Source organism: Lactuca sativa, chromosome 3 (genome assembly GCF_002870075.4).
Source record: "Lactuca sativa cultivar Salinas chromosome 3, Lsat_Salinas_v11, whole genome shotgun sequence".
Taxonomy (NCBI): Eukaryota; Viridiplantae; Streptophyta; class Magnoliopsida; order Asterales; family Asteraceae; genus Lactuca; species Lactuca sativa.
The window spans coordinates 92,034,730-92,106,818 of NC_056625.2; the positions used below are offsets into that span (position 1 = coordinate 92,034,730).

General features: G+C 38.4%; 3 protein-coding genes across 3 annotated transcripts; all 3 read left to right on the top strand.

Annotated features, from left to right (window-relative positions):
• The first annotated feature begins 28,153 nt into the window (after positions 1–28,153).
• Positions 28,154–31,200, top strand: LOC111908509 (putative F-box/FBD/LRR-repeat protein At4g13965). The gene is made up of 4 exons (XM_023904330.3): positions 28,154–28,368; positions 28,776–29,698; positions 30,216–30,404; positions 30,554–31,200. Exons 1-4 carry the CDS (start codon positions 28,335–28,337, stop codon positions 31,022–31,024), a joined length of 1,617 nt encoding a protein of 538 aa, XP_023760098.1. The 5' UTR covers positions 28,154–28,334; the 3' UTR covers positions 31,025–31,200.
• Positions 31,201–50,845: 19,645 nt separating this feature from the next.
• On the top strand, positions 50,846–54,531 carry LOC111908510 (putative F-box/FBD/LRR-repeat protein At4g13965). The gene is made up of 5 exons (XM_023904331.3): positions 50,846–51,693; positions 52,099–53,021; positions 53,165–53,185; positions 53,532–53,717; positions 53,866–54,531. The coding sequence occupies exons 1-5, from the start codon at positions 51,660–51,662 to the stop codon at positions 54,334–54,336; spliced, it is 1,635 nt and encodes a 544-aa protein (XP_023760099.3). The 5' UTR covers positions 50,846–51,659; the 3' UTR covers positions 54,337–54,531.
• Positions 54,532–70,301: 15,770 nt separating this feature from the next.
• On the top strand, positions 70,302–71,545 carry LOC111908495 (uncharacterized). Its single transcript, XM_023904318.1, has 3 exons — positions 70,302–70,851; positions 70,900–71,138; positions 71,204–71,545. Exons 1-3 carry the CDS (start codon positions 70,302–70,304, stop codon positions 71,543–71,545), a joined length of 1,131 nt encoding a protein of 376 aa, XP_023760086.1.
• The last annotated feature ends 544 nt before the right edge of the window (positions 71,546–72,089 follow it).

The window sequence follows — 72,089 nt, forward strand, 5'->3', positions numbered from 1 at the left end:
GGTCTATTTCATCCCCTTCAACCTCTTTCAAGTGGTATCGGGTTTATTTCACCCTTACAGCTAGCTAAGTATAAAATCATATCAACAAGAGTCACAAAGACAACAAGCACATACATGCATAACAGTAAGTGTCATAAAGACAATTATCATCCTACACATATAATCTAGTGGGCTGACATTGGTGCCCTCAACCCACGACTACAATAAAGGAACTCACATCGATCCGCTGATAAACAAATAACACTCGATCTACTAAACCGGAAAATCTCCGCACTAAATCACAAATAATAAAATCCTAATTACCAATTAGGCCATAAAGCATAACCGAAATTCTAAATCCTTAACTCTGACTCCTAGGGTAAAAGACCACTTTACCCATACCTTACTGGGCCAATCTAATCATGGCCCAAGACTCAAAATAGCCTAAGGCCTAGATATGACCCAAATCCATATAGATCTAAGTCCTAACAATGTTCTAAACCCAAAAAGACTTTTGTCCTAACAATGGCCCAAACTATTTCAAGGCCTAAAAGCCTAGCTGGTGAGTATGTCGTGTGTACCATTAGATTACGCCTAATGTAGAAGTCCAAACAACGAGGAGAAAATGGGACTCAAACCTAATACCTTACCATCCAAACCTCGGATCTACTTCTAAATAAAGTCTTAATCCATAAATTTGGAAGCTTTAAGACTTTGCATGGTGCCAAGACATCCAAATCCTAGATCTAGCATTCTTTCTTCTTAAAAAACCATAAACTTTTACATGGTTGGTCGTTAACTGTAACACCGTGAATTTCAAAATAATTTTTCACAAATATAAAAACATTTCTCATTTAATTTTCCTAAAACATCAAGTTTAAAATCCCAATTCACATCATACAAAATCTCAAGATCATACAAAATCTCGAGTGGCTAATATGTGTTATGTGTAGTATTTTGGGGAACTCACTAAGCTTTGTGCTTACAGTGTTAGTGTTGTTGTTTCAGGTACTAGCGACGACCGTGGGAAGGCGCCGGCTTGATCTGTACACACGCATGGGATTTTTGATATATATATATATATATATATATATATATATATATATATATATATATATATCAAAAATCCCATGCGTGTGTACAGATCAAGCCGGCGCCTTCCCACGGTCATCGCTAGTACCTGAAACAACAACACTAACACTGTAAGCACAAAGCTTAGTGAGTTCCCCAAAATACTACACATAACACATATTAGCCACTCGAGGCTATAAATCTATGCGTCTGTGCACCCAAACTCTGTGAACCCTCAGGTTCTAACTCTGTGAACCTTCCGATTCCAACTCTATAAACATGCACAGCATAAATCACATAGAAATAATGCAGTACAACACATCACATACATATAGGATACAAATACTCTGTCACATAACTCTGGTTACCTACTGAAGGTAAAGTATAGTGAGAAGACTCACCTCGTGTATCTCGATAACTCGCGAATCCTGGAAATCACTCGTGCTCGATCCTCCGAGCTATAATCCTCCTATAACATCATATGTCTCTAATTAACACTTTTACCACTAAGGTTGACTACCCCTATCAAGTCAACACTTGTCAACTCTGGTCAACGGTCAACGGTCAACGGGCAACGGTCAACTTTGACCGAACTCGGCGAGTGCACTTGGGCGACTCGACGAGTCTAAGCGTTTTCACCAACTCTCTAGGATTCCCTTTTTGACACGTCGAGTATTCCCCTAACTCGACGAGTTCCACCTGGTATGAATCGCGGGGCCACCCCGACTCAACTCGCTGAGTCTCAAGAACAACTCGGCGAGTTCCAGTTCGACTCAGTCCACCTGTCAGCCCTCTCTAACTCTCCCTGACTCACTGAGTCAACCCATAACTCGGCAGGACCACTCACTGAGTGGTTAAGGACAATCTTCTTGCTACTCGCCGAGTCTGTTCTTCAGACTCGGCGAGTCCATGCCATGCATCAACTCAAACTTGCTTCTGAGGTCAGATCCGCTCCAACAACTCATAGATCTGGCCCTCCTAAGCTTATTCATCACGTAAAGTCCATGTCTTGGTGCTCATAACACACCCCATGACTCATAAATGGTGTTTTGACCTCAAGCACAAAGACCCCAATCCAAAACCCCCATGGATTCATAAAAGGCTTGGGCAAAGGGACACTCTGGACCTCGAAGGGTCCAGATCTAGAACCTAACTCGCTTAAGGGACCAAGGAAGCACTAGATCTAGCCACAAAAGGGCTCAATAAGCCCTAAATCAACATAAACATCAACATAACAGAGAATGGCTCGAAGGTAGTACCTCAAATGTGATGTTCTGGACCTTAAATCTTCAGGAAGTGGCTCTTCTTGTTTCCCCTTGGCTATTGCTTCCTTTCCCTTGCTAGATAACACCTCCAAGGTCAATAATGGCTCCTTGATTTACTCAAAACGCTCAAGCTCGCTAGGGTTTCACTCAGGGGACTAGTGAGCACAAATGACGGCCTTAAGGCCCTTTAAATAGGTCCCAAACCCGAGAAATTAGGGTTTCATTAAACAGCGCGGACTTGCCGAGTCCATCCCTTCGACTCGCCGAGTCCAGGCGCAAACCCGCGTCCAGAACCGCGATCCTACTTAGCGAGTTTGAGCTCCGACTCACCGAGTCCCCTCACAAAACACCAAAAATATATGCATAAAAGATACCTGGAAATCAGGGCTGTTACAACTCTCCCCCACTAGAACTAGACTTCTCCCTCGAAGTCTCGCTTTGAAAATAGCTCCGGATGCTACTCACGCATCTCACACTCCGGCTCCCAGGTCATCTTTGATCCCTTCCGGTGTTGCCACTGAACCAACACCAGGGGTACCTCCTTGTTCCTCAGAACCTTGATTTTCCGATCTCTGATGGCCACTGGTCTCTCGGCATAATTCAGGCTCGCATCCACCTGGATATCCTCTAATGGAACCACTGCCGACTCATCGGCTATACACTTCCTCAGCTGCGACACGTGAAAAGTGTCGTGAATCTGCCCCAACTCTGCTGGCAAATCCAAACGATAGGCTACCCGGCCTACCCTTGCGATCACACGGAAATGACCAATATATCGGGGCCCCAACTTGCCCCTCTACCTAAATCGAATCACTCCTTTCCAAGGAGAGACCTTCAGGAGAACAAAGTCGCCGACCTGAAACTCAAGCTCGGACCGGCGTCTGTCTGCATAACTCTTCTATCAACTCTGAGCGGTCAACAACCTCTGTCTGACCTGCTGAATTTGCTCTGTCGTCTGAAGTACGATCTCTGTACTACCCATCACTCTCTGCCCAACCTCTCCCCAACAAATGGGGGTCCGACACCTCCTCCCATACAACAGCTCAAAGGGTGGCATACAAATGCTCGAATGATGGCTATTGTTGTAGGAAAACTCTGCCAAGGGTAAATACGCATCCCAGTTACCCCCGAAATCCAACACACATGCTCGGAGCATGTCCTCAAGCGTCTGAATCGTCCGCTCACTCTGACCGTCTGTCTGGGGATGATATGCGGTACTAAAATGTAGTCTAGTACCCAACTCCTCATGAAACTTCTTCCAGAATCTGGAAGTGAAACGCACATCACGGTCTGAGACAATCGAGATCGGCACTCCGTGCCGAGATACCACTTCCCTCACATACACCTCCGCCAATTTCTCTGCTGAAGAACTCTCACTGATGGTAAGGAAGTGAGCGCTCTTCGTCAACCTCTCCACAATCACCCAAATTGCATTAACTCCTCTGGCAGTCTTCGGCAATTTGGTGATGAAATCCATAGTGATCTGTTCCCACTTCCACTCGGGAACCTCCAATGGTTGTAACTTGCAATGCGGCCTCTAGTGCTCGGCCTTAACACTACGGCAGGTCAAGCACCTCTCAACAAACCACGCAACATCCCTCTTCATACAGGGCCACCAATACTCCTTTCTCAAATCCATATACATCTTAGTGGCCCCCAGATGGATCGAAAATTTCGACCGATGAGCCTCCTCCAACAAAATGGTATGCGTTCCTCCCACAAACAGCACCCAGATACGCCCCTGAAATGTCATAAGCCCCCGACCATCGGTAACGAACTCTGAAACCAAACCAACAACCCGTTCCCTTTTCTGCATCTCAGGTTGCACAGCCTCGGCATGTGCCCTACGAATGGCGTCCAATACCGGAGCTATCACGGTCAATCTCAAACATACATCCCGCAGTGGAGTGCTCTCCGCCCTGCGGCTCAACGCATCGGCTACCACATTAGCCTTGCCTGGGTGGTACAGGATCTCACAATCATAATCCTTGACCACATCCAACCACCTTCTCTGTCGCATATTTAGGTTGGGCTGATCCATCAAGTACCTCAAACTCTTATGGTCCGTGTATATCGTACACCGAACCCCATACAAGTAGTGACGCCAAATCTTGAGGGCGAACACCACTGCCCCCAACTCTAGATCATGGGTGGGATATCTCGTCTCATGAGGCTTCAACTGCCTCGATGCATATGCTATCACATGCCCTCTCTGCATCAGCACCGCTCCCAGCCCCATAATCGATGCATCACAATATACCACAAAGTCCTCCATCCCTTCCAGACGAGCTAATACCGGGGCTTCGCACAACCTTTGGCGAAGTGTCTCAAAGGAGGCCTGCTGCTCGGGGCCCCATGAAAAAGCAACACCCTTTCGGGTCAATCTGGTGAGTGGCACTGCGATCTTGGAGAAATCCTTGATAAATCTCCGATAATACCTTGTCAATCTTAGGAAACTCCTGATCTTAGAGGGTGACTTCGGCACCTCCCAACTCATCACCGCCTCAACCTTGGCCGGATCGACCAATATCCCTTCCTGGTTAACAAGATGACCTAAGAACTGGACCTCCCGCAACCAGAAATCACACTTGGAGAATTTAGCATAAAGCTTCTCCGATCTTAGAACCCCAAGGACCTCTCTCAAATGCTCCTCATGTTGCTCTCTAGATCTCGAATATACCAGAATGTCATCGATAAATACAATCACCGACCGATCCAACATCGGCCTACATACTCGGTTCATGAGATCCATGAACACCGCCGGGGCATTGGTGAGCCCAAAAGGCATCACCACAAACTCATAATGTCCATAACGCGTCCTGAACGCTGTCTTCTGGACGTCCTCATCCCGCACTCTCACCTGATGATATCCAGACCTCATATCGATCTTGGAGAACCATGATGCTCCCTGCTACTGATCGAACAAATCGTCGATCCTCGGTAACGGGTAACAGTTCTTGACCGTCAGCTTGTTCAACTCCCGGTAATCAATGTACATCCGGTGTGAACCATCCTTCTTCTTGACGAACAGGATAGGCGTTCCCCACGACGAGCTGCTCGGACGAATAAATCCCTTCCCCAGCAGCTCCTGAAGCTGCGAGGATAACTCTTGCATCTCTGGAGGTGCAAGGCGATAAGGCACCTTAGCGATAGGCGCGGCCCCCAGAACCAAATCGATACTGAACTCCACTTGCCTCACAGGAGGCACACCCAGCAACTCCTCGGGAAAAACATCTGGGAACTCACGCATCACCAGAACCTCCTCAACAGAACTCGGCCTCTCGAAATCCACCCGCGTATCCATCACATACGCCACAAAACCCTTACAGCCCTGCTGTAGACACTGCCTCGCCCTAGCGGCCGAACAAAACGCTGATCCCGAACGTGTACCCTCGCCGTACACCGAAAGAACTCCCCCACTAGGGTCTCGTACGATCACCAGCTGATGCTCGCAGTCGATAACTGCGCTGAATCTGCTCAACCAGTCCACGCCCACAATGACACAAACATCTCCCATCGCAATAGGAACCAGATCAATCGGAAACTCAACACCGAAAATCTCTAACACGCATCCCCGGAGAACCTCCGTGGCATAAATCACTCTCTCGTCAGCTATGGAAACTCTCAGAGGCCGACTCAACGCCTCACGACTAACACTGATATGCTGACTAAAGGCCAAAGACACAAAAGGCCGACTCGCACCCGAGTCAAATAACACTAAAGCAGGTACAGAGTTCACAAGGAAAGTACCTACGCATAACATAATATAAGCATAATATCTCAGCATCAAAATAAATACACGAAAGAAAACATACCAGCTACAACATCGGGTGCAGCGCGGACCTCCTCCGCGGTCAGCTGAAAGGCTCTCCCTCGAGCTCTCGGCGCCTCGGCCTTCATTGGCCGACTCTCTGTAGCTCTGATGGCGGCAGGGGCAGATCCCTGAGATGCTCCTCGCAACTGCGGACACACCGCCTTCCGGTGTCCGGTCTGGTTGTAGTGAAAACACACTGCAAACCCCTTGGGGCAGACCTTGGCCATATGCCCCTCCTTGCCACATTTGTAGCAAGATCCCGCTCGGCAGACTCCATCATGACCCTTGCCACACTTCCCACATTTGTAGCAAGATCACGCTTGGCTGCCGACTGAGATTATGCCGGTCGCCGATCCCTCCCCTGAGACTCCGCCTCCTCCCTGGCCTGAGTCTCAAGATCAATCTCCCTCTTCCGGGCATTTGCCTGAAGCTCGACAAATGTCCGGTACGAGGAGTTCCCCACGAACTCCCGAATGTCCCGCCTCAAGATACTCAGATAGCGGCTCATTCGTGCCTGCTCCGTAGACACGTGCTCAGGGCAGAACATCGCCCTTTCATGGAACTTCTTGGTAATCACCGTAACCGACTCAGTACCCTGCTTGAGGGTCAGAAACTCCTGGGCAAGACGCTCCGTCTCCACCTGGGGAACGTACTCATCTCGGAACATGGCAATGAACCTCTCCCAGGTCACTGCCGCAATCTCAGCAGGCGTGAAATGTGCCGTCACAAACATCCACCAGTCCTTCGCTCCCAAGCGAAGCTGGTTCAGCGCGAATCGGACCTTCAAATGCTCAGGAGATGAGCAAGTGAAGAAACACCCCTCTATATCAGAAATCCACCTCATAGCTGCTACCGGATCCTGGGTCCCATCAAACTCTGCTGGTTTTGTGTTGCTGAACTCCCGGAACAGCAACGCATCACCACCTTGCGGCCTCACGGCAGCAATAGCTGCGGTGGCCGCTGCAACAGCAGCCTCAGAAAGAGCGGCATAACGCTCGTCAAAGGTCTCAATCAGCATGGTCTTAATAGACCCAAACATCTCCGGTATCTCTGCCCTGATGGCCGCAGCCACCTCCTCATGGATGATCCGGCGGATCTCCTCATCACTGGTACCATTGCTCTCAAGCATCAAACGTGTCCTCACCATGATCTACCTCTGAAATACAACATACGATAAATTAGAACCCATTCGAGCATACTCACACTCGACAACTCTTTACTCCTTGATCCTTGGTATTCCAAAGATTCTTACATGGGCCGTACACCGCTCCGGTGCTTTCAGTAGTACGGGCCCAATACTACTGTCCGCACCGTATCAGAATACACCCCAAGTCCTCCTCTTCGGATCCCAAATTCCAAGTACTCTATCATGCATAGACCACTCTCTAATAGATCTCTCATAAGCCCCTCGCTACTACCTACTCACTCTCAAGCATCTCATAGCAGTTCACCTCTTCCTAGGCTAAGGCATCACAAATCAGGCCACTCTAGTCCTAATAGGAATACCTAGCCTACTCTAGCATGCGAATACATCATATCAATATCAATATCACATAACATAAAGGTATTTTGGGAAATCACCATTCGGGCGCGGACTGATCGTACACAAAACTCTGCTCTGCATTTTTCAAAAATCTTTTACTCTTTTTGAAAATAATTCTCAAATCCTCAGTTTGAGTTCAAATACGCCCGAAGGTGTACTCGAATCCCTCAAACCAAGGCTCTGATACCAACTTGTAACACCGTGAATTTCAAAATAATTTTTCACAAATATAAAAACATTTCTCATTTAATTTTCCTAAAACATCAAGTTTAAAATCCCAATTCACATCATACAAAATCCCAAGATCATATATATATAAAAAATCCCATGCGTGTGTATAGATCAAGTCGGCTCCTTCCCACGGTCATCGCTAGTACCTGAAACAACAACACTAACACTGTAAGCACAAAGCTTAGTGAGTTCCCCAAAATACTACACATAACACATATTAGCCACTCGAGGCTATAAATCTATGCGTCTGTGCACCCAAACTCTGTGAACCCTCAGGTTCTAACTCTGTGAACCTTCCGATTCCAACTCTATAAACATGCACAGCATAAATCACATAGAAATAATGCAGTACAACACATCACATACATATAGGATACAAATACTCTGTCACATAACTCTGGTTACCTACTGAAGGTAAAGTATAGTGAGAAGACTCACCTCGTGTATCTCGATAACTCGCGAATCCTGGAAATCACTCGTGCTCGATCCTCCGAGCTATAATCCTCCTATAACATCATATGTCTCTAATTAACACTTTTACCACTAAGGTTGACTACCCCTATCAAGTCAACACTGGTCAACTCTGGTCAACGGTCAACGGTCAACTTTGACCGGACTCGGCGAGTGCACTAGGGCGACTCGGCGAGTCTAAGCGTTTTCACCAACTCTCTAGGATTCCTTTTTTGACACGTCGAGTATTCCCCTGACTCGACGAGTTCCACCTAGTATGAATCGCGGGGCCACCCTGACTCAACTCGCTGAGTCTTAAGAACAACTCGGCGAGTTCCAGTTCGACTCAGTCCACCTGTCAACCCTCTCTAACTCTCCCTGACTCACTGAGTCAACCCATAACTCGGCAGGACCACTCACTGAGTGGTTAAGGACAATCTTCATGCTACTCGCCGAGTCTGTTCTTCAGACTCGGCGAGTCCATGCCATGCATCAACTCAAACTTGCTTCTAAGGTCAGATCCGCTCCAACAACTCATAGATCTGGCCCTCGTAAGCTTATTCATCACGTAAAGTCCATGTCTTGGTGCTCATAACACACCCCATGACTCATAAATGGTGTTTTGACCTCAAGCACAAAGACCCCAATCCAAAACCCCCATGGATTCATAAAAAGCTTGGGCAAAGGGACACTCTGGACCTCCAAGGGTCCATATCTAGAACCTAACTCGCTTAAGGGACCAAGGAAGCACTAGATCTAGCCACAAAAGGGCTCAATAAGCCCTAAATCAACATAAACATCAACATAACAGAGAATGGCTCGAAGGTAGTACCTCAAATGTGATGTTCTGGACCTTAAATCTTCAGGAAGTGGCTCCTCTTGTTTCCCCTTGGCTATTGCTTCCTTTCCCTTGCTAGATAACACCTCCAAGGTCAATAATGGCTCCTTGATTTACTCCAAACGCACAAGCTCGCTAGGGTTTCACTCAGGGGACTAGTGAGCACAAATGACGGCCTTAAGGCCCTTTAAATAGGTCCCAAACCCGAGAAATTAGGGTTTCATTAAACAGCGCGTAATCACCGAGTCCATCCCTTGGACTTGCCGAGTCCAGGCGCGAACCCGCGTCCCGAACCGCGATCCTACTCAGCGAGTTTGAGCTCCGACTCGCCGAGTCCCCTCACAAAACACCAAAAATATATGCATAAAAGATACCTGGAAATCCGAGCTGTTATATTAACCATCAACATGAAAACTTTATCATCATGGAACCTCAGAAATATCAAAAGAGCAACACAAGACCTCTGGAGTAGCATTTACTCACAAGAATAATCTTATAGGACCAAAGAGCATAAGATTTTACCTACATACAAGATCTATACTAAAGATCCATAGAGTTCAGAGATTTATACCTTCTGAGGCTTACAAAGATGTTGAAGATTCTGGATCTTCAGTATCCAACTCAACTAATGCTTCACCACCAAGCTTCTTCTTCTTCAAGGCACCCAAAACACCACAAGATCACAATAAAGGCTCAAGAACACGCAAATGGAGGCTACGGTTTCCTGGGGATATTTTTAGGGTAAGGAGGTTGATGAGGGGGCAGCCTCAAGGTCCATAATGTTTCTTAAATAGGGGCCAAACCCTTAAAACTAGGGTTTGTTGTCAAAGCGAGTACACCCAACGTATGCTAAGGTACACCCAACATACTAAAGAATCCACATGCCCGACTTAAAGAGAGTACGCCATGCATACTCCAAGTTACGCCTAGCATAACAAAGAACAAAATGCAACTTTTAAAACATTACTACCAAACTGAAAGATATCTAATAATCAAGTGTTACATGATGGCATATCATGTCACTTGGTGGCATGTCAAGTCACTTCGTGGCATATCAAGTTTCATTAGTGGCGCACCTTGAATTCTAAGCAGCGCCTCTTCCTCAAGAATGACATATCAAGACAACAAGTGATGCTTCCACATTATGGATGGAACATATAGAATGGCACTTCAAGCATAGATGGGACATATATGCATCGGGATTCTCTATTCCACTTCTAGGTGCTTCATTCCCACTTTTAGAAGATCCGTTCCTTTGTCAATTTATATATTCCTTTTTCAGGAGATCCATCCCTTCTTCAGATGATCCGTTCCATTGTCACATACTTCATGAACCCCAAGTGCTTCATTGTGTTCTAAGTTCTCCATTGAACTCAAATGCTTCATACGAATGCTCTAAATGTCACATTTAACAATCTCCCCCTTGATTTGATCATCCTCTAAAGTCCACCTTAAACATGAACTTCCTCTCCTTTAGTGTCATTAATCCCCAAAGGGGTTACCTCCTACGAACATCAACCAAGTCCAAGAAAGACTTGAACTTCTTTCTGGGTAATGAACTTGTTACTATGTCTTCTAGATTCTCCTTGGCACCAAACTCTTGAATGCATACCCTATCATAGAACATAATATGTTTCTCCACCTTTAAAAGAAGAATCTAAACCGCTAATGATCTACTTATCATGAGATCACGTTCATAGTCCGAGTCTATCACTCCAACCAACTTTGTATGTCGTGCATTGACACCATACACCAGACAAACATCAAACGTTCCTTTCAAGTGGCACAAGATACACTTGACCACTTCCCAATAAGCTTTCCCCCGGTTTCCTCGAACCACCAAAGAAGTACAAAAATGTTTGGACTGATTACAATAGAATGACCAAAAGACTTTCTCTATATAATGACAAATGAATAACCATCCTACTCTTCTATCACCCGAATCTCCATCCTAGTGACAACAAAATGCCGATCTAAACATCCTACCGTGTAAATACGCCTGCATTTACCTCACCCTTCTTGTTCTTCAACCCACAAGTCAAAATCATCCTCTGGATGTTGAGTTAGGTCCTCCCCATACTTTTCAACCATGGCACTAGTGTGTCTCTCTTATATTTTATCAAAACAAAACGACTGTTATCGTTGTACAATTTGAAGTAGACGCACTAATAACAAAAAATAAAAAGATAAATTACACATATTTCTCTAGCAGTTGGTGTACAAAACACCAACTCTAGAATTTTTTTTGGTCTCTGTAGTAAGGTGGGTAATAAGAAAACCTTCTAGAAATGTGGGGATATGCTTCAATTCATTTTGCTACATAAACATATAGTATAATTAGTGGAATATGTGATTAAGTAAAACTAATTACAAAATTTTATGAATATTGATTAGCATAATTATGAATTCAAGTCGATACTAATCGCAACCCCTTGACCCCCCTATATGTCTTGAAATCGTACCGTGTTATCATCGCTCATACGGTTGGCCCTCCCGGACGTCGACTTCTTTCTCCAAGCATCGGTGTCCTAATACTATAAAAAGTATATGTAAGATAATATATAAAATTCAAAAAAAATAACAAAAAACAATAATATATTAATTAGCTTCTTTACACATATCCTGCCATACGTCCTCATTGAACGTACTAGGCTCAAAATCACGTATGATTGCAAAGTCATCATCTATGACGAGGATGTGGCGACTGGTCACTCGAGCTTTATTTGCATATTCATGTCGATATTCCTTCATAATATTTGAGTAACGATCTTGCACCACACTTATAAATCAAGTTTTGATCATGCCTTCATTTTGAGAAGCCTACGGATTGTATTTCTATTAAAAAAATAGAAACTAAAGCTACAAATGCAAACATAAAACAAGTCAACTTAAGTTATATAAATTATTAATTGATATGTTACCCCAAAAGCACGAAAAATCTATTGAAATATTGTAGGGAAGGGTTAGTAAATGTGGGCTATACTCTATCCAAAAAATGATCAAAATTAAGCTTGATCTAATGATGTATTGATGCTAACCTACAACACTAAAATATAAACAAATAAGTATATTTATAATATGAATAAACAACACAAATTTAACTGTTAAAATGATATACTTTTCTCTAAGCTTCTCAAGATATGGCATGTTGTCGCCATATCTATGAGGTGCATCTGTGGCATTCGAGTCGCGTTGCATACCATCATCATTATCATCTTCAGAATCATTTCCACGGTCGATGCCAGAATTACAGGCCTCATGTACACGACAACGTTTAATTATCCTATGCATATTGCCTATTTGATTAGCTATACCAAAATCGCTAGTACTTCTAGTGTATCGACCTAGATTTTCTAACATCCAATCTATGAGAATTATTAGAGTTTTGTCTATATTATGCGAAATTCTACTCTAATTAAAACACTTAAAATCCCAGGTTAATCATGGTTTTACAATAAAATCTTACATACAAATTGGAACAACGAGAAAAATACATAAATAACATCCTACTCTCTAAGTCTTGTCTTTATGCTGTTGTCTTATCTTTTAGTACCACAGTTGCTGCTACCTAAACCTATGACAAATAAATCTCTACTACATCGGACATTATGTCTGTGAGTTATTCCTATATATTTTCTTATCTTTCTCTTCGGTTTCTTTCTCATACTCTATCATCTAAATCTTTCTTTCATAGCATACACTACTATTCTTTCTCTTCTTTCATTTATCTCTTGTATCTTTCTTCTGTAATCTTTCTTTCTACTCTTTCTCATCCCATCTATCTCTTTCTTTGTAATCTACTATGTTCCTCAAACTCTTCTCTAATCCTTTTCTAAGTCTCTTCTCATACTCTACTCATACTCATACTTTGTCTCTAACTATGTCTCTTTTCATACTCTACTCATAATCTATCTCTATCTCTAACTTTGTTTCTTTAAATGTGCTAAAGAGCTTTAAGGAGTTTTAAGTTAAGTTTATGACATGATCTACATTTTTAATTGATTAAACATTATTTCTTATCATAAATTTAACTTAAATTTTTCATGATATTCATGTTTGGTAATGATCTAATGCTCATTTTGAAGTTACAACTCACTTTAAAACGCCCAAGTAGTCCATATGGATCTTAAACATATTTTTTATATTATCATGCATGTCGGTCTAGACATATTTTTGGACATAGGAAAAAAGAAAAAAAAAGGTCTTTAATTATTAATTAAAAGAAAAACGTATTGTCAAAATTTGGAAAGGGATTTAGGGGTTGTTAGCTAAATATCAAAACCAATACAGTATTTAAAAAAAAAAAAAAAGAAAAAAAAAACCCAAAGTTGGACCCTAATGAAAATAAACATTTGGTTTTTGGGTTTTAAAAATATTGATTTTTAGATTTTAACTTGGTTTTCCTTTATATAATATACCCAGGAAAACAATAATAAAGGAGAATATTGATGTCGTTTTACGTATAGTTTAAAATATTAAGTATATAAAAAATTAAAAAAACTTGTTTATTTTTAGAGTATTTGAACTTTAAATGTAACTAACATTTAATAAAAAAAAGTATATTATAGTTCTAGAAAATTAAAAAGTATATCTAAACATATATTCTATATTTTGTTTAAATCTAGTAAATTACTTAATAAAATATAATAATGACCACCAAATATATAATTAATTAATAAGATATAATAATGATTACCAAATACAAAATTTTAATAAAAACTTAGAAGTTTAAGTAAAGGTGTAGTAAAATGAGATGTTTTAATAGAAAAAGTAATTGCATGTAAAATGTTAAAACTAAAATTAAGATGAGATAATTACAAAGTTAGCCATTTTTTCTAATCATTTTTTTTATTTAGTAGCAAAAAACTTATTTTTTTTTCAAATAATAGCGATTGAAACCATAGATGGGGCTACCTCATTTGCGGTTCCATCACCTTGTTTTTTGTTTCTTAATTTGTGTTAAAACATGCCTTCAGTTTCATCTCCTAATCTGCGGTTCCGTCACCTCGTTTTCGATTTTGTGATTTAAACTAAAAAAACGAACAAAAAAACTCATGAATGATGAACAAACAAACATGAACGAAACCAAAGACGAGCGAAGAGGTGACCACAAATGAGGTTGAGTCATTTGTGATTTAAACTTAAAAAAAATGACTTCTTTTAATTATTATTTTTAGAGAAAATGACAAAAATAGTCATTTACACTAATTACATTACCAAAATAGCCAAAAAAATCGAAATTACAAAAATAGCCCACAATTTCGCAGATGGAAATGCCCCATCTGTGAAATCACCCTTCCATCTGCGAATGTACAAGCAGCTAAAGCACAGCTATGCTTTAGCTGCTTATACATTCGCAGATGGAATGGTCCATCTGCGAAATTAGAATCCCATCTGCGAAATCCCCTTTGTTTCACTATATAAACATTTTTTTTCTCCATTTTTCACCCTTCTCTACACAAAACTCTCTCTATCTTTGGGCTTCTCTCGAGTTTTTTGGCTAGTTTTTGAAGAAAATTGAAGATTATGTCAACAATCCCGCAAATATGGTTAGATTTTAACTCTTTTAATGTTTAAACTTTTTTTTTATTTTATCATTTATTGTATTATTTAGTGTTAAAAAATAGTAATTATAAAGTTTTTGAAAGGGTAATTTTGTTGTGTTTGATAGTTTTAATATTTGTTTAGTATACTTGAAGTTTAAATGCTATTTTGTTAGTGGTTGTTTGAATGTACAAGTAGAGACTGCGTCGATAATGTTTACAATTTGTTATTTTTGTTGTTTGTTTAATTGTTGTATAACCTGAAAACTTGTATATTCTTATCGTATAATTGTTTATATAAAGTGAAAAATAGTTAAATTACGGTATGTGCAAAATAGTCGTTTGTATATATATTTGTCGTATAAGTATATAACATTTGTATAAGTTGAAAATTTGTCGTATATATATTGTTAGAAATTGTTTGTGTTTGTCGTATAAGTTGAAAATTTGTATACAATTGTCGTATAACTTGCAAAATTGTTAATTTGGTTGTTGTTTTATTTGAAAAATTGTTTGTTTATATGGTTATAAAATGTTAGTTTATATAATTAGAAAGATAAAAAGTGTTTATATATTTGTCGTTTAAGTTGAAAATTTGTTTAATAAAATGTTTATATAATTATTTATGATATTGTTTTTTATTGTAAATATATTTGTTGTATAACTTGGAAAATTGTTTATATATGTGTATGTTATTGTTTTTTATCGTAAATATATAAATTATTAATTAAGAATTTGTATTTGCATTACTAATTGTTTATGTACTTATTGCAGTTCATAATCATATATTTTAAAAACAAAATATTCTTTAGTTCTCTAATTTGTTTTTGTGTTTTTTTTGCAGCATGATTTTAGTTTATCAATATGAAAGCAATTGTGAACTTAAAAGGCTCGGGCAGTAACATATGGGAAGTATTTGAAGTTTTAGATGATGTCAGGCGTGCCATTTTCAGAGATACTGTATTTGGTTATTTTATTGATGTCCCTCGTTTACAAGGGGATGCATTGTTGTTCCATAAAATGTTCCTTCATCAGATCCGGCCGGACCCTATTTTATCTCCAGATGGAATAAAACAATTATATTTTCGAGTAGGCAATACGAAAATGGTTTATGGGCCAGAAGACTTTTGATTGATAATCGGCTTCAATTTTGGGGAGTATCCAAAAAACATTGGGAAAAAAGGGTCGGAAAAATTATTAACTAGTAAAAAAAGATGTTTATTGCGTGAGCGGTTATTTCCGGACCATACCAATAGTTCGGTGAAAATCGGCGACCTGAAACGTTTAATTTTAAATCGAACATTCCTAGAACTTGACGACGTTGATGTAGTTAGAGTATGTTTGATATACATTTTGTGTGGAGGTTTTTTGGGAAAAGAAATTAATGATTAGGTGCCACAAGATTGGTTTTCTTTTCTGGGAATTTGGATCTCTGGAACAGGTATATTTTGTTTACGTTAAAAGTTTTATTTTATTAAAGTTATAATTTATATAAAAACCAATTTTGTTTTTTTGTTTTGTTAGTTTCGCTTGGGGTAGCTATCTTTGGGATTTTACTTATGTTGACATTAAGGATACATGGAACAAAATAGATAATTATTTATCACTTTCTGAGCGTCGTCAAACTTTAAAATACTCCGTCTCAGGATTTACGGCTCCAATAAGTGTATAAAAATTTTCTTATATTTAAATTGTTTTATTGTTATGTTTTTTATTTTAATTTTAACTTTTATTACTGTAATTGTAAAAAATTGTAGATATGGATATATGAGATGATTCCGGCTGTTCGTGCATGTGGATTAGTATTGAGAAAAAATAAAGACATGCCTCGGATGAAACGATGGAGTGGAACAAAAAAATTGAAAATGGTTGACGTGAACAAGATTTTTTCAAAGCTACAGGTTTATAAATTATTTGTTTATTATTAATAAACTTGATTATTATACTTTTATGTGCATTTTTAATATGTTTGATTTTTTAGGAGGGGCAACCACCAAGACAAAACATGTTACCGAGTGATGGTGAGATGACATCTTGTTATTATATGTTATTTCAAGAGTATGTATATGGTGAAGGGAAAGCAGTTCCATCCCCAGTACGGGAGAATCTTAGGAGACAAGACGAATATTCATCTAGTATGTCGTCCGGTGGTCACTCTCATGGTAGAGGTAGGGGTAGTAGGAAACACAACCTAGACGAGGTATTGAAACGGCTACATGCATTGGAGCAGCATGTGTTTATGAGCCGACAACCTACAGAGGTCTTTGTTGAAGAAGTGAATACTGAACAATTTTGGAACGACATTACTTTTGATGGTCCGATAGTGTCACAAAGAAAATATGATGAACAGGTTAGTTACACGCTACATTATTTTCTAAAATTTATTAACATATATGAATACTTGTGTTCATATTTTATATTTGAAAATATAGGTTGTGCAAGATGAAGTGATGAATAAAAACAATACAACTGATAATGTTTTTGGTGATATTCAAGACGACAAGGTTGTTATAGATATTACCTTTACGATCTTAATAATTACTTTTTAATGTGTCTTTCGTTATTAAGTAAAGAGTTTTATTTTTAATGTAGGTGTTGGAGGAGAAGAATGACTATGCGGGGAACAAATTTGATGATGATGTGTTAGATGTAAATGATTATAGTGAAGTTAAAAAGGTTCTTATACTTACATTAATTTATATTTTGTTTTTAGTAGATTGAATCATTTATTTAATTAGATATTATTGCTTATTAAATTATGTGTCTTTCGTTATTAAGTATAAAGTTTTATTTTTAATGTAGGAGTCGGAGGAGAGGAATGACAATGCGGGGAACAAATTTGATGATGATGTGTTTGACCTAAATGATTATAATGAAGCTAAAGAGGTTCTTATACTTACATTAATTTATATTTTGTTATTAGTATATTAAAACATTTTTTTAATTAGATTATATTGCTTATTAAATTAGGTGTCGGACGAAGATGAAATAATAATTACGGGAATTGTAGATTATTTTGATGAGTATGATGGCAAAGAAGTTACACCCGATAAACCGACGACTCGAAAACCATCACAATATTTGTGCCCTCCTTACACCGAGGTATTCGTTTTATTTATAAACTCATAATTTTTTTGTTTATGTGAATTACCTGAAAAATAGAGATTTAAACATTTGAATATTGTTTTTAGTTGCACACGACACCGAAGCAAAAAAGAAGAGCAAAAAAGAAGGTTGATATCAAATCAACAAGCCCCGTTCCTCCTCCAGTTTTTGGTGTTGCTCACGACTTCTCCATGTTGTGCCTGCAACCTTACGTAGCAGGCGGTGAGGTTGTCATCCAAAATTATTTATTTCATTCATATGATGTCCAACATTTTTTGTTTAATTTCGTGTTAGATAGAGATTTTTGGAGCTCATTGTTTGGGCATACACACGACGGATGGTTGGAGTTATCGGTAAATTAATTGTTAATTTATTATTTTAAAAGTTCATTGTTTTTTAGTGAATAACAAAAGTATCATGTGTGCAACATATAACCATTTGGTACCGACTATTGATGGAGAGACGGTTTGAGGGCGACCGACATACAATAATGCCTCCAATTTTTTTTGTTTCTCATGCTTTGGAAGAAGGGCAGGACTGGAGGGCGTTTATGGCTGGTATTGCTACGTACCCCAACTTCATGGTTGCTTGGTGGGATGTTGATACGGTAAACTTAATTGTTTATATTGAAAATAATATCGTTATTTTTGTTATGTTTTTGTATTGTGATGTAAAGAAACATAATTTTATTTTCTGATCCTTATACAGGTCCTATTGCCGATTCATTCATCCCTTAATCATTGGCTATTTGGGGAACTACGATTAGCATCAATGGAAGTGCATATTTATGACAGTCTTGGTAGAGGGGCTTATGAAAAATTCAAATCTGAAGGAATCTTTTCCAAATTTGAACGTCGGGTGGCAAATTATTTGGACAAGATTAAGTATTGGGCCCGGAGGAACATCCCAAGGATTCCATTGAATATGCAATTCATTTATGAAGAAAATGTTCCCCAACAAAGTAGTCATTTGGGAGATTGCGGTGTTTTTGTTTGTATGTTTATGGAGCAATTTGTTTCAGGTCAACCAATACGTGTTCTTATTGACCCAAAGAACGCAAGTTTAGAGTTCCGTCAACGGATGACAAAAATTTATTGGGGGTCTAGTCTTGGTCCAATGTAGTTGGATTATATAATTGTATATCTAAATTAATGTTGGATTTGATTATTAGTTTATTTTTATAGTTTCGTCAACGGATGGCAAAAAAATTAACGTTAGGACAATTACAACAAATTAATGACCTACTAATAACTTATCAATACATACAACATAAGAACGACTACAACATTTGTTTTAACGTTACAAGTACACTGTTCTAAACATAAGTACAAATACAACAATTTATTGACCTAACAACTTCAAAACCATAAAAACAATATTAAAAAGCTTAAAACTTGTAAACAAGAATTGCCAAGAACAACACCCAACTACAAACCAACACTATCTTTAACTTCTTATTTTCTGATTGAAAGAGCTTATTAGAGTTAGCTACTTTAGCTATTACCATAGATGATTGGTCCTTCTCTTCATCAACCCAACTGATACACCCGCATTTTGGTCCCTGTTAAATTTAACATTGACAGTAGGAAAATAAATTTTTGTCATGTAAACACGAGGGTTTAAATTTGAATGACGTTAACAACATGATACCAAATATGGGCAAGCGTAAAACAATCTTCCTGGGTTTTTAGTTGTACCCGAAATCCTAACGATACGTTCTCCTCCGCAATTGCAGTATGCCATTAGCCTTCTTTTTCTTTTAAATCGGAGTTACTTTCTCAGTTAAAATTTTCATAGTGAGTGACACCCATTTATAGAAGAAATCATATTACTGACAATTCTTTTTGACTATGAAATGAATTGGTTTGACTATGAATTCAAAAAGTTGAACTACGAAATCTAGACAAGTACATTATGTAGTATTGTCAAGTCGGTCAATGAAATTTGACTATGAAATGAACTGGTTTGACTATGAATTCAAAAAGTTGAACTACGAAATCCAAACAAGTACATTCTGTAGTATTGTCATGTCGGTCAGTGAAATTTGACGATGAAATGAACTGGTTTGACTATGAATTCAAAAAGTTGAACTACGAAATCCAGACAAGTATATTCTGTAGTATTGTCATGTCGGTCAGTGAAATTTGACTATGAAATGAATTAGTTTGACTATGAATTTAAAAGGTTAAACTATGAATTTTGAACAGTAGAGATACAATATTTTCTATTTATAATTGCATTTGTGTGATATTGCATTTGTGTGATGATTGTAGAGCACTTTCATCGGTTTTGAAAATGAGTACTTACAGCGAAAGAAGCTTTTCTCAACTACCAATTTTCTTGCATAACCTTCAAAGAACAAATCCTAATACCTTCACAGCCATTAAGAAAACCGATACCAGCCGCTTTCAATTCTGTTTTGTGGCTTTAGGTTGCGTGGTATAACATACTTCTTTTATTGAGTTATATAATATTTCATGGTAATGTATCTCAATTAGTTTTTACTTATCACTAATATGTGTTCGTTTTTATGTAGATTCGTACCTTCCTTAGGTGCATGATACCGCTGATATATGTGGGTTATTTACCCCTTCTTGGGAGCTATCTGACAACAATGTACTTCGCAGTGGCTTTAGATGGAAATCATGAGCCACTACTCTTAGCAATTGGTTTGGGAACCTTAGAGTGTGAAGAATCATGGAGATGGTTCATGATGAGGTTAAAAGATTGTTTAGGTGAGGACATAGAGGTTGGTTTCATAAGCAATCTGTGTGATAAAATAGGCTTTGGTGTTCAGAGTGCCTACCCGGATTCCTATCATGGATATTGTCCTAAAGATATAGCTCGAAAAATACGTGAGTCGGTCGGACATAACAATACGGAAGTCAAATCGTTGTTTTGGAAGTCATGCAATGCATATAACGTTGATGATTTTTACTTGTGTTTGGAAAGGTTGCAAAGTACATGTAGGAAACCACCTTTCTGCACCTTGCTTAGGAGTCCAATTTACTGGCTTGACGATATACCGATTTCAAAATGGACATGAGCATTTTTCCCAAAAATACGTTACAATGTTAAATCGATTGACGTCCCTGAAATTTTGCAAATTATATCCGCACGTGAGTTTCCTATAACAACGATAATTGAGTTAATCACTACGTCGATACAATCAAAGTATGGTGAACGGGCCGAAGTGGCGGGTAAGGGAGATTGTTATATTTAGTTTTTTTATTGTGCTATTATATTTATTAAAATATCAAATTTTACAGGGAGGTTGTCTGGTGGATTGACCCCTTACGTTGAGAGTAAGGTTAAAAAATATCTCAACAAGTCTTATAATTGGAATGCAAGACGTTTGTATGGGGATACATTTGAAGTCGATGACAATTTTGCCACCACCAACGTACAACTTGAACGAAGGGTATGTAGTTGTGGTAAATGGCAAAAAAGCGGTATACCATGTGGCCATGCTATAGCATGTCTAAGAACCCGTACATCTGAATCCATTCACAGAATGGTTGATTACAAGTTTACTAATTATGTGTATCGACTTGCATATGGATCTGAGTTGGTGCATACTATATCATCACATGTGCATTGGGAAATACCAAATGAATCGGTGGTCCTGTTACCTCCCTCAATGCAGTAGTTATTTATGTAGCACCTTTGTATTTTATGTAGTATTATGTATTAGTTTTTTATGTACCCCGTTTTTATTTTAGTGTCGTTTTACGTATTAGTTATCCATGTACCCTGTTTATATTTTATGTCGTATTATGTATTAGTTATTTATGTACCCCATTTATATTTTATGGCGTATTATGTTTACTTATTTATTTTATGTCGTATTATGTATTGGCTATTGAGGAAACAACATACATTAAAAGAAATGGACGTTTATTAAATAGTAACGACTACACACATAGAACAACAAGCAACTTAAATAACAAAAACAATTAACTTAACCAACATGCATATTAAAAATAAGGGACATTCTTTAAAAGATTCCATGCATCTAAGTGGGTAAACTCGCTACCATCATATTCAAAGCGGTATAGTTCCAAAGCCACCTGTCGTAGAATTTCTTCATCCGTATTTGCATGTTCGTTATCCAACTCGTTATAAATACGTTGAAATTGTTTCACCTTTATTTTCAAATCCAGAAACTTCGCTTTGACATCTCTTCTTCTTCGATATTGAGTACGCCCCATTAAATGGTGAAACAAATGACAGACACGAGACCAAAATGATCCAGCACGAACTTGTGGGGGACCCGGTGGAAAATCCTCCTTAACAGTTATAATCCAAGCTTGAACCAAAGCGACCTCCTCTGCGTTCCTCCATATATGTGGTGAGTCCATAATTGCAAGGAGAGAAGTAATACGATACAATTACAACGGATATTAAAATCTATTTATAACGACTCCTTACTTTCCTGGTGCAATGGCTTGTCAGTTCAAGCAGCAATGTATTGTGTTGTCATTCCATGGGGGATGACTTGTCAACTCGAACAGTGATATGTTATGTTATAAGTATAGTACATTGCATTCGTCAGTTAATTTTGACTATGAATTACAGACATATTAGAAGATTGGACTGCGATTTTGTGTAGAAACTACTCTAAATTGACGTTAAGTTAAACAAATAGTTTACTAAATAAACCAATACAGCTGTTTAAATATCATTTTTTAGATTCTACTCTCATTGTTTCAATCAAAATGAGTTCTATATCATGGAGTAATGAAGAGTTCTTGGTTCTTACACATGCTTATATTAATGTGTACGAGACAAGCAAGTTGAACGATCCAATGTTTTGGAGCCGTTTAACCAATATTTTCAATTCTGAAAACCGAATGGCTACAAGTAACGATCGTGACGAACTAGACATCTTAGCAAGATGGTATGAAATGAAAACCGAAGTTCTATTGTTCAACGATCTTTATACCAAAATTGACGACACCCGTTTAAATGCTACTGAGGAGGTCATCTTGGAAGCTGCTAAGGAGGAATACAAGTCATTAAGTAACGGGTTGGAATTCCAGTTTGAAGCCCCTTGGAATATTTTGAAATATATCCCGTTTGTTTAAAATCTATTTTAGTTTATTATGTGAGTACTAGGTTATTTTCATGTACTAGGTTATTTTCATGTATTTCGTATGTATTTCGTTTCTTTAAAATCTATTTTAGTTTATTATGTGAGCAACTTGTATGATTAATTTGAATTAATAAATGCCCATTGCATTAGTTTTCACAATACATTTGAATACATTACTAACAAGGATTCCATGAACCATTACAAACATTACAACAATTACATGAAAAACAACGACATAATACGAACAAAGCATTAACGTAAAACACAACTCCATGGGTTATTCTTAACAGAAATTAGAGCGGTCTACATGAAATACTATTTATTTTTAACAACCTTCCAAACTTCCTCATATTCGAAGTCTCTACCGTCATGCTCAAAGATGTAAAAATCTGTAACAACTTCCAAGAACTCTTCTTCATCCCGATAACGAACATTGTTACTTTTCGCATAATTACATGCTCGATTGAACCATGTCACTTCTTCCTTTACATCCATCCACTTAGTAACAACATCTGATTTTTCTCTTTTTTGTCCTTCTCCCATCTCATGGTTAAACAAAGATGTTATGCGAGTCCATTCATCACCAATTAGGCAATGCGGGGGAGCAAGTAACGATACACCATCCTTAACACTTAGCCAGCATCGTGTTAGAACTAACACCTTGTTTGTCGTCCATGGCCTTTCAGAATTGGAACCAGGTACTTCATTCGAAGAACTTGCTGCATTCGACGACAATTCTAATAATGGGAGTTCGTTTCGTTTGGGTGATTTGGGTGTTTGGTTTTTAGATCGTAAACATCTATTTATATAAATAAATAGACTATGAATTAATACTTTGACTACGAAATGGTTACATTTGGACTACGATTTTCAGCTTTATGCAGTGATTTATCATGTCAAACTGTCATTTATGTCTTGTCACTTAAGGGTCCCACTACGATTTGCAGGTTACTACAGTGACTTGTCATTACTGTCTAGTCATTTCAAAGTTGGACTTGTCATTACTGTCTAGTATGTATAAATACCACATATAGCTCCAGTTTATTAGAATATCGACTTTATTATGAGTTCCTCACACAAATTCGAAGTTTGCTCATGCAACGAAGTAGATTGTTACTACTGTGATTCGGTAGACCCTTTTTTTACACCCTCTTCAGCCGGGCCATATATGTCACATGAAAATTTTGAAGAATTAAAGAAGGCTAAAGAACAACAAGAAGAGGACAAAGAGTCATCCTGACTTCTCACTCAACTTGCTAATGATATTGAATCGAAATGCAAACAAGCTCAAGAATGGATTGACCTCAATAAAAACAAAATCAAAGAGCATAAATATTGGATAAAAAAGAGTAAGAAAGCAATCAAAACGACTGAAAAACGGCTTGCTGAGAAGGATGAGCAGTTGATACACATTATGGTAAAAAAGGATCATTTGGAAGATAAAATGAGAATTAGGGATGACTATATAATAATGGAGAAAGAGAAGTACCCATTGCAGTTCCCTGAGTTTAAAAATTAGTTACAAAGTTGTTGTAATATTATCATGAAACAGATTAGGTTGCAAAAGGATCGTTTGTTGTTTTTTTTAAATAACATGTTGTAACTATTAAAAAAAATATGCAAACTATATTTTATAATATAAAGGCTTCATTAATTGTTATAATCAACAAACTTAACTAAAATATGAAAGCATAGCAATGTCTTGTAAGAGTTAATAAAAATATTACAATACATAATAAGTAAACAAGTCATCATTACTCTTGATTTCAAGGTTGTTTTATATCAAAATCAGTGTTATAGGTTTGTGAGCAACCCGCTGAACCACCAATATTAAATGCCATTTCTGCAGTAGAAATTATGTGACATGCTCCGCTACCGGACACCCTTCCAGTACAATTATTTCTCGTGTGTCCTAGTTGACCACATGTAGAACACTCTTTTATAATTGGACCCTCGCCTTAGGATGGAATGCGGTCTATGTTTCTTGGCCTTCATGGCTGATGTTTATCCATTATAGGTGGCTTAACAATCATCAAATCATCGGGGATCTCCCATTCGGATGGCTTTGGCAGAGGGTTTATTGATTCCTCATATGTTTTCCTCAGTGTTTTGGTAAAGTACGCATTTAATGCAAACCTCGAGCAGTCTTGGTAATTGTTCGCTGTTAAACATCTTATGACATGACCACGAGGTATCCCATCAAGTTGCCAATGCCTACATGTACATGTCATATGTTGAAAATCAACAATCACATTTTGTGCCCCCTTTTTGACCTCGCATTTCGTATTTGAGATCATGCGAACATCCCATTTGGTAAAAGTTTTCTTGTTTTCTTTTACAACTTCATCCGCCTAAGGGGTAAGTATTGTTGTTGGTTCCGCTAAAAAAAACAGCCAAAATAAAGAAGTTAAGATCAATAACATAGAAATTAATAAAACATTAATATTACAAATTTACTTAATACCTGCAAAGTTACGTCTTTGAAACCACCATTGTTGCATTGTAGCACGAAAAAAATCGATCAACATAAGTATTGGCACCTTACGTGCGTGTCTTGATAATGAATTTATAGACTCCACACTGTTGGACGACATAAGATTGTATCGGTTCCCTTTAAAATGTGCCCTTGACCAAGTTTCTGGATTTATACTTTTTAAGTACTCATACTGGTTCTTTTGTCTTTTTCATAAAATCCATGGCAGCATCAAAAGCATCAACTGTGTACGCCCTACACGCCTCCCAAAAAATTCCTTTAACCGTCTTACTCTTGCCGAATCTAGATACTATGTTGAAATACAAATGGACACCACATATTCTATGATGAGCGTGAGGGAAAATGTTGGCAACGGATGTTGCTATAGATGGAGACCTATCAGATATAACTGTAAGCTCCTGCATATTTCCTATGCAATCACGTAGTTTTTGAAAAAACCATGTCCAAGAATCGGTACACTCATTTTTTCATATACCATATGCAACCGGTAATATTTGGTTTTGTCCGTCCTTAGTAACTGCAAGTAACATGGTACCTTTGAACTCACCCTTTAGGTGAGCTCCATCTACTACTAGGGTCGGTTTACAAAAATTGACAAAAGCGCGTACCTACAATACATTGTATATCTATTCAAATACACCTAAATAAATATTAAAAAATTAATATAATATGATAATACTAACCGAGCAACCGAGTGCGACGTACAAAAACTCAAAGCGATCATCAGCATCTGTTTTAATATGTGTGACAGTACCCGGATTATGTTTGGCCAAGTTGTGACAATACACCGGAAGTTTGGTAAAAGAATCCTCTTTCGTACCCCTTAACGACAACAATGCATATTGCTTCGCACGCCATGCCTGATGGTATGAGATATTGATATTCAATCGAGCATTCATATCATTAACAATTTCTTTTCCTCGATAAACTCTACTATAGTCTTCAGCCAAAACATCAGCAACATATTCATCCAACACATATTTGTTTGCTTGTTGATGATTAGGTTGCAACAATGTTGAAGAACATGTGTGTACATCAACAAATTTATTCACTTGGAAAATTCTTTTAATTGCTTTTGCTCTTAGTAACCAAAAACAATTTTTCGAAACAAACACAGCTTCATACCTTGATTTGGTGGATCTACTTGTCCTCGTCTGGAAACCTTCTCGAAGACATTTTTTTACCAATACACCGCTTTAAAAGTTCTTTGTTCTTAAATATACTCTCACATTGAATCTTTTGAAGATTCATGTCTACCATCTGTGTTGGGATATCTTCATTAATATCAACTGGGCATGCTGGTACAGGGGGCATACCGTGAAAAAGGTTATCGGGAAACTTAGCTTTAACTTCATCACCCAACTCATCTCTATCGGAATTGCATTGTAGCTCGGTTATATCTAAACATACATCACCAACATCAACATAATGCCCGTAAACATGATTTTTTTTTCATTTTTTTGACTTGAATTTTTTTTCTTTTTAGTTTTATCTACCACACGCCTATTCATAACTTTAACTTCTTGTTCGGCAACATCATCACAATGACCACCGACATGATTAAGATATGTACCAACATCATCATCACCAATAGACTTATAATTCTCAGGATCCACATAGTGAATAGGTGAATAACTAACATTAACATTTTCAACAACACTGTGAAACTGAGGTACACTAGGAGTATTGAAAGTACCTATCGGATCGTTGCTCCCTTTATAACTGCATAAATTACCAACAAGCTGGTTTCCAATTTCACCACCCCCGTTAACCTCCTCAACTTCATAAACCACCACAAACACTTTCACAGCCCTTCCTCCACTACATTTGATTGCGTTTATCAACATTCTAACATCCATGTCTTCAACTATAGCTATATAATAATTTAATTCAGGATGGTGGAAACGAAGACTAATTCTATATTTGTCTAACAAACCAATTTTGCTTCTTACCAAAGATACAAAATCAGTATAACTAATATACTCAGAAAATATCAAAGCAAGTTCAGAAATACCTCCCTGTGGACATATGTATTCCAGATTAGTTCCATTAACTTGTCATCTCCCACCGGTTACAAGACAAACCAAATATTAAATCATTTTTTAACAAATTTTAGAGAAAGTTCCTAAACAAATAACAACCAAAATGATAATTTTCTACAAAACTTTTTATATAGCAACATGATTTCATAGTCAAACCAATTCATTTCATAGTCAAACTAAAAAAAACAAAAAAAAAACAAAAAAAAAAACAAAAAAACAAAAAAAAAACCCACAAATTCGCAGATAGAATAAGAGTAAATCGCAAATGGACCTATTCCATCTGCGATTTTACCCCTATATATAGAGAAAAAAAATTAAAAAAAAAAAATTAAAAGCACCTGCGAATGGGACATTTCCATCTACGAAATTGTAGGTTATTTTTGTAACTTCGATTTTTTTTGCTATTTTTGTAATGTAATTAGTATAAATGACTATTTTTGTCATTTTCTCTTTTTTTATTATAGTGGAAGATGAAACAAACCGAACGCGTATTTTGCCACCTATGACGAAACTGAAAATGAAAAAGAGAAAATGAGAAGACAAAATCGAAAATAAAATAGCCTGGTCAATAGTTTTAACTATTAAATAAAAATTCTTTAAAAAAAATTGACTAAGTTTTGTAATTATCTCAACTAAAACCACTTCAAAAGCGAAGGGCTTATAATATAAACACTCATGATTGGTTTACGCTGCTGACTCCAAAACTTCGCCTCCATCGCAGCCGTACTGGTTTACTTTTCGGTGTAAAGGCCATCGAGATCGACAGACGACACAACACAGACTGGCTTCCCCTTCCTCGTTGCTCTCGTTTTTCTACTTCTTTTACCCACATCACATCTAGTCTTCTGATCTTGTCTTCGCTAAATGATTCTATCTCCTAATCCCCCATTCTCTTGCGGTGAGTATACTAAATTCTAACTTTTTTTTTAATCTAATTAGTGTATTGTGAACCCAATATACTAATTGTGACTGTGAATTTGTTTGAACAAGTTTATAGCTGCATTATTAACCTAATTTGTGATTTTGTTGATTGCTGGAACAGAGGAAACTTGGGATTTCTTGGTAAGATACGTAATTGTATAGAACGAAATCAGCCGACTAAATTGTTGGTTAATATAGTGATTTTTTCAATGTTAATTTTCCTCCTGGTTTTGACTAATTAACAGCAACACACATATCTTGTAGATGTAATGCATTGTGAGAATTTTTGTGTTACAGTGGAGAAGTACCAACGTTATGTTAGTATTTTAGAATTTGGTTGGTTTGTTTTTTATGTCCTTAATGTTGCATTGTATTCCACTGCAGGGATTATGGAGCTAATAAGAACGCTTAATGATCTTTTCATATCTACAAGAAAAGATACAGTGGATGTAGAACGTGATAGATTAAGCAGCTTGCCAGATAGACTAATCCATAAAATCCTTTCTTTCATTAACATCAAAGAAGCTATTAGTACTAGTCTACTGTCATCTAGATGGAGGTTTATCTGGACTTCAATGCCCTATTTGAATTTCGAGAATCTCAATAATGAGCGCCACTTTTCCAATTTTATTTCTAATGTTCTCTTACACCGTGATAATCAAGTAAACTATTTAGTCAATCTCGTGCTTGGGAGAACAGTTAGGGACGATGAATCTGTCACAAGAATTCTCAGCTGCAAATTCTCTCTCAGTCTCCAACAACTGAGTGTTACACGTTTTCCTGGAGGGAATATAGTTGAATGCCCATATTCCTTGATTGCGACACCAAAGTGGGACCTCCCAGCTTTAACGACTTTGCATCTTCACCAAGTCGAACTGTCTGATTATGATGATATCGGTCTTTTCTCTAAGTGCACCAACTTGAAGAACCTCTCCTTGAACTGGTGCAGAATGAAGGAAACAAAAGTTTTAAATATCTGTCATCCTCAACTTTCTGATCTTACACTTGTATCTACACCCCCTGATATGGCATCAGAGGAGGTTGTGAATGTGGTTGCACCTCAACTCAAGAATCTCACAATTATAAGGTGCGAAGGGGAGCATCTGATTTCTGCACCTGGGCTTACCTCCTTGGTCATAGAAGGTTTTCAACCTTGGCAGGTTTCTACACCATCAGGCTTCCATGCTTTGGAGAAGGTTGACCTCTTTATGTACGATCCACACAAAGCAGATGCTCATACAATAGTTTATTTGCTTCAACAGCTCAATAGTGTCAAGTTTCTTACACTTAATTTGGGGATTCTCAAGGTATTGGTCATTGATATTGTTTATCTTCTATATCTTACCAAGATTTTTAATCTGGAGTTTGGCAAATACTTTTGTATACACACACATGGTTATGAAAAATTGCATTAATCTATATCTAATTTTATCTTTTGCTGCGTCTCTTTTCACAAAGGAAGGTATATCAAGAGTTCTTGCACCCCTCCATAGTTTTATGTTGTGTGTGTGTATATATATATATATATATATACACACACACACACACACACACACATACATGGGTAGTTTATTTTGATAATCACAAATATTGTGTGAGTGTAAGAACCAAACTGGAGCATAGATCAAAAGAATCAATGGTTTTGATGAGAATCACAATTACTTATCCATAACTAAATCCATTTAATTTCGGAAGGTTTTCAATACTCAAGAATCAATTAGAATCATTGATTTTTTCAATTTGACACTCTTGAATTTTTCTTGTCATTCTCACACACATACATGATTATTAAGATCACAATGATCTATATGTAATTTTCTGCAGAGTCTATCTTCATCCATGAAACTAGTCCCACATAAAGCTTGTGTGTTTGCTAACACAAAGATTCTGAAGTTTACAATAAAACCGGTAGTAAAGGTATACTTGGAGGTGCAGGCACAAGAGAAAGTAACTACACGTACTGAAATAAACGACAATGATGATTGTTCCATCTTCCCAATGGTCTCATTTGAGGTATTTACACAGTGCCAATATAATATTTGGTTTATCCTTTTTTCTAGTTTATGCACATGCATAAACATACCAAAATATGCAACATTGTAACATGAACAGGTTACATTGCAAAAACATGAAATTTATGATGATCATGAAAACGTTTGCAGGAGATTACAGTTATGGAGAATATGGCATCAGCACAAGTATTTGTAAAACACTTGGGGATATTGCTAGAGGAGTGTAAACAAAATAGAAATAGCGAGGATTACCAGGCTCAGAGGGATGAACATAGCAAACCATACGTTGAGATGCATTGGGCGTGGACATTACAATGGAACCTTGGGGCAATTATGGGAGTGTTTAAGCATAAGAAAATGAAAGCAAAATTAGATAATTATCTCATGATGGCACAAATTACGAAAAAGTATATTAAAAGGCGTGAGTGCACGAAATCCATGAATCACCCCATTCTTGGATGGTTGCATGAAATGCGTGCATTGTTTCAGCACACTGAAGACTTGATAACTCAGTTGTCTGCATCAAAGAAGGCAGTGATGCTACCACTTTTTTTGAATTTGTGCGAAGATGCGACAATTCTCACGGTTAATATTTTGGGATGGATTAACACCATAAAGTAAACTCAAGAGACCAATGCACTTATTTTTTAGTATTAACTTTTATGTCGGTTTTATACTGTTATGCTAAAAGTCAAGATTCATGGGTGATTGTGTCCACTTATTTTTGGATGTTATTTGAAAATTTAATTTAAACATCAAGTATTTAAAATAATAAAAATAAAAGCAAACTGTAGAAATGGCATTTGGTTCATCATTTCCTCAGGATTGGATCATTTTTTTCGTTTTGCAAAAAATGTATTATGAAAAGGTTTCATTATGAGTTTCGCAAAAAATGTATTATGAAAAGGTTTCATTGTGATTTTGGTAACTTACCAAAATGAAAAGTGAAATGATTAATTTGGGCTTTTGATATACTTCTACATTTTATTTGATTTTATTTAATCTTTTATTATTAGTAAATACCCCACCCCTCTCCCTTAAAACTTATATGTGCCTTCTCCTCTTCTCATCTTTGTCTAATCTTTATTTATTACTTCTCACCCTCCGAAAATCTCCAAAAACAATCTACCTTATGCCATCTCTTACCGTCACATACCCTTTCCTTTCTCATACTCATCCCCAAAAAAGTCTACCTTAGGTTACCGAACCAATTGTATGGAAAACAGAAGGGGGTTTACACTGAAATCTATTTTCTTCTTCTAGGAGAATGGGCTCCTTATTGTATAATAATATATTATAAGCTACTGTAACAAAAATATGTAAGACATACTTATAAAAAAACTAATAAAAAGAAGGTGTGATGTTGAGAAACATGCCTCCAAAAGTCTTTAATAACAATGTTATCTTCTCTGCTTAATAAAGAAGATTTTATTATTTACTTAGCAAGGAAGAGTTTCTTTACAAGATAACCTTGGTGCCTAAGTATTTGCCATAGTGCATATCTCACTAACAATCCTCTTTTTTAAATAAAGGATTAGCTTTCTTATTTTCATCATCTCTTTTTCTCAAATGCAATGTAACCTTAACAGATATTGTACTAAACCAAGAGGGTAAGATGCACTAAAACGAAAAGCCCTAATGCATCAAACAACCTAAAAATTGAAATCATGAGAACCATATTAGTTCAAACAAAATAGGACTAAAATATCAAACCACAATCAATCACATGCAATGAAAAATACCAATCAAAAAGCAAATCAAAGAGGCATAGAGATTTACGTGGAAAACCTAAATCGGGAAAAAATCATGGGTAGATAAAGCCAATAACCAATCCACTAAAATATTGAAATGTTTACAGAGCTTGATTTAAGAAATTATAATGAGCTATAATGATTTGGTGATAAACGGTTGAAACATTAGAAAATGTCAATCCTAAAAGGGGGAAGAAGAAATCTTCAAAACACTTTCTCTCTATTAAAAATCCATCGTTTGAGGTTAAAAGCAAAAAGGGTTTAGCAATTTGGCTAATTTGGTCCTTCAAGAATGGAATATTTGTATTTCAAGAGCAAGCCCTTTTTAGACCTGAAAACACCCATTTTAGACATGGTGCCCTTTTTAGATGTGAAACAACCATTTTAGACCTGTTGCCCTTTTTAGACCTGAAACACTCAATTTAGAACTGGCACCCTTTTTAGATCCAAAACAATCAATTTAGAACTGGATTGATGAAAAGACAATATAGCCCTTGAAGTAGAACTTGTCAATTTTAGAAGGCATACATTTCTGGACCATTGTGAGTATAAAGTTCCAGTCTTGCTATCTAGTTTATTAGATCTTGTCATTTGGGTTTATTTTTTTGGCACTTTTGGTCCATTTTATGGGTGATCTTGGAGTTGAGTTGTGACATCCCGTATATTAAATAAATAAATAGATAAGGGTTAATATGAATAATAATCCTAAAGTAAATAATATTTAGTGGAGTGTTGGTATTAAGGAGCTAATTGATTTAATTTTGGATTTTGGGGGATAAATGTGTAAGCTATGGATTTAATTTGAAAAGATTTGAAGGCTTAAGGGGCTGATTGGTAAATTCGGGACCTATGATGAAAGGATTTCTGAAGATAGGGGCTGTTAGGTAAGGTTGGGACTCAGAGTGAAAGAACTTTGGAGTGACGGGGGCTATATGGTAAATTTCAAATATTATTTCAAAAGAATAAAGGGAGGAGGGATTAAAAATGCCAATATGGCAATCTCGTGAGAATGGGCGGTGGATCAAACATGTAACCTTATTACTCCCCAAACCCTAACCCTATCTTCCAGCCGCCATATGTGATGCTCAGCCGCCGCTCCCCCCCCCCCCCTTCGTCCACTGTTCTGATCAGGCAGGGCCACCTGCCGCCTCGACGTTGAGCACTGCCACAGCATGCATTGCTGTAAGAGGCGTAGTGAGAAGCTAGAAGCTCGGAGCCAACCGTGTACACTGCCATCGCAAGTGACCACGAAGATTGGTGTGTTTGTGGTCGTCACTAAATCTATTTCTGCCGGTAAGGAATCCCTTCGCTTTTCTCGTCATTTCTCGAGTCCTGTCGTTGTCGTAGCTCTTGACGTTTTCCATGTCATTGAGCCTTTGACTGCCATCAGCCACCTTAAGGTTGTGGGCAGTGTGTGTGTGTGTTTCACTGCGTGTATTTGGTATTTACTTAGCTTATAGTGGCGAAGGAATGCATCCAGTCGAGTGTGGGTGTCTATGAGCTGCCGAAAATCGCAAGTAACAACCACGACAGCCAACCATGGTGGCTGTCGCCCCCTGCCACCGTCTTCTGCCGCCACCAGCCAATATGGAGGGTGGCTATGTGTGTGCATGATGTGTAAAGTGATATATGTGGTTTTTGTGTCAAGATTTCAAGCCACCACCATTGGAAATGGTGGCCGCCGCCATGAGCCGCGATTGACCATGACTACCTGAGGTGGTAATGGGTGGTGCTTGGAATAGTGAACCCTAATCGGCCCAAAATTCTTGATATGGGCTAGTTGGATGGTGATTGGGCTAAAAACCCTAATTAGGGATTAGAAAACCCTAATTTTGGGGGTTTGTGGGTTTGGACCTATTGGGACCTATGTTTGGACAATGGACTGAAGTTGTGACTCAATACTATTCCGTTGTATAATGGCTTAGTTAAATAATGGACTTAATGGGTTAAGTAAGAAACACTTAACCCTAATCGTCCTTTTTTTGTGAAAACCCTATTTATGTTGGGCCTTTCTATTGGGCCTTGGTGTTTGGGCTATTGATGGGCCATCCAAGAGCAATCATGTGGACTAGAATATTTAGATGGGCTTTAGGGTAAGGCCCATATGAGGGTTTGGGACCAATTTGGAAAATTGGGCCATAGTTGGGCCATTAGTGTACTTTTGTGGACCTAATTGGTATTAGGCCTTGGTGGGCCCAATGGGCTTGAGTTATTTATGGACCGAATTGGTGGACCATATTTAGACCTAATATGTGAAGGTTGGTCTTAAATCCTAATGGGGTTAATTGTGGGTTTGTCTTAATGTTAGAAGTCGGAGTACAGCAGCAGCATTTATAGGATCTGTTCGCCACCCGAGGTGAGTCTTCTCACTATACTTACCTGTGTGGTGACTTGTTTGTGACCGGTGGGTCTTATTCATGATATTGACCGGAGGGTCTTATTTACACTATTGACCGGAGGGTCTTAATATATTATTGACCAGAGGGTCTTACTTGTTTATAATGTTGTATCGTGCATACTGTCTTTGTAACTTATGCTGTTATTGTAATTTGTGTATATATTGGTCTTATGTGCTTACTTGAGTTATGCATTTGTTTATGTGGTATATATGCTATATTATATGATACTGAGACCGGACCGGACCGGAGGGTCCAACGAGCTATGAGACCGGAGGGTCCAACGAGCTGTGAGACTGGAGGGTCATCATTGAGACCGGACGAGAGGGTCCAATGAGCCATGGGACCGGAGGGTCCCACTGAGAGACATAGACCAGAGGGTCTTATAGAGTTATAGCCTCGAGTGGCTAAAGTGTTGTATGTGGTATATTGGGGAACTCACTAAGCTTCGTGCTTACCATGTTATGTGTTATGTGTTTTAGGTACCTCTCAGGATCATGGGAAGGTGACGGCTCGATTGTACACACGAGATGAAGAGTTATGTTTGGAGGATCCTGGATCATTAATCAAACAATTATGGATTTGTGTTTTGTTAATTTGATAATTAGGGATTTTTGTGTAATGTATCATGAGAATTTTTGTGATTTAACAATGAAAAATTTATATGAAAATTTACGGCGTTACATGAGTGGCACTCAATATCTCTTTATGTGTTTAGAATGATTCTTGGACCTCATGGACTAGGAAAGTTGTGATCTTTTACCTTCCCTTTTAGCCATGCTAGTTATCTTGGCCCTTTTGGTCATTTTGGTGTATTAAAGTTTAGATCATGAAAGATTGTGGCAATATTGTGGATAAATTTGGAAACTTTATCCGTCTAGACATCTTGTTTATTCAGATCTGGAAGTTAGAGACTTGGACTGAATGGATTAAGTTGAGAATACGAAGAAAATCAAATAGCTACCGCTTACTAAATAACTCTAGAGTACATCCCTGGTGAACCCTCAACACTCGCACAAGACAGTCTTTGGCAATATCCCCCTCTAACGGATAATCTATCTCCCTCAGAACACAGTCAAACCTCATGCTAAGTGCAAGAGATACAAAGGATCGGGTAGCCCCCGAATCAAACATACCAACGTAGGAAAACCGTTCACAAGGAACGACCCAAAACAAAAGAACAGACATATAAGCATGATAAGCAACTTAGATAAAGAGATAAGAAGAAGATACATACACATAACCACATTAGGTGCCACACGCGCCTCCTTGGATGTCAGCTGAAAATCCCTACTCTTCACTACAGGGGCCGTCTCCTTGCCCTCCCGGCCATTAGTGATCCTCAATGTCACCGGAGCAGGTGTTGAAACCACTCCTCCAGCTAAAATCGGGCAATCAGCCTTATTATGGCCCATCTGATTGCAATGAAAGTTAACCATACCTGAAACATTGGTGGTGGTGGTAGCAATGTAATCCCTGCCGAAGTGCCCCATCTTGCCATACTTATAACAGCCCGAACCACCCATCCTGCAAACTCCTTCATGCTTCTTGCCACACTTGTCATAGAGGCCTCAACCTCGCTGGCCCCTCGATCTAGAATCAAAACCCTTAGGTTTCTTCGTTAAATCCCCAGTTATCTATACCTGGTCTGCCTTCCTCTTCCTGATGTGCTCCAAATCAATTTCCCGTTCCTAGGCCGTAGATATCATGTCATCCTATGTCGGACAGGCTGAAAAGCTGACAAACTCCGCGATATATGATCTCAACATGTTATGGTACCAAATCTTCCTCATCTCCTCATCGGTAATATATTGGGGTATCAATAGAGCTGTCTCTCGAAACTTGGTAGTGATCTCCGCCACAGCCTCAGTCACCTGTCGCATATCCAGGAACTCCTTCGCCAACTATAGCACCTCAACAGACGGTGTAAACTCCACTCGGAACTGGGTCACAAAATCCGACTAGGTCTTGGCCTTAATGGTTGGGGCTCCCAGAGCATAACCAACCTCCTCTCACAAATCCCGGGCTCGCTCCCTCAGACAGCCTGCAACGAACCTTACATTAGACCCCTCGGGCAAAAGCTAGTCTGCTGAACACACTCCATATCTGGCATCCATCATCTGGCGGCTGTAGGGCACTTCACTCTACCGAATTCTGGCACCCCACATCCCTTGAAATCCTTAAAGGGGAGAGTGCGGGCTCTGTACTGACCAATAACTAGATCGGCTCTAAAGATCTAAAGATGATCCACCGTTAACTCGATGATACCCTCCTTGATCGACCTGAACATCCCCGGGGTCGCATAAAGTATGCCTCTCATAATCTCAGACACAATGAACTCACATAAACCCTCATCAATTGGTTCAGTGCCCGAGCCCGAGCCCGAACCTGATCCAGATCCTGAACTCCTGCTCAGCCATTTGCCACCTCAATGCTAAAACATAATACATAAACAATTAGTATACATGTGAAGAGGTTCACACTTATAAATATTCTCAAATTCATCAAGGCCTTCCTTAAGGACTGACTCAGATCCTCCAAGCCACTGCCCTACTATCAGATACTTTACTTACATTATAGGGTAGCTTACGCGCTAAGACGTTTCCTAGGCTTTTCTAGGGTTCCTTTCCACACCACTCTCTGCCATCAGCTGTAAAAGAGACTCCCCTCCAATTTCTTCTAACTATCTCACAAATACAATAACATGTTACCAGCACCAGATATTTTTTGATTGCTAGGTACCAATCTACAACGGCTGGACTTAAACAGTGTTATGCAATAGAGTTGAACCTGAACTTCAATAATTATTTAATCCACACAACGTGTAATTTAAAATATTCTCTTAATTATTAACCTAAACTAATGGAGTCCCTAAAAGCACAAAGTAATCATCATTCTAGCTTTGAGTTCTAACCTAGATCACTACCTAACTTGGTCACTCTATCTAATCATCTAAAATCTATACTATCATGAAATTCTAAGGATTCATAAAACTGGCATAGAAAGGCATCTCACCTAGCATCCTACTGTGCAATTTTGAGTAGATCCTTAGTCCTAATCTAGCATGCTATATACATATACATATACTCAGAGAATAACATGTATGGGTATTTTGGGAATACTTCACACATCGAACCCTTTTTCTTTATAAATGTTTGCTTATAAAACTTTTTTCTTTCAAAAAGATTATCAATTCCTCAGTTTGAGTTCAGACTCAACTGGAAGTGTGTCCAAATCCCTCAAATCAAGGCTCTGATACCAACTTGTAACATCCCAAAAATCATAGGTAAAAATTTCATTTTTAATTCAACCCAAACCAAAAAATATTCATGTAAAAACATCCAAATGTATGTCATAGTAAAATAATCATCAGAGTACAATTCCCAAAATCATAAAAGTGTAGAAAACATGGGTGGATGCGATACGATCATCCCGCACCCTTCCTTTTCGAACTGGAAGTACCTAAAACCACAAATATAGAACTGTAAGCACAAAGCTTAGTGAGTTTCCCCAAAATACCCTGTACCATACATATATAACAGTCAAAATATATGTGGGTCTATTCCGCCCCCTTTGGTCTCTTTCAACTAGTACTGGTCTATTTCACCCCCTTAAGTCTCTTTCAACCGGTATTGGGTCTATTTCATCCCCTTTGGCCTCTTTCAATTAGTATCGAGTCTATTTCACCCCTATTGCTAGCTAAGTATAAAATCATATCAACAAGAGTCACAAAGACAACAAGCACATACATGCATAATAATAATTGTCATAAAGACAACTATCATCCTACACATATAATCTAGTGGGCCGACATTGGTGCCTTCAACCCACGACCACAATAAAGGAACTCACATCGATCCGTTGATAAACAAATAACACTCGAGCTGCTGAACCGGAAAATCTTTGCACTAAATCACAAATAATAAAACCCTAATTACCAAGTAGGCCATAAACCATAACCGAGATTCTAAATCCTTAACCCTCACTCCTAGGGTAAAATACCATTTTAACCTTCCCTTAATGGGCCTATCTAATCATGACCCAAGACTCAAAATAGCCCAAGGACTAGATATGACCCAAATTCATATAGACCTAAGTCCTAACAATGTTCTAAACCCAAAAAGACTGTTGGCCTAACAATGGCCAAAACTATTTCAAGGCCTAAAAGCCTAGCTGGTGAGTATATCGTGTGTACCATTAGATTACACCTAATGTACAAGTCCAAACAACGAGGAGAAAATGGGACTCAAATCCAATACGTGCAATGTACTTAGAAGTACACCCAGTGTACTTGTCATTGGCTCTTTCTCATTTTCATGACCTAATACCTTAATACCTTACCATCCAAACCTCAGATCTACTTTTAAATAAAGTCTTAATCCATAAAGTTGGAAGCTTTAAGACTTTTCATGGCGCCAAGACGTCCAAATCCTAGATGTAGCATTCTTTCTTCTTAAAAAACCATAAACTTTTGCATGGTTGGTCGTTAACCATCAATACGAAAACTTTATCATGATGGAACCTCAGAAACATTAAAAGAGCATCACAAGACCTATGGAGTAGCATTTACTCACAAGAATAATCTTATAGGACCAAAGAGCATAAGATTTTACCTATACACAAGATCTATACTAAAGATTCATAAAGTTCAGAGCTTTATACCTTCTGAGGCTTACAAAGATGTTGAAGATTCTAGATCTTCAAGATCCAACTCAACTAATGCTTCACAACCAAGCTTCTTCTTCTTCAAGGCACCCAAAACACCACAATATCACAACAAAGGCTCAAGAACACTCAAATGGAGGCTACGGTGTCCTGGGAATACTTTTAGGGTAAGGAGGTTGATGAAGGGGCAACCTCAAGGTCCATAATGTTTCTTAAATAGGGGCCAAACCCTTAAAACTAGGGTTTGTTGTCAAAGCGAGTACGTCCAACGTATGGTAAGGTACACCCAACATACTAAAGAATCCACATGTCTGACTTAAAGAGAGTATGCCATGCATACTCCAAGTTACGCCTAGCATAACAAGGACCAAAATGCAACTTTTAAAACATTACTACCAAACTGAAAGATATATAATAATCAAGTGTTACATGATGACATATCATGTCACTTGGTGGTATGTCAAGTCACTTCGTGACATATCAAGTTTCATTAGTGGCGCACCTTGAATTTTAAGCAACGCCTCTTCCTCAAGAATGACATATCAAGACAACAAGTGGCACTTCCACATTATGGATGACATTTCTAGAATGACGCTTCAAGCATAGATGGCACATATATGCACTGAGATTCTCTATTCCACTTCTAGGTGCTCCATACCCACTTTTAGAAGATCTGTTACTTTGTCACTTTATATATTTATATATATATATATATATATATATATATATATGCCTTTTTCAGGAGATCCATCCCTTTTTTAGATGTTCCATTCCATTGTCACATACTACATGAACCCTAAGTGCTCCATTGAGTTCCAAGTTCTCCATTGAACTCAAATGCTTCATACGAATGCTCTAAATGCTCAAGTCACATTTAACAATCTCCCCCTTGACTTGATCATCCTCTAAAGTCCATCTTAAACATGAACTTCCTCTCCTTTAGTGTCATTAATCCCCAAAGGGGATTACCTCCTACAAACATCAACCAAGTCCAAGAAAGACTTGAACTTCTTTCTGGGTAATGAACTTGTTACTATGTCTGCCGGATTCTCCTTGGCACCAAACTCTTAAATGCATACCCTATCATAGAACATAATATGCTTCTCCACCTTTAAAAGAAGACTCTGAACGAGTCCAGCCGCTAATAATCTACTTATCATGAGATCACTTTCATAGTCCGAGTCTATCAATCCAACCAACTTCATATGCCGTGCATTGACACCATACACCAGACAAACATCAAATGTTCCTTTCAAGTGGCGCAAGATACACTTGACCAATTCCCAATGAGCTTTCCCCCGATTGCCTCGAACCACCAAATAAGTACAAAAATGTTTGGACTGATTACAATAGAATGACCAAAAGACTTTCTCTATATAATGAAAAATGAATAACCATCCTACTCTTCTATCACCCCGAATCTCCATCCTAGTGACAACAAAATGCAGATCTAAACATCCTACCGTGTAAATACATTTGCATTTACCTCACCCTTCTTGTTCTTCAACCCACAAGTCTAAATCATCCTCCGGATGTTGAGTTAGGTCCTCCCCATACTTTTCAACCATGGAACTAGTGTGTCTCTCTTACAATTTATCAAAACAAAACGACTGTTATCATTGTACTATTTGAAGTTGACGCAATAATATCAAAAAAAAAAAAAGATAAATTGCATAGAAAACACCAACTCTAGAATTTTTTTCTGGTCTCTGCAGTAACGTGGGTAATAAGAAAACCTTCTAAAAATGTAGGGATATGCTTCAATTCATTTTGCTACATAAACATATAGTATAATTAGTGGAATATGGGATTAAGTAAAACCAATTACTAAATTTTATGAATATTAATTAGCATAATTATGAATTCAAGTCGATACTAATTGCAACCCCTTGACCCCCCCCCCTGTATGTCTTGAAATCGTATCGTGTTATCATCGCTCATACGGTTGGCCCTCCGAGACGCCGACTTCTTTCTCCAAGCATCCGTGTCCTAATACTATAAAAAGTATATGTAAGATAATATATAAAATTCAAAAAATAACAAAAAACAATAATATATTAATTAGCTTCTTTACACATATCCTGCCATATGTCCTCATTAAACGTACTAGGCTCAAAATCATGCATGATTGCAAAGTCATCATCTGTGTCGGGGATGTTGTGACTGGTCACTCGAGCTTTATTTGCATATTCATGTCGATATTCCTTCATTATATTTGAGTAACGATCCTGCACCACACTTTAAATCAAGTTTCGATCATGCCTTCATTTTGAGAATCCCACGGATTGTATTTCTATTAAAAAAATGGAAACTAAAGCTACAAATGCAAACATAAAACAAATCAACTTAAGTTATAGAAATTATTAATTGATATGTTACCTCAAAAGCACGAAAAATCTGTTGAAATACTGTAGGGGAAGGTTAGTAAATGTGGGCTATGCTCCATCCAAAAAATGATCAAAATTAAGCTTGATCTAATGATGTATTGATGCTAACCTACAACATTGAAATATAACCAAATAAGTATATTTATAATATGAATAAACAACATAAATTTAACTGTTAAAATGATATACTTTTCCCTAAGCTTCTTAAGATATGGCATGTTGTCGCCATATCTATGAGGTGTATATGTGGCATTCGAGTCGCGTTGCGTACCATCATCATTATCATCTTTAGAATCATTGCCAGGGTCGACGCCAGAATTACAGGCCTCATGTACACGACAACGTTTAATTATCCTATGCATATCGCCTATTTGATTAGCTATAGCAAAATCACTAGTACTGCTAGTGTATCGACCTAGATTTTCTAACATCCAATTTATGGGAGTTATTAGAGTTTTATCTACAGTATGCCACATTCTACTCTAATTAAAACACTTAAAATCCCAGGTTAATCATGGTTTTACAATAAAATCTTACATACAAATTGGAAGATGGAGGAAAATACATAAATAACATCCTACACTCTAAGTCTTGTCTTTATGCTATTGTCTTATCTTTTAGTACCACAATTGCTGCTACCTAAACCTACGAAAGATAAATCTCTACTACATCAAATTCTCTCACAATCTCCAACAACTGAGTGTTACACGTTTGCCTGGAGGGAATATAGTTGAATGCCCATATTCCTTTATTGCGACACCAAAGTGGGACCTCCCGGTTTTAACGACTTTGGATCTTCACCAAGTCGAACTGTCTGATTATGATGATATCGGTCTTTTCTCTAAGTGCACCAACTTGAAGAACCTCTCCTTGAACCGGTGTAGAATGACGGAAACCAAAGTTTTAAGTATTTTTCATCCTCAACTTTCTGATCTTACACTTGTATCTACACCCCCTGATATGGCATCAGAGGAGGTTGTGAAGGTGGTTGCACCTCAACTCAAGAATCTCACTATTAAATGGTGCGAAGGGAAACATCTGATTTCTGCACCTAGGCTTACGTCCTTGGTCATAGAAGGTTTCCAGCCTTGGCAGGTTTCTACACCATCAAGTTTCCATTCTTTGGAGAAGGTTGACCTCTTTATGTACGATCCACACAAAGAAGAAGCTCATAGAATAGTTTGTTTGCTTCAACAACTCAATAGTGTCAAGTTTCTTACACTTAACTTGGGGATTCTCAAGGTATTGGTCATTGATATTGTTTATCTTCTGCATCTTACTAGGATTTTTAATCTGTAGTATGGCAAATACTCTTGTATACACACACATGGTTATGAAACCTGCATTAATCTATATCTAATTTCCTTTTGTTTTATCTTTTGTAGCGTCTCTTTTCACAAAGGAAGGTATATCAAGAGTTCTTGCACCCCCCATAGTTTTATGTTGTGTGTGTATACACACACACATGGGTAGTTTATTTTGATAATCATAAATATTGTTTGAGTATAAGATTCAATCTAGAGCATAGATTAAAAGAATCAATGGTTTTGAGGAGAATCACAATTACTTATCTATAACTAAATCCATTTAATTTCGGAAGGTTTTCAATACTCAAGAATCAATTAGAATCATTTATTTTTTCAATTTGACACTCTTGAATTTTTCTTACATTTCATTCTCACACACATACATGGTTATTAAGATCACATTGATCTATATGTACTTTTCTGCAGAGTCTATCTTCGTCCATGAAACTAGTCCCACATAAAGCTTGTGCGTTTGCTAACACAAAGATTCTGAAGTTTACAATAAAACTTGTAGTAAAGGTATACTTGGAGGTGCAGGCACAAGAGAAAGTAACTACACGTACTGAAATAAACAACGATGATGATTGTGTCATCTTCCCAATGGTCTCATTTGAGGTATTTACACAGAGCCAATATAATATTTGGTTTATCCTTTTTTCTAGTTTATGCACATGCTTAACCATACCAAAATATGTAAGATTGTAACATGAAACGCTTACATTGCAAAAACATGAAATTTATGACGATCATGAAAACGTTGCAGGAGATTATAGTTATGGAGAATATGGAATTTGTAAAACACTTGGGGATATTGCTAGAGGAGGTTAAACAAAATAGAAATAGCGAGGATTACCAGGCTCAGAGGGATGTACATAGCAAACCATATGTTGAGATGCATTGGGCGTGGAAATTACAATGGAACCTTGGGGCAATTATGGGAGTGTTTAAGCATAAGAAAATGAAAGCAAAATTAGATAATTATCTCATGATGTCACAAATTACGAAAAAGTATATTAAAAGGCGTGAGTGCACGAAATCCATGAAACACCCCATTCTTGGATGGTTGCACGAAATGCGTGGATTGTTTCAACACACTAAAGACTTGATTACTCAGTTGTCTGCATCGAAGAAGGCAATGACGCTACCACTTTTTTTGAATTTGTGCAAAGATGCCACAGTTCTCACGGTTAATATTTTGGGATGGATTAACACCTTAAAGTAAACTCAAGAGACCAATGCATTTATTTTTCAGTATTAATTTTTATGTCGGTTTTATATTGTTATGCTAAAAGTTAAGATTCATGGGTGATTGTGTCCACTTATTTTTCGTGGATGTTATTTGAAAATTTAATTTAAACATCAAGTATTTAAAATAATAAAAATAAGAGCAAATTGTTTAAATGGCATTTGGTTCGTCATTTTCTTTGGATTGGATCCCTTTTTTCCGTTTTGCAAAAAATGTATTATGAAAAGGTTTCATTGTGATTTTGGTAACTTACCAAAATGAAATGTGAAATGATTAATTTGGGCTTTTGATATACTTCTTACAATATATTTGATTTTATTTAATCTTTTATTATTAGTACATACCACACCCCTCTCCCTTAAAACCTATATGTGCCTTTCTCCTCTTCTCATCTTTGTCTATTCTACATCATTTTTATTTACCACTTCTCACCCTCGAAAAATCTCCAAAAAGCAATTTACCTTATGCTATCTCTTACCGTCACATGCCCTTTCCTTTCTCATAAATCATCCCCAAAAAAGTCTACCTTAGATTACCGAATCAATTGTATGGAAAACAAAAGGGGGTTTACATTGAAATCTATTTTCTTCTTCTAGGAGAATGGGATCTTTATTGTATAATAATATATTATAGGTTACTGTAACAAAAATATCTAAGGCATACTTATAAAATACTAATAAAAAGAAGGTGTGATGTTGAGAAACATGCCTCCAAAAGTTCTTAATGACGATGTTATATTCTTTGCTTAATAAAGAAGATTTTATTATTTATTTAGCAGGGAAGAGTTTCTTTACAAGATAACCTTGGTGCCTAAGTATTTGCCATAGTGCATTTCTCACTGATAATCCTCTCTTTAAATAGAGGATTAACTTTCTTATTTTCATCTTCTCTTTTTCTCAAAGGCATTGTAACCTTAACAGATATTCTAGTAAACAAAGAGGGTATGATGCACTAAAACCTAAAATCCCTAATGCATCAAACAACCTAGAAATCTAAATCACGAGAACCATATTAGTTCAAATAGCATAGGACTAAAATATCAAACCACAATCAAGCACATGTAATGAAAAATACCAATTAAAAAGCAAATCAAATACGCCCAAAGATTTACATGGAAAATCCAAATCGAGAAAAAACCATGGGCGGATAAAGCAGAGAACCAATCCACTAAAATATTGAAGGATTTACAGAACTTGATCAAAAAGGTTATAAAGAGCTATAATGATTTGGTGATAAAGGGTTAAAACCCTAGAAAATGTCAATCCTAAAAGGGGGAAGAAGAAGAAGTCTTCAAAACACTTTCTATCTCTTAAAAATCCAATGTTTAATTGAGGTTAAAAGCAAAAAGGTTTTAGCCATTTGGTTAATCTGGTCCTTCAAGAATGGAATATTTGCATTTTAGGAACAAGCCCTTTTTAGACCTGAAAACACCCATTTTAGACTTGCTGCCCTTTTTAGATGTGAAACAATCATTTTAGACCTGGTACCCTTTTTAGACCTGAAACACTCATTTTAGTACTGGCGCCCTTTTTAGACACACAACAATCAATTTAGAACTGTATTACTGAAAAGACAATATAGCCCTTGAAGCAGAACTTGTGAATTTTAGAAGACATACATTTTTGGACCATTGTAAGTATAAAGTTCTTGTCTTGCTATCTAGTTTATTAGATCTTGTCATTTGGGTTTTTTTTTGGCACTTTTGGTCCATTTTTTGGGTGATCTTGGAGTTGAGTGGACTCCAATATCTCTTTATGTGTTTAGAATGCTTCTTGGACCTCATGGACTAGGAAAGTTGTGATCTTTTTCCTTCCCCTTTAGCCATGCTAGTTATCTTGGCCCTTTAGGTCATTTTGGTGTATTAAAGTTTAGATCTTGGAAGATTGTGGCATTATTATGGATAAAGTTGGAAACTTTATCCATATAGACATTTTGTTCATTCAGATCTGGAAGTTGGAGATTTGGGCTTAATGGATTAAGTTGAGAAAGATTCATTTTGGGTCCCTTTGAGATTTAAAGTCTAGATTTTGGTGACTTGGACCTTCCTAATGGATAAATTTAAAAACTTTATACATTAAGACTTTGGAAAGGATCATATCTGAGCTTTGGAGCTCTTGGAATCAAAAGACAATGGATTAAGCTTGTTTGAGCTGTCCAGACCGGTCCTTACGGTGTGGCCTTAGGCTGCCACAACGTGGCGAATGGGGATTAACAATTATTTTGGCATTTTTTGCCCACGACAGGGCCAAGGAAGGCCACGACGTGGAGGGCTACTGATTGGTAATTTTAACTTTGACTTTGACCGTTGACTTTTTGACCAGTTTGACTCTTGGTCAAACTTGACTAGAATTGAGCATTTTGTCTAAGGATTAGTTTTGGTTTGGCTTTTGGAAGGTTGGGTTGAATGTTTTGTTGCTGAGGTAGCTGTTGGGCTTCTATTGAATAGTTCAGGTGAGTCTCCTCACTATACTCATGGGTCGAAGACACCAATGTCGACCAACTACACTATGTTTGTTTTGTGACACCTACTGATATGACTGTATGTGCATGTTGTCTTTGTGACTCTTACTGATATGATTATATGTTTAGCTGTAGGGGTGAAATAGACCCACTACCGGTTAAAAGAGACCAACGGGGGTGAAATAGATCTAGTACTAGTTGAAAGAGACTAGAAGGGGTGAAAAAGATCAAGTACCAGTTGAAAGAGACCGAAGGTGTAACATCCCAAGATCATGTAGTAACTCACTGACCCTTATTCTTTTGGTATATGTCAAGTTTGGCCCTTTATTGAGAAATGGTTATAAATGAGTACGCGGTGCGTACGTGTGTGTACACTCAGCGTACTCATGTGCATGCTTTGGACGCGGAAGTTACCTAGTACCCTGGGCGTACTAGGCCCAGAGTAAAAACCCTAAATTAGGGTATGCCCTTATTTAAGGGACATGATGGCCTCATTTATGGCCACCATTCCCAGACATCAACCCTCTTAAACCCTAGATATTCGTCCCTTATGCTTGTGTGCCCATTTGTGAGCTATTGAGTGATTTTGTGGTTCTTTGGAGTGAAGAAGGAGCATTGAAGAGGAAGGAATAGGAGTCTAGGATTTGGATCTAAGCTCATATGTGGTTGGAGGTTCGGTTAGAGGTATAAAGTTCAAAGCTTTCTCACTCCTTTATGTTTTGTGCATCATTGAGTCCATTTTAGGGTTTCGTTCCTTAGTTGGATGCTTTATGAGATATGGAGCTCCAGAGTGTATTATCAGCTTCTTTGAGTGTCTTTAGTGATGTAAAGTCATAAAAATCGAGACTTGGACGTTTGGACCAAACCATGCATGAGATATAAGTACTCTTGAGGATAGAGAGTGAAATTTTGGGTGTTTGTGACTTCTTCAGCCATGCAAAGGCTTAAAGTCACAGACTTTATGGACTAAGAGCCCTTAGGGAGTCTAGATCTGAGGTTCGAGCTAAGGTCTTAACGGATTAAGACCAAATGAGTGAGAAGAGCAAAACAGGGGTGTACGCTGATCATAAATCCTAGTACGCGCAACGTAGCGTTGAGAAACCCCGATTCATGTATGGCAAGGGAGTATTACGCCCCGCGTAGAGATCTTGTACACGCAGCATACGCGTTGTCGTTGACTTTTGTTGACTTTTAGGGTTTGGTCAATGTGTGGACCAATAAGGCCATGGGAGGGTAAAATGGTCTTTTATCCTTCTGTGAGTTTGAAGAAGGGTCTATTCTAGCTTTTTGGAGAGCCTTTATTAATTAGAGATAATTATCATATGTGTTAGGCGGAGGCTAGACCGGTGATTTGAGTTCGAGGTTATCCGATTTCTTGCGAGGTGAGTCTTCTCACTATACATGCCTAGAGTGGTACTATTTGTGTGACTGGAGAGTCTTATGTTCTATATTGAGTATTGAGATATCCTGCTTTTTGTCTGTGATTATGTGGAGTATTATTCCGAGATTATTGAGTTAGGACCGAAGGGTCCACCCGAGTTGTGGGACTGGAGGTTTCCACTAAGACACATTGACCGGAGGGTCTTATTTGAGTATAGACATGAGAGGCTTATGAGCTGTGTGTGGTATTTTGGGGAACTCACTAAGATTCATGCTTACCGTGTTATGTGTTATGTGTTTTAGGTACTTCTCAGGATCATGAGAAGGCGTCGGCTTGATTGTACACACGGGATGGAGTTTATGTTTTGAGGATCTGGGAAATTATCAAACTTTATGAAAATTGTGTTTTGACATTTTGAGAAATTGTGGTTTTAGAATGTGATGTTGAGAATATTATGTTTGAAAATGAGAAATTTGTTTTGAAAATTTTCGGTGTTACAAGTTGGTATCAGAGCCTTGGTTTGAGGGATTTGGATGTACCTTCGAGTGTGTTTGGACTCAAACTGAGGAATTGAGAAAGATTTTCAAAAAGAAATTATTTTTCTAAAATGAGAAAGAGTTAAAGAGAAAAACGAGTTGGAGCAGTCTGTACAATCAACCAAAGCCCGAACGGTGATTTCCAATAATACCTTACTTATTTGAGATAATTATGAGATGTTAGGGATGCATGCTAGAGGATAGCCTAGGTAATTTATGTTATAGGGATAGAGGTACCTGATTTGTGATGTCTTAGCTTAGGAGACTCTGCTATCTGTTGTCTGCTTGACTATATGATGAGTAGGAGTATCTAGCAGGAATCAGTTGAGTTGAGAGATAATCTAGGAGAGGTGCCTAGATGAGCATATGAGGGGTCTACCGAGAGAGTAGTATGTTATTGTGAGAAGTAAAGTTCTTGTGATTTGGGAACCTAGGAAGAGGACTTAGGGTGACTACAAGTTGGTGTGGAAGGTAGTATTGAGCCCGTACTACCGAAAACACCATATATGTGTGCGGCCCAAGTACGAATCCTTAGGGTACCAAGGAGCATGTAGGGATGGGAAAAGAGTGTGAGTATGCTCGAGCGGGTCTCTGATGGTTTTTTTTTTGTGCTGTGTTTCAGAGACGTCATGGTGAGTACACGCCAAAACCCTGAGAGCAGTGGGGCTATTGATGAGGGGATCCGCAGAATGATTCATGAGGAGGTGGCCACAACCATTCGAGAGGCGATACCGGAGATGTTTGGGTCTATTAAGACCATCCTGATCGAGACATTTGATGAGCGTTATGCTGCTGTTATTGAGGCTGATGCTGCTGCAGCCACTGTTGTTGTTGCCGCTGCCAGGTCACAGGGAGATGACTCATTTTTTTGGAGTTCAGTAACACAAAGCCACCGGAATTTGATGGGACTCAGGATCCAATTGCGGCCATGAGATGGATTTCTGACATTGAGGGGTGCTTTTACACGTGTTCCACATTTTGTGATTTGATGTACTTGGATGATTATTGACATACTCTGATTCTTTTTTTTTATGGTTTTACAAACATGTTTTGGATGATGGTTTTACTATTATTAAAATGAAATTTTTGGTTTTAATTTTTGGAACGTTACACTCCGCTCATACTCATACTCATACTCTGTCTCTAACTCCGTCTCTTCTCATACTCTACTCATAATTATCTCCGCCTCTAACTCTGTCTCTTTAAATGTGCTAAAGAGCTTTAAGAAGTTTTAAGTTAAGTTTATGACATGATCTACATTTTAAATTTATTAAGCATCATTTCTTATAATAAATTGAACTTAAAATTTTTATGATATTCATGTTTGGTAATGATCTGATGCTCATTTAGAAGTTACAACTCACTTTAAAACGCCAAAGTAGTCCATATGGATCTTAAACATATTTTTATGTTATCATGGCTATCGACCCATACATATTTTAGGAACGAGGAAAAAAGAAAAAAAAGGAGGCCTTTAATTATTAATTAAAAGAAAAATGTATTGCCAAAATTGTGAAAGTGATTTAGGGGTTGTTAGCTAAATATTAAAACCAATACAGTGCAAATGTGTGTTAAAAAAAACAATGAGGAACCAAAACCAAAAGTCAGATCCTACTGATCATAAACAGTTCGGTTTTTGGGTTTTGAAAATATTGACTTTTAGATTTAGTTTGGTTTTCCTTTATATAATATACCCTGGAAAAGAATAATAAAGAGGAGTATTGATGCCCTTTCATGTATAGTTTAAAAGATTAAGTATATTTAAAATTAAAACAACTTATCTATTTTTAGAGCATTTGAGTGGAATATTGATGCCATTTCATGTATAGTTTAAAAGATTAAGTATATTGAAAGTTGAAACAACTTATCTGTTTTTAGAGCATTTGAGTGTTAATTAACATTTAATAGAAAAGTATATTGTAGTTCTAGATATTTAAAAAGTATATCTAAACATATATTCTACATTTTGTTTATTTTTAGAGCATTTGAGTGGATAAGCTGTTTTAACTTTCAATATACTTTTTAAGTCTAGTAAATTAACTAATAAAATATAATAATGATCTCCAAATATATAATTAATTAATAAAATATAATAATGATTTCCAAATACAAATTTTAGTAAAAACTTAGAAGTTTAAATAAAGATGTAGTAAAATGAGATGTTTTAGTAGAAAAAGGAGTTGCATGTAAAATGTAAAAACTAAAATTAAGAAGAGATAATTACAAATTTAGTTATTTTTTCTTATCACTTTATATTTAGTAGCAAAAAAGTGTTTTTTTTTTTTTTTTTTTTTTTTTTTTTTTTCAAAAAAATAGCGACTGAAACCGTAGATGATGCTACCTCATTTGCGGTTTCATCACCTTGTTTTCAGTTTCCTAATTGGTGATAAAACATGCCTTCAGTTTCGTCTTCTCATCTGCAGTTTCATCACCTTGTCTTCGGTTTTATATTCGACTATAAAAAAAACCAATGAATGATGAACAAAAAAACATGAACGAAACTGAAGACGGGTGCAGAGGTGACGGCAAATGAGGTAGAGTCATCTATGATTTCAACTAAAAAAATGTTTTTTTTATTTTTTTTTATAGTGGAAGACAAAACAGAAGACGAAATGACGAAATAAAAGTCGAAATGACGAAACCACAAATAAAGAGGAGGAACTGAAAGCTTATTTTGCTACCGATGTCGAAATTGAAAACGTAAATGAGATGACCAAACCGGAAATAAAATAGTCACATCAATAGTTTTAACTATTAAATAAAAATTCTTAAAAAAAAAAATTAAATTACCTTTTACTTTTTATACCTGCAATTATTTTTACCCACTAAAAAATAGGAAACAATTTAATTTCCCTTAAAAAAATTGATTAAATTTTGTAATTATCTCAACTAAAACCACTTCAAAAGCGAAGGGAAAGCGAAGGGTTTATAAACTCTCATGATTGGTTTACGCTGCTGACTCCAAAACTTCGCCTCCATCGCAGCCGTACTGGTTTACTTTTCGGTGTAAAGGCCATCGACATCGACAGACGACACAACACAGGCTGGCTTCCCCTTCCTCGTTGCTCTCGTTTTTCTACTTCTTTTACCCACATCACATCTAGTCTTCTAATATTGTCTTCGCTAAATGATTCTATCTCCCAATTCCCCATTCTCTTGCGGTGAGTATACAAAATTCTAACTTTTATTATTATTATTATTATTATTATTATTATTATTATTATTATTAAATTTTTTTTAATAAATCTAATTAGTGTATTGAGAACCAATGTACTAATTTTTATTGTGAATTTGTTTGAACAAGTTTATAGCTGCTTTATTAACCGAATTTATGTTTTTGTTGATTGTTGGAACAGAGGAAACTTGGAATTTCTTTGTTACATACCTAATTGTTTAGAATGAAATTAGCCGACTAATTGTTGGTTAATATAGTGATTTTTCAATGTTAATTTTCGTCAAGCAACACACATATCTTTGTAAATATAATTCATTATGCGAATTTAGTATTTTAGAATTTTGTTGGTGTGTTTTGTATGTCCTTATTGTTGCATTGTATTCTACTGCAGGGATTATGGAGCTAATAAGAATGCTTAATGATCTTTTCGTATCTACAAGAAAAGACGCAGTGGGTGTAGAACGTGATAGATTAAGCAGCTTGCCAGATAGACTAATCCATAAAATCCTTTCTTTCATTAACATCAAAGAAGCTATTAGCACTAGTCTACTGTCATCTAGATGGAGGTTTATCTGGACTTCAATGCCCTATTTGAATTTCGAGAATCTCAATAATGAGCGCCACTTTTCCAATTTTATTTCTAATGTTCTCTTACACCGTGATAATCAAGTAAACTATTTAGTCAATCTCGTGCTTGGGAGAACAGTTAGGGACGATGAATCTGTCACAAGAATTCTCAGCTGCAAATTCTCTCTCAGTCTCCAACAACTGAGTGTTACACGTTTTCCTGGAGGGAATATAGTTGAATGCCCATATTCCTTGATTGCGACACCAAAGTGGGACCTCCCAGCTTTAACGACTTTGCATCTTCACCAAGTCGAACTGTCTGATTATGATGATATCGGTCTTCTCTCTAAGTGCACCAACTTGAAGAACCTCTCCTTGAACAGGTGCAGAATGAAAGAAACCAAAGTTTTAAATATCTTTCATCCTCGACTTTATGATCTTACACTTGTATCTACACCCCCTGATATGGCATCAGAGGAGGTTGTGAATGTGGTTGCACCTCAACTCAAGAATCTCACAATTATAAGGTGCGAAGGGGAGCATCTGATTTCTGCACCTGGGCTTACCTCCTTGGTCATAGAAGGTTTTCAACCTTGGCAGGTTTCTACACCATCAGGCTTCCATTCTTTGGAGAAGGTTGACCTCTTTATGTACGATCCACACAAAGCAGATGCTCATAGAATAGTTTATTTGCTTCAACAGCTCAATAGTGTCAAGTTTCTTATACTTAACTTGGGGATTCTCAAGGTATTGGTCATTGATATTGTTTATCTTCTGTACCTTACCAAGATTTTAAATCTGGAGTATAGCAAATACTCTTGTATATACACACATGGTTATGAAGATTGCATTAATCTATATCTAATTTCCTTTTGTTTTATCTTTTGCAGCGTCTCTTTTCACAAAGGAAGGTATATCAAGAGTTCTTGCACTGTCCATAGTTTTATGGTGTACATGTGTGTGTGTGTGTGTGTGTATACGCACACACATGGGTAGTTTATTTTGATAATCACAAATATTGTGTGTAAGAACCAATCTGGAGTATAGATCAAAATAACCAATGGTTTTTGATGAGAATCACAATTACTTATCCATAACTAGATCCATTTAATTTAATTAGGAAGGTTTTCAATATTCAAGAATCAATTAGAATCATTGATTTTTTAAATTTGACACTCTCGAATTTGTCTTATATTTCATTCTCACACACATACACAGTTATTAAGATCACATTAATCTATATGTAATTTTCTGCAGAGTCTATCTTCATCCATGAAACTAGTCCCACATAAAGCTTGTGCGTTTGCTAACACAAACATTCTGAAGTTTACAATAAAACCGGTAGTAAAGGTATACTTGGAGGTGCAGGCACAAGAGAAAGTAATTACGTGTACTGAAATAAACGAGGATGATTGTGCCATCTTCCCAATGGTCTCATGTGAGGTATTTACACAGCGCCAATATAATATTTGGTTTATCCTTTTTTCTAGTTTATGCACATGCTTAACCATACCAAAATATGTAAGATTGTAACATGAACCGCTTACATTGCAAAAACATGAAATTTATGACGATCATGAAAACGTTGCAGGAGATTACAGTTATGGAGAATATGGCATCAGCACAAGTATTTGTAAAACACTTGGGGATATTGCTAGAGGAGGTTAAACAAAATAGAAATAGCGACGATTACAAGGCTCAGAGGGATGTACATAGCAAACCGTACGTTGAGATGCATTGGGCGTGGACATTACAATGGAACCTTGGGGCAATTATGGGAGTGTTTAAGCATAAGAAAATTAAAGCAAAATTAGATAATTTTCTCATGATGGCACAAATTACGAAAAAGTATATTAATAGGCGTGATTGCACGAAATCCATGAATCACCCCATTCATGGATGGTTGGACGAAATGCGTGGATTGTTTCAGCACACTCAAAACTTGATAACTCAGTTGTCTGCATCAAAGAAGGCTGTGATGCTTCCAATTTTTTTGAGTTTGTGCGAAGATGCCGCAATTCTCACAGTTAATATTTTGGGATGGATTAACACCATAAAGTAAACCCAAGAGACCAATGCACTTAATTTTTAGCATTAGTTTTTATTTCGGTTTTGTACTGTTATGCTACAAGTCAAGATTCATGGGTGATTATGCTCACTTATTTTCATGGATGTTAGTTGAGATTTTAATTTAAACATCAAGTATTTAAAATAATAAAAATAAGAGCAAAATGTAGAAATGGTATTTGGTTCGTCATTTTCTTTGGATTGGATTTTTTTTTTTTTCGTTTTGCAAAAACTGTATTATGAAAAGGTTTCATTGTGATTTTGGTAACTTACCAAAATGAAATGTGAAATGTTTAATTTGGGCTTTTGATATATTTCTTACAATTTATTTGATTTTATTTAATCTTTTATTATTAGTAAATACCCTACCCCTCTCCTTTAAAACCTATATGTGTGTAACGCCCCAATTCTCATGTATTGATTTAAATAAGAATTTATTTGGTTTTAAGTCCTACTCAACGAGTTGGTTGCCTTACTCGTCGAGTAGCAGCGGGGTGGGATCGCGAGTTTAGTGACCTACTAGCCGAGTCCATGAAAGGACTCGACGAGTAGGAGATGGCAGATGAAACCCTTAATCTCGGGGTTTTGCACCCTAATTTAAGAAACCTAAGCTTCCTTTGGCCTCTTTACTGTTCTAGAGAGCTCTTAAGAAACCCTAATTTGTGAGGTGTCTTATTGTGTGTGTTTTAAGCTTGGAAGGGAGATCTTTGGAGTGAAGGAACTTTGAAGGTAAGGGAATTGGAGTAAGGAAAGTGTGGGAATCAGAATCTACCTCACTTAGCATCTTCTAGAGGTAACAAATCGCCATCTCTACTTCCTTTCCCTTCTAGGTCTCTTTTGGTTGAAGTTTTGGAGGTTTTTAGGGATTTTGAGTTGATAAGGTGGGCTATGGGCTAGATCTGAAGTTGTAACTTCAGATTTGGACCCTTCGTAAGTTCTAAAGTCATAAAGCTTCTGTTTTGGTCATCAATGAAGCCTCCCTTGGGTAGGAAATCCCATTGTGGGCTTGGATTGGAAATTAAGATCCCTTGTAGCTATAAATGCACGCAAAGTTTTCAACTTTATGTGAAAAACATGCTCTAGGAGTTTGGATCTGGAGTTTGGAAGCTTTGCATGGCTTGATAAGCTTCTGTATGGATGAAGAACTGTGGGTACTCGACGAGTCGCAACGTCATCTCAACGAGTCATATAAAGATGGCCAAGAACTCGATGGGTATATTCGTACTATGGTAATAGGTGGTGGAGCCTTTGTCAAGTGATCCGAGAGTTATCTACAGAGTCGACATCTGCGAGGTGAGTTATCCTCACTATATCAATAGGGTCTAAGGCACCAAGGCCGATCCTTTAGTTGCTATTGCTATGTTATGCTACATGTGGTTATGATCTGTTAGATTGGAATCAGGATAGATAGTATGTTATGTCCTTAAGATCCATAGGGATTGGTATGTTTGTGACCTGCTAGGTCAGTGCTCTAGTTGTGAGAGATGGCTATGATTGATGATCAGTGAGATAATTATGTGATATGTGTATATGTCGGTATGCTAGTATGCGCACATGTTTACTTGTTGATGGTTGGATTGAGGCGGTCCTGCTTTGTGCTAAAAGCTCACGTGGCGGTGCAGTCATGCCGAAGGCTTGGTATAAATCCAGTTAGACTGTAGGCCCTGCAGGGCGGCCCAGTCAGGACGATGGCCAGTATGCATGTTAATGATTGATTGTTACTGATTTGGTATTTCAGTGTGGTATTGGTATTTTGGGGGTAGCTCATTAAGCCCTTGGGCTTACAGTTTTCAGTTATTGTTTTAGGTACTTCAGGAGATCGTGGAAAGGCGAAGGTGTGACCGTACCGCTCCTCATCCTTATGATCTGGTTTTGGGACACTCTGATGAATAATAATTTGAAAACATTTTGTAAACAAATACTATTTGGTTTTTACTCATGATTGAAAAAGTTTAAATTTGGCGTAAAATTTATGGATGTTACAAGTTGGTATCATAGCCTTGGTTTGAGTCAATTGGAGGAACATTCATGTGAATCAGTCTCAAATCAAGGGAATTTCGAAATAAAGTTTAAAATGGTTTTCAAAATAAATGATGGAGGATGCAGAGGGTATGATCAGTCGGAGACTGTAAGTAAACCCCAAAATACCATACAGTTATTTGCTATTATGATATGTTAGAACAACAAGCTAGTGTTAGGCTAAGGATCTTCAAGAATCGCATGATAGACTTGCCTGATTATACGATGCCTATTAGCCTAGGGTTTCTTGAATATGGAATTGACATCATAATTGTAGATGTTTAGTGTATGCATCACGACTATGCATAATCAAGATCTTATAGCCTGAGAATGTTGATTTGGCCTTTGGGTAGGATTGGGTATTCGAAAGTCTATTGGCTCCAGCGTTATGTGCGGCTAGCATGAACTAGCGCTGCAGGGGCTGATGAAAGTTCATGAATGCGCGAGTTATAAGGAGCTGTGAGATCAGTTGCAAGATAGGCGTTGTTCCTCTAGAAGTGAGGGTTGAGCGCATATTATGTGGTAGTAGTGTTAGGGCGTTGTGGTGATACTTGAGACAAATATGGGTAGGTGTGGAAGGTAGTATGGGCCTGTACTACTGAAAGCACAGGACCCATACGTGTAGCAAGGAAGTCACAACCCCTAGGGTTGTGGGAATTGGTCTCCCGATATTATGTTGTTTATCTGGCGTCTTGGGCATATTTTCAGCATGTTGGTGACGAGACGTTTTGCTGTTGGATTCGGGTCGGGATCAAGGTCAGGATCGGGGTCGGGAGACGGAGGGTCGGTGGTGCCGGTAGCACCTGAGCCCGTGGTATAGATAAGGACAAAGGAGTTGGATGCCAAGATCTGGGAGATTCTGCAAGATGAGATTGCTGCGGCGTTCCGAGATTAGCTGCCAGAGATATTTGGGTCGATTAAGACTGCGATGGTTGATTATTTTGATGAGTGATACACAGCTCTAGCAGAGACAGCGGGCGCTGCAGCCACATCGGCTGTAACCGTGGGAGGGGTTGGAGGAGGAGCCGGTAGGGCTTTCCAGTACTGGGACTTCGATGACACAAAGCCCCCTACGTTTGATGCTACACAGGATACGATTAGGGCTAAAATGTGGTTATCTGACATGGAGGGCTGTTTCTTCACGTGCTCATGTCCTGCTGACCAGAAGATCAGGTGTACCCTGAACCTGTTGAGGCTTGGGGCAAAGGATTGGTGGAGATTGACGATTGGGTCGTACACTGATGATCAGCGAGCTGTTGTTACTTGGGAGCAGTTCCGGGATATGTTTCGCACCAGCTATGTTCCACGCGTTGAGCGGGAGCGGCTTGCTCAGGAGCTTTTGATAATGAGACAGGATGGGGAGTCTGTGATGGAGATTACCCGTATGTTCATGGAGAGGGCTATGTTTTGCCCAGAGTTTGCTTTAGAGTAGTCTCAGATGAATCGTTATCTGAGTATGCTCAAGACTGACATTCGACAGTTTGTGTCTACACAACGTTGTGATACCCTCCTGGATCTTCAGGAAGCCGCGAGGCGGCGTGAGTTGGAGATAGAGCTGCAGTTGCAGGAGCAGCGTTAGGCACCGACACAGTCTCAGTCGGCGCCTAAGTGGTCTAAGACCGCTGATACTCGGACTGGGGTCAGCAGAGCCGCACTTGTGGAAAGTGTGGCAGGGGTCATTCTGGGGTTTGTCGAGCAGGAGGTGGGTGCCACAAATGTGTCAAGGAGGGGCACTATGCCAGAGACTGCCGTCAGTCCGCCCCTCCAGCAGATATGAGGATTTGTTACCATTGTCATCTGGTTGGTCATGTGAAGACCAACTGTCCGTAGCTCACCGCCAAGCCGGCGCAGGGTTCTGCACCAGCTGCTGTGAGGATTGGGGATGGGAGGCGAGTCAAGGTGGAGCCACCAAAGGCTCAGGGGCACGCCTTCCAGCTCACGGCCTAGGAGGCCAACGCAGCACCGGATGTGGTTGTTGGTATGTTTCTATTTCTGTTTCAGTTATTATATCTGTGATATGCTTATTGGTTGTACCTGTGTTTAGGTACGTTTTTAGTAAACTCTTTCCTGCTTTGGTTTTATTCGACTCGGGGGCGAGTCGGTCATTTGTATCTCAGACTTTCAGTAGAGGGTTTAGTGTTCCTGTAGATGAGCTTGAGTGTCCGTTGCGAGTTTCGATCGTCAACAAGCACAAGGTTTCTGCTTCTTCGATCTACCGGGGATGCGAGTTGGAGATCTTCGAGGTATCTTTCCCGATAGATCTGATTCCTATTCCCATGGGGGAAGTATGTGTGATCGTAAGGATGGATTGGCTCAGTTGATTTGGCGCCATGATCGACTGTGAGGGACAGCGAGTGGTGGTTCGAACCCCAAGTAGGGGAGAACTGGTGGTATATGGTGAGGGCACCAGGATGGGATCAGGGTTTTGTTTGGCGGCTAGAGCTCGACGGTAAATTCATCACGGGTGGGTCAATTATTTAGCGTATGTGGTGGATACGCGGGTTAGGGATCAGCCCTCAGTTTCGGAGGTCCCAGTAGTTAGAGAGTTTGCTGACGTTTTTCCGGAGGAGTTACCTGGAGTGCCTCCGGAGAGCCAGGTTGAGTTCAGGATTGATCTAGTGCTGGGTGCGGCCCCTATCGCAAAGGTGCCATACCATCTGGCACCGCCTGAGATGCAGGAGTTGTCATCTCAGTTGCAAGAGCTACTAGGAAAGCAGTTTTTCCGTCCGAGTAGCTCACCTTGGGGAGCACCGATCCTTTTGTCAGGAAGAAGGACGGTTCGCACAGGATGTGCATTGATTATAGGGAGTTGAACAAGTTAACGGTGAAGAACCGTACCCACTCCCGAGGATAGATGATCTCTTCGACCAGCTGCAGGGTGCATCTTGGTTTTCCAAGCTCGATTTGAGATCCGGTTATCACCAAGTCAGGGTGAGGGAGGAAGACGTGGAGAAGACTGCATTTCGGACTCGTTATGGTCATTACGAGTTCGTGGTAATGCCGTTTGGGCTCACCAACGCACCGGCAGTGTTCATGGATTTGATGAATCGAGTCTGCAGACCGATGCTCGATCGCTCGGTCATTGTGTTCATAGATGATATATTGGTGTATTCCAAGACCCGAGAGCAGCACGAGGAACATCTCAGGGAATTGTTGGAGGTTCTTCGGTGAGAACGGTTATATGCCAAGTTCTCTAAGTGTGAGTTTTGGTTACGAGAGGTTCAGTTCCTCGGACATCTCGTTAACCAGGAGGGGATTTTGGTCGATCCGGCCAAGGTTGAGGCGGTTATGCAGTGGAAGATTCCGAAATCTCCCTCATACATCAGGAGTTTCTTGGGGCTACTAGGGTACTACCGGAGATTTATTCGAGATTTCTCCAAGATTACAGTACCCCTCACTCATCTAACGAGGAAGGGGGTGGATTTCTGGTGGGGCTCTGAGCAGCAGAGGGCATTTGAGACCCTCCGACAGTGTTTATGCGATGCACCGATGTTGGCACTCCCCGAGGGAGTCGAGGATTTTGTAGTATTTTGTGATGCATCCATCTCAGGCTTGGGGGCGGTCCTCATGCAGAGGGGATGAGTAATAGCTTATGCATCGCGGTAGCTTAAGCTGCATGAGACGAGATACCCTACGCATGATCTTGAGTTGGGTGCGGTGGTCTTCTCTCTCAAGATTTTGAGGCATTATTTGTACGGGGTCTGTTGCACTATATATACGGATCACAAGAATTTGAGACACATCATGGATCAACCAAACCTGAACATGAGGCAGCGCAGGTGGCTGGATGTGGTCAAGGACTATGATTTTGAGATCCTTTACCATCCTGGTAAGGCGAATGTGGTAGCGGACGCCTTGAGCCGCAAGTCAGCTGGGTCTTCTACCCCATCAAGGTGTATGAGGATAGTGGTGGATTCCCCGCTTGTGAGCTTGATTAGGATGCTCAAGTTGAGGGTATGAGACCGGAGAACCGGAAGTTAGAGAGAATTAAGGGCGAGAGTGCCCGGTTTGTTTAGGATAGCCGCGGGTTATTGACCCGATACAGTCGGGTTTGGGTTCCGATGTCCGGAGGGGTTCGGCAGACAGTGATGGAGGAGGCTCATAAGTCTCACTTTTCTATTCACCCGGGGGCCACCAAGATGTACCGTGATTAGAGTTTGAGTTATTGGTGGCCTGGTATGAAGCGAGAAATCGCATGGTATGTTGAGAGGTGCTTGACCTGTAGGATGGTCAAGGCCAAGCATCAGAGGCCGCATGGTATGCTGCAGCCTCTGGAGATTCCCATGTGGAAATGGGAGCAGATCACGATGGACTTCATTACAAAGTTGCCAAGGACGGCGAAAGGGTTTGATGCTATATGGGTCATCATGGATCGATTAACCAAGAGTGCCCATTTCTTGGCCATACGAGAGAGTTCGTCGGCTGAGAAATTGGTCGACATGTATGTCAGCAAGATTGTCTCTTGCCATGGGGTTCCAGTCTCCATCGTTTCCAATCGTGATGTCAGGTTTACTTCTCGTTTTTGGTAGAGTTTCCATGAGGAACTGGGTACGCGGCTGCATTTCAGTTCAACATTCCATCCGCAGACCGATGGGCAAAGTGAGCGGACCATTCAGACCCTCGAGGATATGTTGAGGGCATGCGTCATTGACTTCGGTGGGAGTTGGGATTCCCACCTACCTCTTGCAGAGTTTGCCTACAACAACAGCTACCATTCTAGTATTGGCGCCCCGCCTTTTGAGCTGTTGTATGGTCGGTGGTGTAGGACCCCAATTTGCTATGGAGAGGTTGGGTACAGGGTGATGGTTCGGACAGAGGTAGTTCTGCAAACTACCGAAAATATACAGCAGATTAGACAGCAATTGCAGACCGCTCAGAGTCGGTAGAAAAGCTATGCTGACCCACGCCGATCTGAGTTGGAATTTCAAGTGGGTGACATGGTACTTCTGAAGGTCTCGCCCTGGAAGGGTGTGATTCGCTTTAGGAAGACGGGGAAATTGGGTCCTCGTTATATTGGGCCATTCAGGATCATTGCTAGGGTTGGCAAGGTGGCTTATAGGCTAGAGCTTCTAGAGGAGCTTAACCGGATCCACAGCACATTCCATGTTTCGCAGTTGCGAAAGTGCATTATGGACCAGGAGGCAGTAGTATCATTGGATGATATTCAGGTCGATAAGCGCCTGAATTACGTGGAGAGGCCTGTGGCCATTTTGGAGAGGAAGAAGAAGATTCTTTGGAACAAGGAAATACCTTTGGTGAAGGTGAAGTAGGAACATCGTAGGGGATTCGAGTGGACATGGGAGCCAGAGGCGGAGATACGCGAGCATTACCCAACATTGTTTATTCCAGAGGACTTCGAGGACGAAGACTAGTTCAATTGGGGGAGAATTGTAATGCCCCGATTCCTAGGTATTGATTTAAATAAGAATTTCTTTAGTTTTTAAGTCCTACTCGACGAGTTGGTTGCCCTACTCGTCGAGTAGCAGTGGGGTGGGATCGCGAGTTTAGTGACCTACTCGCCCAATCCATGAAAGGACTCGACGAGTAGGAGCTGGCAGATGAAACCTTAAATCCTGGGGGTTTGCACCCTATTTAAAGATACCTAAGCCTCCTTTGGCCTCTTTACTGTCCTGGAGAGCTCTTAAGAAACCCTAATTCGTGTGGTGCGTTATTGTGTGTGTATTAAGCTTGGAAGGGAGATCTTTGGAGTGAAGGAACTTGGAAGGCAAGGGAATTGGAGCAAGGAAAGTGTGGGAATCAGAATCTACCTCAGTTAGCATCTTCTAGAGGTAACAAATCGCCATCTCTACTTCCTTTCCCTTCTAGGTCTCTTTTGGTTGAAGTTTTTGGGGGTTTTTAGGGATTTTGAGTTGATAAGGTGGGCTATGGGCTAGATCTGAAGTTATCCAAAGTTGTAACTTCAGATCTAGACCCTTCTTAAGATCTAAAGTCATAAAGCTTCTGTTTTTGTCATGAATGAAGCCTCCCTTGGGTAGGAAATCCCATTGTGGGCTTGGATTGGACATTAAGAGCCCTTGTAGCTATGAATACACATAAAGTTTTCAACTTTATGTGAAAAACATGCCCTAAGAGTTTGGATCTGGAGTTTGGAAGCTTTGCATGGCTTGATAAGCTTCTGTATGGATGAAGAACTGTGGGTAATCGACGAGTCGCAATGTCATCTCGACGAGTCACATAAAGATGGCCAAGAACTCGATGAGTTAGATTAACAACTCGGCAAGCACGATGATGATCGCCATAGAATCGACAAGTTGTATGAACAACTCGGCGAGTCAGATGAGGTTTCCCTAATTTGTGTATGCATGGGTAACCGTCGAGTGGCAAGAAGGAAACTCGACCAGTAGTCATAGAGTTCGATTGTAAGCCAAAGAAACTCGACGAGTCACTCTGGTGACTCGGCGATTGGACAAGTACTTTAAGGAACTCGGCGAGTAGCCGATGGTACTCGACGAGTAGGGTCAACATGGACTGTTGACCTTATCTGTTGATCTTGACTTTGACTAGGGGTGGATTAGTTGGTTTATGGGATACCTTGAAAGGTTAAGGACTTATAGGTATATTCATACTATGGTAATAGGTGGTGGAGCCTTTGTCAAGTGATCCGAGAGTTGGAGTTTATCTACCGAGTCGACATCTATGAGGTGAGTTATCCTCACTATATCATTAGGGTCTAAGGCACCAAGGCCGACCCTTTTGTTGTTGTTGCTATGGTATGCTACATGTGGTTATGATCTGTTAGATTGGAATCAGGATAGATAGTATGTTATGTCCTTAAGATCCGTAGGGATTAGTATGTTAGTGATCTGCTAGGTCAGTGCTCTAGTAATGAGAGATGGCTATGATTGATGATCAGTGAGATAGTTATGTGATATTTGTATATGTCGGTATGTTAGTATGTGCACATGTTTACTTGTTGATGGTTGGGTTGAGGCGGTCCTGCTTTGTGCTGAAGGCCAACATACACTAAGGGCGGTCCAGGGAGACTGAAGGCCCACGTGGCGGTCCAGTCATGCTGAAGGCTCGATATAAATCCAGTTAGACTATAGGCCCTGCAGGGCGGTACAGTCAGGTCGATGGCCAGTATGCATGTTATTGATTGATTGTTACTGATTTGGTATTTCAGTGTGGTATTGGTATTTTGGGGGTAGCTCACTAAGCCCTTGGGCTTACAGTTTTAAGTTGTTGTTTCAAATACTTCAGGAAATCGTGGCTAGGCGAAGGCGTGACCGTACCGCTCCTCATCCTTATGATCTGGTTTTGGGACACTCTGATGAATAACAATTTGAAAACATTTTGAAAACAAATACTATTTGGTTTTTACTCATGATTGAAAAAGTTTAAACTTAGCGTAAAATTTATGGATGGTACAATGTGCCTTTCTCCTCTCATCTTTGTCTAATTTTCCATTTCTCACCCTCCGAAAATCTCCAAAAACAATCTACCCTATGCTATCTCTTACCGTCACATACCCTTTCCTTTCTCATAAATGATCCCTAAAAAAGTCTACTTAGGTTACCGAATCAATTGTATGGAAAACAGAAGGGGTTTACATTGAAATATATTTTCTTTTTCTTGGAGAATGGGCTTCTTATTGTATAATAATATATTATAAGTTACTATAACAAAAATATGTAAGACATACTTATAAAAAACTAATAAAAAGAAGGTGTGATCTTGAGAAACATGCCTCCAAAAGTCTTTAATAACGATGTTATCTTCTTTTCTTAATAAAGAAGATTTTATTATTTACTTATCAAGGAAGAGTTTCATTACAAGATAACTTTGGTGCCAAAGTATTTTCCATTGTGCATATCTCACTGACAATCCTCTCTTTAAATAGAGGATTAGCTTTCTTATTTTCATCATCTCTTTTTCTCAAAGGCATTGTAATTTGAACATATATTGTAGTAAACAAAGAGGGTAAGATGCACTAAAACGAAAAAGACTTAATGCATCAAACAACCCCTAAATCTAAATTACGAGAACCATATTGGTTCAAACAGAATAGGACTAAAATATCAAACCACAATCAATCACATGCAATGAAAAATACCATTCAAAAAGAGAATCAAATAGGCATAGAGATTTACGTGGAAAACCAATTCAGGGAAAAAAACAATGGGCGGATAAAGCTGAGAACCAAACCACTAAAATATTGAAGTGTTTACAGAGCTTGATCAAAGAGATTATAATGAACTATAATGATTTAGTGATAAATGGTTGAAACCCTAGAAAATTTCAATCATAAAAGGGAGAATAAGAAAAATCCAGCGTTCAATTGAGGTTAAAAGCAAAAAGGTTTTCGCAATTTGGCTAATTTGGTCCTTCAAGAATGGAATATTTGCAGTTCAGAAACAAGTCCTTTTTACACCTGAAAACACCCATTTTAGACTTGGTGCCCTTTTTAGACGTGAAACAACCATTTTAGACCTACTGCCCGTTTTAGACCTGAAACACTCATTTTAGAACTGGCGTCCTTTTTAGACCAAAAACCATCAATTTAGAAGTGGATTGTTGAAAAGACAATGTACCCCTTGAAGTGCAACTTGTCATCCTAGAAGACATACAATTATGGACCTTTGTGAGTATAAAGTTCCAGTCTTGCTATCTAGTTTATTAGATCTTGTCATTTGGGTTTTTTTTTGCACTTTTGGTTCATTTTATGGGTGATCTTGGAGTTGAGTGGACTCCAATATCTCTTTATGTGTTTAGAATGCTTCTTGGACCTCATGGACTAGGAAAGTTGTGATCTTTTGCCTTCCCCTTTAGCCATGCTAGTTATCTTGACCCTTTAGGTCATTTTGGTGTATTAAAGTTTAGATCTTGGAAGATTGTGGCATTATTATGGATAAAGTTGGAAAATTTATCCATCTAGACATCTTGTTGATTCAGATCTGGAAGTTGGTGACTTGGACTTAATGGATTAAGTTGAGAAAGATGCATTTTGGGTCCCTTTGAGATTTAAAGTCCAGATTTTGGTGACTTGGACCTTCCTAATGGATAAATTTAAAATCTTTATACATTAAGACCTTGGAAAGGATCATATCTGAGCTTTGGAGCTCTTGGAATCAAAAGAAAATGGATTAAGCTCATTTGAGCTGTCTAGACCAGTCCCCACGGCATGGCCTTAGGCTGCCACAACGTGGAGAATGGGGGATTAACGACTGTATTGGCATTTTTTTTCCCACGATGTGGACAAGGAAGGCCACGACGTGGAGGGCTACTGATTGATAATTTTGACTTTGACTTTGACCGTTGACTTGTTGACATGTTTAAATCTTGGTCAACCTTGAGTAGAATTGAGCATTTGGCTAAGGATTAGTTTCAGTTTGGATTTAGGAAGCTTGGGATGGATGTTTTGTTGCTGAGGTAGCTGTTGGGATTTTGTTGAATAGTTCAAGTGAGTCTCTTCATTATACTCATGGGTTGAAAGCACCAATGCCGACCCACTACACTATGTTTGTAGGATGATAATTGTTTTTGTGAAACCTGCTGATATCATTGTATGTGCATGTTGTCTTTGTGACTCTTGTTGATATGATTGTATGTTTAGATGTAGGGGTGAAATAGACCTAGTATTGGTTGAAAGAGACCGAAGGGGGTGAAATAGATCCAATTCCAGTTAAAAGAGACCAGAGGGGGTGAAATAGACCTAGTACTGGTTGAAAGAGACCAAAGGGGGTGAAAGATACTCAATTTAGTTTTGAACTATTATATATGTATGGTATGGGGTATTTTGGGGGAACTCACTAAACTTTGTGTTTATAGTTTTATGTTTATGGTTTTAGGTACTTCTGTTTTTAAATGAAGCCCTGCTTAATCGCACTGCATCCCCTGAAGATTATTTCCACACTAAATGTTTATGAATTATTCGAATGTTTTTTGAATACTTTGACTCTAATCGTCTTCTGGAAAAATGAATGAATGGTCTAAACTTATTTAAAAGCGAAATTTTTACTCAGAAATTTTGGGACGTTACAAGTTGGTATCAAAGCCTTGGTTTGAGGGATTTGGGCACACTCTCTGGTGTTTCTGAACTCAAACTGAGGATTTCTAAAGTCTCTTAAAAGAAAATGATTTTCTAAATAGGTTTTCTAAGAAAAAGGGTGCGATGCATGCAATCAGTCGAGCTCAAGTAAGTTTTCCCAAAATACCCATACATATGATATGGTTATTGTTTTGGTAGGAGTGTGTGAGAATTTCATGCTAGATTAGGGCTAAATATCTAATCAAGATTTGCATGATAGAATGCTAGAAGAGATGCCTTTATATTCTTGTTGATTGAGCTTTTGGAACTGCATATGCTAGTTTTGATTTCATATTGTTTGATAGAATGGCCTGATTTAAGTGAGGCACTAGTTTAGATTACTCGATGTTCGAATGTTTCTTTCTTTGTGTTCTTAGGGACCTCCAATAATATCGACTAACTATTAAGAAAATATGTTGTGTTACATATTGCGGGGATTAGATAATGTTAGAAGGTTAGGTTCAACTTTATTGCGCAGGTCTTGCTTGAGACCAACTATTATAGTGTGAGACCTTATAGTTGAAGAATTATCTAGTGCATGTGGCATTTAATTGTATTCGTGAGGTAGTTAGAAGGTATTAGAGGGCGTCTCTTATGCAGCTGACGGCGGAGAGTGGTGCGAAGGGAGCCCTAGGAAAGCCTACGTAGAATGTTAATTAGAATGTGCTTGTGTGAGCATTTTCGAAAGAGAGATTCTAGAAGGAGAATCTACGAAGATTAGCAATGATGGTAGAAGTTCGTAGCATCGCAAAAGAAAGTTAGTTGGAGGATGTCTTTTCATTTTTTATGGCCTATAGAATATTACTGCCCGAATGTTGCTTGCTTTGTGCTTTGTGGGACCCATACTGATGTGAGCTAACTATTAAATGAATATGTTAAGCTACATGCTAGAAAGATTAAATAATTCTAGAATGATTGATTTGGCCATATTGTGCAGCTCTCGTTTGAGTCTAACCGTTGTAGGGTTGGGTCTTTTATTTGAAAGATTATTTAAGTTTTGTTGCATGTAATTGTATTCAAGAAGTAGTTAGCTGATATTAGTAGCCGTTCTTTAGCAGTTGATCGTTGGGTGAGGTAGGAATCCAAGGAGAGTCTAGGAAGTGCCTTAGAGGAATTGGTGCACTGTTTAGCGGTGCATATTCTTTTGATGGCGAGTTATGTGATTGGATCGGACGATAGTGGACATGAGTAGTTACTTACAGGATTCGGAACGATTCTTGAGGAAAGTACGGATAGGTGTCCAAGATAGTGGACATGAGTATATTGATCATATTTTTGCAGAGTGTTATGATTTGATTGCTTTATGGTCTTGTATTGTTGTTTGGTGGGGTGTTAATCTTTTTCAGATTACAACGGACTCTCTTATCAATTGGGCAACGTCTTTTTCTAGGATAATCGGTCAACGTAAAGATTTCGATGCAATGATCTTAATCTCGTTTTGGTGCATTTGGAATTTCAGAAATGCAATGATTTTTGGAGCGCTACTCCCAGGAAATCCTTGATTTTTGATGATGTTGTTTATAAGTCTTTTGATTGGATTTCGAATATGTGTACAAAAGGCAATCTTAGTTGGTCTTCTTGGCTTCATAATCCTATTTCAGCAACTATTTTGATGTAATTTTTTTCTAGCTTCTTGGTAAATTTAATAATATTCCGCGTTCAAAACAAAAGTATATCTTAAAAAAACTTGACTAAATTTGTAATTATCTCAATTAAAACCACTTCAAAAGTGAAGGGCTTATAATATAAACACTCATGATTGGTTTACGCTACTGACACCAAAATTTCGCCTCCATCCCACCCGTACCGATTTACCTTTCGGTGCCATCGACATCGACAGACGACATAACACAGGTTGGTTTCCCCTTCCTCGTTGCTCTCGTTTTTCTACTTCTTTTACCCACAACACATCTAGTCTTCTGATCTTGTCTTCGCTAAATGATTCTATCTCCCAATCCTCCATTCTCTTGCGGTGAGTATACAAAATTCTAACTTTCATTTTTTTTATTTTTTTTATTTTTTATTTTTAAATCTAATTAGTGTATTGTGAACCTAATGTACTAACTGTGATTGTGAATTTGTTTGAGCGAGTTTATAGCGGCATTATCAACTTAATTTGTGATTTTCTTAATTGTTGGAACAGAGGACACTTGGAATTTCTTAGTTACATACCTAATTGTTTAGAATGAAATTAGCCGACTAATTGTTGGTTAATATAGTGATTTTTTCAATGTTAATTTTCTTCCTGTTTTTGACTACTTAAAAGCAACATACATATCTTGTAGATATAATTCATTAAGAGAATTTTTGTCTTACAGTGGAGAAGAATGAACCTTATGATAGTATTTTAGAATTTGGTTGGTTTGTTTTGTATGTCCTTATTGTTGTATTATATTCCATTGCAGGGATTATGGAGCTAACAAGAATGCTTAATGATCTTTTCATATCTATAAGAAAAAAACCAGTGGATGTAGAACGTGATAGATTAAGCAGCTTGCCAGATAAACTAATCCATAAAATCCTTTCTTTGCTTAACATCAAAGATGTTATTAGCACTAGTGTATTGTCATCTAGATGGAGGTTTAAATATCTGTCATCCTCGACTTTCTGATCTTACACTTGTATCTACACCCCCTAATATGGAATTAGAAGAGGTTGTGACTATGGTTACACCTCAACTCCAGAATCTCACTATTAAATGGTGTGAAGGGAAACATCTGATTTCTGCACCTGGGCTTATCTCCTTGGTTATAGAAGGTTTTCATCCTTGGCAGGTTTCTACACCATTAAGATTCCATTCTTTGGAGAAGGTTGACTTGTTTATGTACGATCCACACAAAGCAGATGCTCATAGTATAGTTTGTTTGCCTCAACAACTCCAAAGTGTCAAGTTTCTTACACTTAACTTGGGGATTCTCATGGTATTGGTCATTGATATTGTTTATCTTCTGCATCTTACTAGGATTTTTAATCTCGAGTTTGGCAAATACTCTTGTATACACACAAACATGGTTATGAAGATTGCATTAATCTATACCTAATTTCCTTTTCTTTTATCTTTTGCAGCGTCTCTTTTCACAATGGAAGGTATATCTAGATTTCTTGCACCCCTCCATTGTTTTATGTTGTGTGTGTCTCTATGTGTGTATACACACATGGGTAGTTTATTTTGATAATCATAAATATTTTGTGAGTGTAAGAACCAATCTGGAGCATAGATTAAAAGAATCAATGGTTTTGATGAGAATCACAATTACTTATCCATAACTAAATCCATTTAGTTTAGGAAGGTTTTCAATACTCAAGATTCAATTAGAATCATTGATTTTTTTCAATTTGACACTCTCAAATTTTTCTTACTTTTCATTCTCACACACATACACAGTTATTAAGATCACATTCATCTGTTTGTAATTTTCTGCAGAGTCTATCTTCATCCATGAAACTAGTCCCACATAAAGCTTGTGTGTTTGCTAACTCAAAGATTCTGAAGTTTACAATAAAACTGGTAGTAAAGGTATACCTGGAGGTGCGGGTATTAGTGTAATCTAAAAATAAGTTCAAGGTGCATTTTATCATTTTATATTTTTTTTTGGTGTTTGATTTAATCGAGGCCATGTTAGCCAGGTGTCCGATTGTTTAGCAACAGTAGAGTAGTGGTTAGTTCCTATCTTCCAGGATAGCAAGTAGATAAGAATGTTTGCTTCTGTTTTGTTTTTGATGCGAATAAGAAACACATAAAATTGCCCCAGATACTCTCTCTTTTAACCTTGTTTCATTTTCTTTGTACCTCTGTTTTTTGCTGTGTTAAATAGGTGCTGAACCATCATCTGGTTCAGAGCTCATAGCACACAATATAGTGCATGCCAAAGTATCAACCTCGAACAACAGAAATGAGTGAGAGAAACCATGAGAAAGAGAGTCAGGTAACCTTACACTGCCCCATGTTGACGAGAAGCAACTATGCGGCTTGGGAAATAAAGATGAAGGTGTTTATGCAAGCAAAAGGGGTCTGGGATGCTGTTGAGCCCAAAACAGCAAACACCATTGTTGAAGTGAAGAAAGATAAGATGGCTCTGGCAGCCATTTACCAAGGTATACCCAAAGAACTGTTGTTGTCGATTGCTAAGAAACAAACTGCAAAGGATGCGTGGGAAACGCTCAAAGTCATGTGTATGAGGGCAGACCTCATTAAGAATGCAAAAGTCCAGACTCTCAAGGTTGAATTTAAAGCTCTCAACATGAAAGAAACGGAGCATGTAGATGACTTCACCATGAAGGTGAATAACATTGTAAGCAACATACGTGCATTGGGTGATTCAGTAGAGGAACCCTATGTTGTAAAGAAAATATTACTAGTTGTTCTTGGAAAGTTCGTGCAGATAGCTTCGACCATAGAGCAATTTGAAGACATAAACAAGATGACAGTAGAAGAAGTGATTGGTTGACTAAAAACGTATGAAGAAAGAATTCGTGGGCATGCTGAAATAGAAGATAGGAAGCTATTACTTACACACCAAGAATGGGCTGAGAGAAGTAAGAAGCAACGTGAAGAAGAACAGAAGTCATCAAAAAACTGTACCGGGGAAACCCAAACAGCTCACGAGGCTGAGGAAGAGGTAGGGGTAAAGGTGGAAGCCAAAGCAATCGCGGACGAGGTAGAGGAGGAGGTTATCATCAAAGAGAAGGAAACTAAGGAGGCTGTGGAAACTCAAACAACTGAGACAAACGTACTATATAGTGCTATAACTATCAGGATATGGGGAACTATGCTTTTGAATGCAAAAATCCTCAGCGAGAACGTAAACAGGAGGCAAATTTGACTCGAGAACACCAAGATAATGAACCTGCACTACTACTTGCTAGTCACAACCCGTATGAAGTCATTGAAGAGGTGTTTCTCAATGAGAAGAACCTAGTCCCAACACTGAAAAAGACAAGCGAGCCACCTACCCTTTCAAATATGTGGTACCTCGACAATGGAGCGAGTAACCATATGACTGGACAAAAGGATAAGTTTCATACACTGAATAAATCAGTCCACGGCTTTGTTAAATTTGGAGATGGGTCAAAAGTTCGTATAGAGGGTCGAGGATCTATTGTTTTTCAGTGCAAAAATGGAGATGAATGGTGCTAAAGGAAGTATATTACATACCAAGCTTATGTAGTAATATCATAAACTTGGGTCAACTAGCAGAAGATGGGTATCAAACTGTGATTCTTGGCTCTTTCTTGTGGGTTCATGACTACACAGGAAGTCTTTTGATGAAGTTAGAACGCTCCCCGAACAGACTTTACAAGATAAGTCTGAATGAATTAAAAGGCAAGTGTTTAGTTGGAAAGGTTGATGAACCAACGTGGTTGTGGCATAAGCGCCTAGGCCAATATTAATTTCAGAGCGCTGAAACTGATGTCAAACAAAGAACTTGCTTATAGTCTTCCAAAAATCGATACTCCTACACTAATATGTGGAGGGTGCCTAGTAGCTAAGCAATCGAATAAACCCTACCCAAATCAAGCACTTTACAAGGCTAAAGAGAAACTAGAGCTCGTGCATGGTGACCTCTATGGATCTATTTCACCTCCATCACCCTCCGGTAACAGGTACCTTTTCTTGTTGGTAGATGATTCCACTCGTGTAATGTGGGTGTACACAATGAGAACAAAAAATTCAGAATTTT

What these genes read in the sequence shown, in the direction of transcription:
- LOC111908509 (XM_023904330.3), top strand. Translation starts at nt 28,335, where the DNA reads ATGATTCTATCTCCTAATCCCCCATTCTCTTGCG. An exon ending in TAATCCCCCATTCTCTTGCG is followed by an intron (nt 28,369 to 28,775) that starts GTGAGTATACTA and finishes ATTCCACTGCAG; the next exon opens with GGATTATGGAGCTAATAAGA. An exon ending in TCCCAATGGTCTCATTTGAG is followed by an intron (nt 30,405 to 30,553) that starts GTATTTACACAG and finishes AAACGTTTGCAG; the next exon opens with GAGATTACAGTTATGGAGAA.
- LOC111908510 (XM_023904331.3), top strand. Translation starts at nt 51,660, where the DNA reads ATGATTCTATCTCCCAATTCCCCATTCTCTTGCG. An exon ending in CAATTCCCCATTCTCTTGCG is followed by an intron (nt 51,694 to 52,098) that starts GTGAGTATACAA and finishes ATTCTACTGCAG; the next exon opens with GGATTATGGAGCTAATAAGA. An exon ending in GTCTCTTTTCACAAAGGAAG is followed by an intron (nt 53,186 to 53,531) that starts GTATATCAAGAG and finishes AATTTTCTGCAG; the next exon opens with AGTCTATCTTCATCCATGAA.
- LOC111908495 (XM_023904318.1), top strand. Translation starts at nt 70,302, where the DNA reads ATGAGTGAGAGAAACCATGAGAAAGAGAGTCAGGTAACCTTACACTGC. An exon ending in GACAGTAGAAGAAGTGATTG is followed by an intron (nt 70,852 to 70,899) that starts GTTGACTAAAAA and finishes ATGCTGAAATAG; the next exon opens with AAGATAGGAAGCTATTACTT. An exon ending in CTCAAACAACTGAGACAAAC is followed by an intron (nt 71,139 to 71,203) that starts GTACTATATAGT and finishes AAAAATCCTCAG; the next exon opens with CGAGAACGTAAACAGGAGGC.